The sequence below is a fragment of the Cibotium barometz genome, chromosome 60 (genome assembly GCF_041138505.1).
Source record: "Cibotium barometz isolate CiBa-2024 chromosome 60, ASM4113850v1, whole genome shotgun sequence".
Classification (NCBI taxonomy): Eukaryota; Viridiplantae; Streptophyta; class Polypodiopsida; order Cyatheales; family Cibotiaceae; genus Cibotium; species Cibotium barometz.
The window spans coordinates 20,490,022-20,562,110 of NC_141105.1; the positions used below are offsets into that span (position 1 = coordinate 20,490,022).

General features: G+C 43.8%; 1 protein-coding gene across 1 annotated transcript; it reads left to right on the plus strand.

Moving 5' to 3' along the window:
• Window positions 1-5,023: 5,023 nt before the first annotated feature.
• Window positions 5,024-58,937, plus strand: LOC147605098 (uncharacterized). Its single transcript, XM_086794449.1, has 9 exons — window positions 5,024-5,118; window positions 5,343-5,398; window positions 28,666-28,751; window positions 28,860-29,614; window positions 54,998-55,778; window positions 55,911-56,150; window positions 56,268-56,392; window positions 56,546-58,102; window positions 58,221-58,937. The coding sequence occupies exons 4-9, from the start codon at window positions 28,867-28,869 to the stop codon at window positions 58,646-58,648; spliced, it is 3,879 nt and encodes a 1,292-aa protein (XP_086650575.1). The 5' UTR covers window positions 5,024-5,118; window positions 5,343-5,398; window positions 28,666-28,751; window positions 28,860-28,866; the 3' UTR covers window positions 58,649-58,937.
• The last annotated feature ends 13,152 nt before the right edge of the window (window positions 58,938-72,089 follow it).

The window sequence follows — 72,089 nt, forward strand, 5'->3', positions numbered from 1 at the left end:
ATTCATGAAGATTCGTGACATTTGCAAAAATCAACAAAATTGAAGACCTTCTAAGAAAAATTGGAGGTTCTTAATTTTAAGGCAAAAATCATCAAATTGAAGCTATTACTATCAGTAAAAATTAGGAATTTTCTTTAAAATCAATAAAAATCAGCTAATTAACCCGTATGCACAGGCTTAAATTTGGGGGTTTTGCCCAAATTGACCAAAATTGATCAAATGGGACCGCCATTCCATGCATTAAGGTCTTCATAAGGCCATGGAAAAGGTGACTCCACTAGTATCAAGGGGGGATTTCACTATGATTTTCCCAAAATTTGTAATTTTCATGTTATGTGTGTGAGTCAAGGTTCTCTACCCACGATGTCCCCTAAAATCCAAAAAATAATTTTGTGTGTGTATGTTACATTTTTCCGTGTGTTTTCTCACCTAACTATTTGTTTATATCACCTTGTGTTATAAAAGGCTTTATAATTTCCTGATTAACCCTATTTTGAGTCAGGGGTAGTTCTGGAGACCGAAGAATCTTGTGTGTGGTTAAGCTATTTTTAGGCTTGGCCCGTGATGTGTTGTATCATGCTAAGTATGGCCATTGTGGTCTTTTACATCACATGGTGCTAGTAGTGAGCCCGAATCACCATAAGTATGAAGTCTATTCATCATAACTCCACCCTTGTTCCGAATAGGGGGTTTGTGGGGTATTTCAGAGTCTTTGTGTCTTGTATGTCTACTTGGTGTATCCATCACTATGTGTGTAGCCATCCGGATAAGATAAATGTTTACCATGTGTTATGTCCTCATATGTGAGTCAAAAGATAATGTTTGCAACCTATAAAAAAGCATGTATTTGGTTACTTCATATAAAATCAACCTAATCAATCTAACATTATCATATCTACCTAGAGCATTGAGTTTCTCTCTCTAACTCTCTCTCTCTCTCTCTCTTTTACTGCCTGTACACTTCCAACATGGCTATCTTCGAGCCACCATAGCCTTCAGGTGTGATTAGCCCTAATGGCTCCTTCACACTTGCACACACATACACACACATAGCCTTCAGGTGTGCCTAGCCCTAATGGCTCCTTCACACTTGCACACACATACACACACATAGAGAGAGGAGTAATCATAAAAGCCTTACATAATTATTGTGAGAGTGATGCTTTCATCAATAGTAGTCATAGTATCATGCCTATTAAAGGAATGAATTCTATGGTTTAATCCCTGGGGATTCACTCTTAGAAAACTTATGATATCACATGAGTGTACAAGAGAGGTGTTTTTTGAAATGAGGTATAATCTTATAAGGTAGGGGTAAGGCCATGTATTTAGGTGAATACTAAATCTTAAACTTAAGTTACGGGGAGGGGGGCGCAGTAGTACTTACTTTCATGATGCATGTATGCTAATGATCTAACGATGTCAAGAAATGATCATAACCTGCTTCAATAATGATTCAAGTACTTACTTTCATGATGATCTAACGATGTCAAGAAATGATCATAACCTGCTTCAATAATGATTCAAGTAGGTTGTGGTTATTTACAGTTATGATTTCCTAGTACTTAACATCTATTTCCTGGTAGCATGCATAAAATACTCATGTTCACTCAATAAGGTTCAAAGCAACATAGTTTAATCTAAGAAGAGGGGATGCGTAAATGCTAGAGAAAAAACATAGATATAAGGAAGGGGGGTGACATAGTCATTACACATAATCAAAATGCATCTTCTATGCATGAAAATGATACTTTAGAATATAGGAACCATAAGGATTACTCTTTTAGAATAATAAAAGATGAATTTTATTTCACTAATTTCTAAAAATTTTGCCATAACCTCCTTTGTATGGCTGACCATTTTTTAAAATTTTTTAGTCTTTAAGGCTAATTAAAAGTGCACCAAAAGCATTGAAATTATCCTAAAGTAAACATTTTTCCACTTAATTAAGACGACATTATAAAAACTTGACATTAATCATTAACCATTCACCTAGGATAGAGAATGGTTGGTTTTGCTAGAGAAGAGAGGGGAATGCCTTTTTGTAATGAGGCATAACATTTTTAGAGAAGACATAAAGCATTAAAAAAAACCATTAATTTAGCCTCAAGCATAGATTAATCTTGGATCAAGGAAAAGCTTTATGAAAAGCTTTATTTGGATTGAGAGTAGGTCATGAGTATGACCATTTCTTGAGTGAGAGAGAGAAATTACATAAAAACCATTAGAATTAAGCATAAATAGAAATTTATGTAATTCTTTACTATCATTCATCAATTAACTTCAATAGCATTCATAAAACCATTCCAATTAAGCTTCTCAAGCTTGAGAAAACATTGAGAAATTATAGAAAAGATCAAAATTCACCATTTACCTTACAAATTGCTTGATTCTTTGTTCACGGTAGAGGCCCCCAACCAATCAATTGGTTAAGTATGTTGATGGAGCCCCCAATGGGGATTGAAGAAAGAGGGAAGTTCCAATTTCTCCAATTTAGAGAGAATTTTAGAGAATAGTAAAAATTAGCATTATTTCAGTATAATTCTAGTATAGTAAAATTCTCCTATTTTTTTTCAAAGGACTCATGTTCTATTTATAGGAGAGGGAGGCTCTAACCAAGACCAACTGATTTCTAGAATTTTCTAGATTCAGTTTGGTTGAATTTGGACTAGATTTGGACCTAGTTTGGTTCCTTTTTGATTCGGTTTGGTTCCCTTTTGATTTGGTTTAGTTCAAGAGAGAGGAGAGATAAAAATATCACATTATTTTTGAGTTTAAAACTCATTCAAGCATGTGAAGTAGGTGCCTCATTGAAGGGACTCCCCTTCCTTACATATGTGTCAAAATGAAATCATTATACCCAAAATATCTCATATTTTTGATATTACTCATAGTTTCTTACTAATAAACCTTGTACATATTCAACTCTTCATCTTATGTGAGCATTGAAGGGACTCCCCTTCCTTACACATGTGTCAAAATGGAATCATTATACCCAAAATATCTCATATTTTTGATATTACTCATAGTTTCTTACTAATAAACCTTGTACATAGTCAACTCTTCATCTTATGTGAGCATTTACTCATTTTTGGATAATTTCTTTTACAAATTAGATTTATCTCCTCCCCACACATGGATTGATCTTATTGGCCCATAGGAACCTTAATTGGACCATAATCCAAAAATTTCTGAAAATCTAGACCCTTAGGCTAAGGTCCTTTATACCCATTTCCAATTAATTCCAATTGCACATTGGAAAGTTCTTTTTGAATTTTTGTTTCAGGGGAATTCATTTTAATATTATGAGAAATTTTTCTATCTAAAAATATTCAAAATCTGAATATTCTCTCTCTAGAATATTTTCTCTCTCTAAGTCAAAACAGGCAGAGACAAGATCTTTTATATTTCTGAAGAGGGAATTGATTACAGGGGAAGATGCTGGATATCTTGAGAGGCTGGGGAGGAATCTTACACCATGAAAAAGCATCACCAATATTCAATGAAAGTGTAGAGCACATAAAGGTGACATCCTCACTTGTGATGTATCATATGCCCTTTCCATTTTTTTTTTGACAATCCCACCTCACACTCACTCACATCTGAACAAAGTGAAATAGATAAAATGCTAAGTTGTAAAAAAGTGAGCTTGAAAACAAAATTGCAAATGGGTTATAAAGTAAAAGCATTGGTATGGTTTTGAAAGAAAGAACGAGTTGACATATTTTAGTATTTTAGACCCTTTCTTGTATACTTTTATTATTTATTGCATAGGATTGTGATGGGTCCAAGTTGATCTTAGCAAGGACTATGATTTGAAGCCTACAAAAGAGTGCAACCCCATATGTAGATACGTTTTAGACTACAAAAGAGTGCAACCCCATGTGTAGATACTTTTTATACTATGTATGGTTGCATGCATAAACATGACAACAAGAAAATCTATAATATTTGTAAGAGGATTCGATTGAAGGAAGTAAGTCTATATTCTTTGTAAGAGGATTAAGCTTGAAGGAAGTAAGAAACATTAAAAATTATAGTAGCATTTTAAGGCCTTTACATAATTTTCCCTATAACCTAAAGGCCATCGCTCCGTTGATTAGACAAACAAGACTTAACATGCTACTATTCACTATTCACGTGGAGCAAGTACTTTATACACTATTTTTTGAATGTGAGATGGTTTGGATAGAGTCTAGTCATTTGATGAGTGTGAAAGGCCTATACTAGCATCTTTCAAGGCGGCATTGCCACACTCTTTCCTCCTCGTTAGTACTTGTCCCCATTTTTTTCCACTTGTCCATGGGGACTTAGGTCACTGACACTGTACGTGTCACAAACATACTCAAGATAGAAAGTTATTTGTGTGGTAGGTTGCATGAGAGAGAAAATAAGCTTTAATATGTAAAAAGACACGCTAAGTAGGCAATCCAAAAAATCTTGCACTAGCTAGAAGGTAGTGTGGACTTGAAGCACATAAGATAAAAGAGAATGTAGAAACGACCAACCTTAGTATGTAAGAGCCTATTTAAAGATTTTTAATGCTTTTATGCTTCTCACCTTAATGCGTGAGGAGCCCTAAGAATGATGGATGATGATGGACACACTTTCAATTGCAAAATGTCCAAGTTAGATCTTTAAAGATTTCATAAAGACCCTTTGAAGTTAGAACTTTCATGACAATGCTTTTGTAATGTGTGTCAATTGTTTTTTTGTTTTCAAGGGAAAAAAATGATAGTCTTGAGTCTTGATGATTAGTCTAATTTTTTAGGGTAATAATTATTAACCTTTATTTGGATTCTCTGAATGTTATGATGAAGCCCAGTGGGGTGGGGCCATTGGGATTTATTGATGTGATTGTGATTCATAAAAAGCCCGGGGGAGTGTTTCTAGCGGTACTTGTTGCTTGCCAATAGAAAAAGGGTTCGTGTGTTCAAAACGTACCGAAAAAGTGAGGAGGTGCTGGGAGCGGCAGAAGCTGCCCTTCTGTTTTTCTCTTCGAGCCCTAGTGGAAAAACTGTCTTTGTAGAAATACAGTTCGAAAACCTAATGGAAGAGCTTCAAAACGCCATAGCCATGGGTACAGGAAAAGCAGCAGGCTGTGCGGCTCCGCTGCAAGTAAGTCTCCATTTCCCCGTGCGCACACACCAGAGCGAGAGAGAGAGAAAGAGAGCGAGAGAAAGAAAGAGAGGGGGGGGGAGGGGGAGGGGGGGAGAGAGTTTGAGGTTTTTTTATGCTTCTTTTAGTTAATTTTTTTTTGCGCTCATAATGACAGAAATCAGGGATTTTCTCGACATGCAACGGTCTAAAGAAGTAGATTTCTTTGCATTTTTCTCTATCAGGGCATATTTCCTGTGGTTTTTCCTTGGTCTTTGCCGTGTTGAGGCCAGGTACATTGGTACAGCACTACACACTCTCTTGTTGTCTCGAATTGTATGTGTGTAGGTCGTCTGTTCGGTTGCATTTGCATGGCCGCAAATTGACTGGTTTGCTTCTCAATGCTGTGGCATCAATAACGAAATGCAATTCTTAAGAGCACGTATAGTCAGTCTACAGTATCCTTTCGACAGTGAAGGATGTCTAGTTATTGTACCCTAGTTGAACATGCAGTGAAGATTTTCGGGAGTAGACCTGCCCCCATTGGTGGAGATGACTTGTGAAGTGCACCGCAGTCATCCTTTAACAGTCCTCTTTGAGCTTTTCTATTTATTGGAGTAAGGGAAGACATTGCTACTATATCAACTTTGCCTCATTTAGGGTGCTTCTGATACATGTGTATGGCTGTTTTCAAAGGTATATGACCGAGAGCATGTCCTGGCTCACATCAAGCATTGAACTTCCTTCCAATACTCTCTCAACTTCTAAACGTTGAACGTTCTAAACATCAGCTCTCCATATTAACCCTGATTTTCAGTCTCCCGTTAATGACCTGCTTGGCCCTTGTTGTTTTTGGAAGGTCACAGATGGCCTCTCCATTTCAACAATTCTTGCAAGGTTGAATACTTGTAAAGTCCATTTGGTTTCAAATGGTGGGCTTCACTTTGCAAGAATTTGTTGCTTTTGGAAGAGTGTCATCTTCCAGCAAGCCTTGTCATCGTAGCCCTTGATTACATGCTTGTGAATTACCCTCCTCTAGCAAAAGAGGAGAAGGGAAAAAGAAACACACACACAAAAGAAACTCATGGTTTCTGGATATGCATCTCCCACAATAACCTTAGGTGTCTCATGATGCTTGAATACACGTGCTAAGAAAATTCGAGCCATATACACTACTTGTATGGTTTTGTTGTAAGGAATAAAATGTGCTTGTTTGCTAAACTCGTCTACAATTGTCCATATTGCATTTTTCCAAAAGAATATTATGGGTAAATGTATGATGAATTCCATTGCGATACTTTCCCATGAATGTTTGAGGATAGTTGCAAGCTAAAGTAAAGCATGTATGTTATACTTTCCATGAATGTCCTAGGATAGTTCTAGGCACACAATCATAAACACAGTTTTCTATTCTATTTGGATTCTTGCCTAAAAGAAATATCTCTCAAGCGTATATGTGGTGACCAAAATACTCCTATGTCGTGCATATGGAGGTGCATGACTTTCTATTGAAGATTTTTCATAATGCATGGTTGGTTTTGCATCATGTCATATCCTCCTCTTACCTTGTGAGAGAAGTTTGCTGTTCCATCTTGTATGGTAGATGGAGATGGCAGTTCCATGTGCATGCAAAATCTTCATCCAAGTAATAAGAATCTTGCATGTCAACAAAAATCACAGCTACATCTGGACTCCTAGGCAATCCATCGTCTTCTACATTCTTCTTCCTTGGGGTATGTAAAATTTGAAATTCAAAACATTCATAGAAAATTTAGCCATCTCATATGTTTCTCAGATATCTTTTTTGTGTAAGAAAGTATTGAAGGCTTTGATGATCGGTTTAACAAAAAATTTAGCTCTTAAGAGATTGTCTTGAGATACTGAAGAGAGCTCTAAAGCTAGCATTTGGCACTGGTAATTAATGGCATGCCCTTCTCGATTCACAATAGTCCCTATCTCCATACTCGTAACATTCAACTTGAAATAGTTGCTCTTGAAAGGCATGAGACTCTATTGTTGTCCACTTGAAGGTAGTTTTCTTCTTTGTAAGATTATGGAGTGGTGAAGCCACATATTTAAATGGAAGACTTTTGTGTGTAGAAGCACAAGCCAAGAAAGCTTATGACTTTATATATTGATTTTAGCTTGAGGCATTGCTCAATGGATTTAGTTTTGGTAGGATTTATTCATATGCATCCTTTGATATAATGTGATTGGGATAATGTACTTTTGAAAAGAAAAACTCGCTCTTCTTGCCATGAATGAAGAGTTGATGTTTTTGAAGCTCTTGAAATAATATGGCCAAGTGAGCGTAGTTCTTTCTTTTCATCTTGGAATATACGAAAATGACATTAGAGGTACTTGTGAATATCGGATGGCTTCTAAAAATGCGATCCATCATCTTGGTAAAAGTGGTGGGAGCATTTGCGAAGCCAAATGGTACTATCATATATACTCATGTAATCTAAAAGCGGTGCGTTTTGGTCTCCTGCACAAGGACCCATGGGTGTGTGCATTTCCATTGGGGATGATAGTTTTATGAACAACTTGTGGTACCATGTGAATTTAATGATACTTACTCTTCAATTCAATATGGGTGAAAATTAAAGAGTCATAAAGTTTATCAAGAATATCATCAATTTTTAGAATTGAGAAGTGATTCTTGATGGTAATCTTGTTTAAGATGTTGTACGTTCTTTTTTGGTGTCAAAAGTATTGGCAAGCCATAGAGTGAAGATGAAGATCATTGATTTGCATTGTTCTAGCACTCACTCGGTATGGGGGTTTGTTTCAAGAACTTCTTGGAATCACATCTATACAATGATCCTCTGGCCTTTGAAGTGGTAACTAGGAGCAAAACAATTGTAATATGCATCTAGGAAAATCAATCTATTTGTACTTAATGCATTAATTTGCACATTATCATATTTAATATTCTCACGTGAAAATACCAAGTATGAACAAACCGACTTTTTTTATTGCTCTATTGACTTGTACATGAGTTGTAAATGGATTTCTCTCAAGTGTGGTGGAAGCAGTCTTGGAGACTTATGATCTTCTGGAGTTCATCACTCGACCGGTTCTCCGGCCCAACTCGGACACCACACAGGAGGAGGATATGAGGGATGCCCTTACGCACGAAGCTGTCTATGGGATTGGATTAATGCCCGTGCTTGGTCATTCATTCTTTTCAACTCTCAACCCTCAGTCATCGCTCACATAAAATGGGATACCCATGGACATGAGGCTCTTCGACATCTACGTCCGAAAGACACCCATGAAGAGAGTTTCTCTGGAGCTTCAAATGTTGAAGCTTTCACCCATTGATTCTACTTCCATGTGGGATTACATCAACAAATTGGAGTCATTGCGATCTGAGATTTTTGGGTGCGGGAAGGAGATTTCCACCGAGGATATGGCCATCCGGCTACTTCCCCGAAATATGAGAGTTTCTATTCTTCACTTCTTACCTTAGGACAGACATAAATCATTACTTGGGATGAGTTGGTGCCTATGGTCCTTGATCAGGAGAGCAGATTCAGGGATTCTTCTTCAAAGAAAGATAACCAGGCTTTTGTTGGATAGAGAGGGGGGCAGCCTAACGAAGGCAAAGGTGGGGCACCTCCTTCTAAGGACTCTAAAGACTCCAAGGACTCCAAGGATTCAAAGCCGAAGGGGTCTTCAACTTCTAATTCTTCTGGCAACTTGAAGGTTTGTGATTATTGCTCCAAACAAGGACACTTATGGTGGCAATGCCGGAGTCGCGTGCGGGATTTGGAGGGGAAGTCAACGGACAAAGGGGCCAGCTCATCCGCCAAAGTTGTGGAGTCAACTTTCGTCACCTTGATTGATCTTGAGGCCGAGACTCCCCCTCCAGTGGTGAGCATGCTCTTCCTTCTTGTTCCCACTCTCCTCAATGGATTTTGGATAGCAATGCCACACAGCGGACGACTTATCGCAAGGATTGGCTTGATGAATTTAAGCAACGCCACAACTGTAACACGCGGAAGCTCTGGGTAGTCTTCTTTCAGCCCTAAACACTCTTGGAAACCTTCTGATGCAAAAACGCACCATCTGATGCAAAAACGCAGGTAGAGAGAGAGTAGAGAGAGAGAGTGAGAAGTGCTGGAAATTCAGTATATACTATGGTACAAAAAGGGTACATATCTGTAGCCCTTGCTGCCTTCCTAAAAAGGTGGTAAAACGCCCAAGATTCTGCCCTAGACTAGGACTCCTAATGACTCAAACCCCTAGTGGGCTGAATGAGTAAAACATAGAGCAAGGGGGGCTATTTATAGCCCTTGGACTACATGGGGAACTGGCCGACTGCTGGTCGGCCAGTTACTAGTTCATTAAAATCCATTTAATGCAGCCGACTGGATCTCATCCATGTTCTTGATGCGCCTGCTGCTGTCCACTCTGCTGACGTCAGCCGACAGCTATTCTGGCAACCAGCATCCTCTTTCTTGTAGCCGACAGCCCTTTGATCCATGATTTGCTCCAAGTCCTGCTCCATGTCCATCTTCTACTGGTTCATGGTCTTTATCTGTTTGCCTCTTCTGGATGTAGCCCTGAGAATGTCCATGGCATCTGCGATGCACATGACATCCCCCTCTGCTAAACTTGATGACGGGAATCCAACCTGCTCTCGGATGACTGTCATCATCCCAATCCTATCCCGAAGTCCCTCTGTCATCATCCATCCCTGGCAAACCTTTTTCTCTGAAAATCCGGTCTGTTCTCCAAACCACTCTGTCTCTGATGAAGATCTATGCATCTGGTCTTCCTCTAGTCCACAATCCATTCCTGCCCTGACTTTGAACACCGTCTTGGTCTTCATTCCTGGAACTGAGTCTGGCACTCTCACATCACCCTTGGAGGATCAACCTCCCTTGGGACCGTTACCTGAGAACCTATCTGGCTCACGGAACTGCCATCCCCATCTGGCACTCTGGAACACCACCAACAAACCTCCTGGGAGTTCTTCCCGATCTGTGTTCTTGCCTTGGGCTTCGAATCCGTGTACTTTCCCGTACCTTGGACCTGTACACCATCATCTGGGACTGAATCAGTGTTTAGCTTGGCTGAGCCTGATGCTCTGATACCAATGTAACACGCGGAAGCTTTGGGTAGTCTTCTTTCAGCCCTAAACACTCTTGGAAACCTTCTGATGCAAAAACGCACCATCTGATGCAAAAACGCAGGTAGAGAGAGAGTAGAGAGAGAGAGTGAGAAGTGCTGGAAATTCAGTATATACTATGGTACAAAAAGGGTACATATCTGCAGCCCTTGGCTGCCTTCCTGAAAAGGTGGTAAAACACCCAAGATTCTGCCCTAGACTAGGACTCCTAATGACTCAAACCCCTAGTGGGCTGAATGACTAAAACATAGAGCAAGGGGGGCTATTTATAGCCCTTGGACTACATGGGGAACTGGCCGACTGCTGGTCGGCCAGTTACTAGTTCATTAAAATCCATTTAATGCAGCCGATTGGATCTCATCCATGTTCTTGATGCGCCTGCTGCTGCCCACTCTGCTGACGTCAGCCGACAGCTATTCTGGCAACCAGCATCCTCTTTCTTGTAGCCGACAGCCCTCTGATCCATGATTTGCTCAAGTCCTGCTCCATGTCCATCTTCTACTGGTTCATGGTCTTTATCTGTTTGCCTCTTCTGGATGTAGCCCTGAGAATGTCCATGGCATCTGTGATGCACATGACAACAACAGAGTTGCTAGGAGATAACTCTACTATATGTGCTAGATTTAGGATCTCATCTCCTTTCTGTGCATGAGATTTGCAAATTGGGCACTAAGGTGGAATTTATGGAGAACTCAGTGATCATTTGGGACCCTCTCACTGACAAGATACTTTGGCAAGGCATCGAGAACAATGGCATCTACAAACTCACGGCTCTTTACTCTCACACAGGTATCCCGCATAGGCGATCTTTGGCATGCTAGATTTGGACATCTTCATTTGGAGGCCTTGCAGAAGGCTTTTTGGGAACAGTTGGTGGATGGATTACCAGATGTTGACACACATGTGGGCCCTTGTCACTCCTATCTCAAAGGGAACCAACACCGGGAGGCCTTTCCAAAGAAGGCTACACGGCGACCTCTGGAGTTGGTTCATGCGGATTTGTGCAGCCCGATGCACACTTCGTCTCTTGGTTCTGCTAGTTATGTTTTTCTCTTGGTTGATGATTTTAGCCGGTATACCTGGGTCTATTTTCTCAAATCCAAAGATGAAACTTTCGATAGATTCCAAACATGGAGAACCTTGGTGGAGAAACAGTTGGGACACTCTGTCTTGACATTATGAGCAGACAAAGGCGGCGAGTTTACTTCTCGTCAATTTAGCCAGTATTGTTACATGCGGAAGCTCTGAGGTGCTTCTTTCAGCCCTAAACACCATCTAGAACATGCTGATGCAAAAAACGCAAACAGAAGGGGGGGGGGAGAGAGAGAGAGAGAGAGAGAGAGAGAGAGCTGGAAATTCATTATTTCATGTGGTACAAAAAGGTACATAATCCCTTGCAACCATGGGCTGCCTTTTGGAAAAGGTAGAACACCCTAATCCTAGTCCTATGGCTAGGCCCAACTCAAATGGAGTGGAATGAACAAAACGATGAGCAATCGGTGTCTTTTTTATAGGCCTTTGGACAACTAGAGATCTGGCTGACTGTTGGTCGGCCAGCCGCCTGGACATTAACATCAATAATGAAGAACCTGACCTGTTTGATGCAGCTGACATAGCCTTATCTTGTATTCCACGCAGCCGACAGGTCCACATGTCCATTCCAGTCCATCCCTTGCCATATCTTGCACATCAATGCTCCAAAATTTTGGTTCCATCTGGTTCTTAATCCTTCTTTATCTGGCTGCACTCTAGGATTAGTCCTGAGATTAGCATGTACATGTGCATGCACATGACAAGTATTGTGAGCTACATGGCATTCAACGGGAGTTTGCCAACTCAGAGAACGGCGTGGTGGAGCGGAAGAACCGAACGATGATTGAGATGGCTTGAACTATGTTGGAACATCGGAGTCTTCCTCAAAAGCTTTGGGCGGAGGCAGTTGCTACTGCTGTTTATATTCTTAATCGGTCCCCTATTGCTGCTGTTCCAGGATAGACCCCCTTTTAGGCCTACCTCGGTAGAAAACGCACAATTTCTCAATTTTGGGTTTTTGGATCAGATGCATTTGTTCATGTACCTAATGGTGACAAGGGGAAGCTGGACGCTAAGTCCAAGCATCATATTTTGGTTGGTTACAACTCAGAATCCAAAGGTTATCGCTTCTACAATCATGCAACCTTGAAGATCATCGTTAGCAGAGATGTGGTGGTTGACGAGACTTCATCTTCCATTGCAAAGGAGGCTTCTTCATCTTCAAGGGCTGATTCAATTCAACCTCTCCTTGGTTCCTCATTGGACCCTCCTGTTCCTCTTCCTTGACTTGACCCGGCGTGTCCTCCAACACTTAGGCGAAGGAATCATTTGACATTGATTAGGAGGAGGAGATTTTGGTGGATGCTCTACAATAGGCTTCATCTCAAGAGAAGGGTTTGACTTTTGAGATTGATCTCTTATTCCCAATTGGTTGTACAAGACATTGCAGGACTCAGGGGTAACATAGTTGCTTTCACCTTTAGCAGGGGGTCCCCATCAATTGGAGCGGTTGCGTACCACGACATTGTCTCAGGAGAACCTGTACGTGAATTATGCAATGATGTCATGCATCCAGAGGGACTCGGAACCTACTCATATTGGGGAGGCACTTTCCCAACCGCCATGGAAGCGGGCCATGGACTCTATTGAGCGGAATCAGACTTGGGAGCTGGTTCCTAGACCGGGTTCCTAGACCGGCAAAGCGGAAGGTGATTGATGTCAAGTGGGTCTATAAGACCAAGTACAAATCGGATGGGACTTTGGATAAACACAAGGCCAAGCTTATGACCAAAGGCTATTCTTAGAAAGTTGGCGTGGATTTTGATGATACCTTTGCACCGATTGCTCGGATGGCGACCATACGGATTGTTCTTGCTCTTGTTGTACACTCTCATGGGCCCATCTTTTAGATGGATGTCAAGTCGGCATTCCTCAATAGGGAGCTAAAGGAGGAAGTTTATGTCGAACAGCCCCTCGGGATTTCAGGTTCCTAATCTTTCATCTTGGTGAGATGAAAGCAAATAAAGAAGGAAAGGCGGAAACCGAAAGATTCATAAGCTGCTTTTCCAAAGCCAAAATCCATCCTGGAGACTTAATCTCGTAGAGATCTGCAAGGGCCTTCCAAACTTCATGTGCGGATCTACTATACGCACATGGGAGAGTACAGAATCGGGACAATTCAACATGAGAAAGGAGAAAACATAACAATCATTTGCCTCCCAAGCATCAACCTGTGACAAGCCACTCCCAAAGATCCACTCCACGCAAGAACGACTTCACCTTCACCTTCCACAAGGTATAGTTGGAACCATCCACCTTGGCAGACTCAGAGAACATATGAAGCACAGTCGAAGCGGCCATCACTGTACTCGGGCTCAAATCTTAGCAACTAGCCGCACCAGACCCCCTCTGCAAGTGATGTGTGTCCACTTGAGAAGAAAACACAGCCAAGAAGGGGCTGCTGTCCTGAAGAAACCGGCCAACCAGCTTCCATAGGACTCAGAGTGCAAAATGCTGATGAAGATATACCTGTTGCTTGCAAAGATGAAGTGGCAGGAAGAGGAAATCCGACCAGCAGCAGAAAATCTGAGAAAACGCAGCAAGGAGAGGCTGAAAAACAGGGCTGTAGATGAGGCCAAAAAAAAAACCGCACAAGCCTAGAGTGCTGATACCATGATAGAGTGGGCACAGAGTGGAAGCAAAGGGAGCACTAGAATGTGCTGAACTGAGAGAGAGAGAGAGAGAGAGACAGAGAGAGAGAGAGAGAGAGAGAGAGAGAGAGATGAAGCCAAAGGGCCGAATATACTGCAATGAATACAATCCCGAGCAAGGGACCTTGTAGGCTCATAAGTGAAAGATACAAAAGGGGGCAGGTGTGTCAACACATGAACCACACAACAACACTAATGAACATATGAATGGGAGAGGCGGGCCCACCTATATATAGGTATGGGGCTGGCCGACTGGTTTTCAAGGACCCGACCTCGGAAAAATGCCAAGAAAATAGGGGAAAAATAGGGTGGCCGGTCCACAATCAAGGGCAATAAAAAGGGAACAAATATGGGCAGCATACAGGGATGAAATGCTAACAGGAAGGATGATAGAGTGTCCACCCTGTCTCATCAGTTTAGCACGAGGGGGGGTCACGTGCACGCCCATGCAATGGCTAATCTTTAGCATGAATAGCATAATCCTTGATCAACATCAACATCAACATCTCATTCATTCAGTCATTCATCATTCATCAAGAAGTCTAGAAGTTAGTAGAAGTATGTAGAAGGCAAGGTCACCCCTATGGGATAGACCAACAACCTTTGAATATGTGAAGTCATTCAATCACCTTTTTGTACCATATAAATACAAGAAAACTTTGACACCAACTCTCTCTCTCTCTTCGCTCTCCTTTGTCTGAATCATGTTTATTTAGCATCTTGTTCTTAATCAGGCTTAGGGCTATGGATCAGTACAGTACAGCAGGACTTCCGTGCATGCAACAAGTGTACAATTGAGTAGTCCTGACAGCTATTCTTCCTATTCTCGTTGAGTAGTCCTAACACTGATTCTTCCAAGGAGAGCGTGGGGAAGAGCTTTGCAATCTATCATCTCTATTGTACAATTGAGTAGTCCTAACACTGATTCTTCCTATTCTTGTTGATATAGTATAGACTAATCATGTGATAAGATTTCTCAACATCATGCACATGTAGTACCATGTAAGCTACAATGTGATGCTAAAGAGGAGGGGATGTCCCATCAACAAGCTAAACAGGAGAGGATATCACTTATATCACACACTTGGATGCCGTGGACATACTACACCTACTCAAATGCGAGGCCCTAAGGCCGAACACTAGGCATTTTGTCCCTTGTCCAAGGACAAGTCACCAATGTACCACCAAGGGGTGGTTCCTCGTGCACGTCCCGCACACGTCAATGTCGTGCGTGCTTCGCTTTGCACATTATTGTAACCCTTTTGTATGATGTAATGCGTCGTGCCATCCCAAGTACTTATTGGGCCATTCGTCGGGTGCCCATTGTAACATCAAAGTCCAATGTTGTCACATTCATGCACTGAGGTGCAATATGACACACTCTCTCATCATTAGGGCCATACATTGAAGTTTGTCACGTGCACCCTGCACTGGTACACAGCGACACTGGCATGATCATTAGTGTAGCATTTGTATAGAAGTAGCACCTTTTTTTAGGAATATTTGTCGTACGCCGTGCCCCATTGTGAGCCTTCAGTCCAGGGACAATGAGGCACGAGCTACGTAGGTCAGTCTTTGAGCCTTAGAGGCCAGTCAAGTGTTAGTCCTCTTAACCCACTTGGGGAATTCATTGTACAAGTACATTTAGATGTCAGCCATAGACATATGCATGAATAGGCTTTTTTAGGATCATTTCATATAGAAGGGGACAGCCCTAAGGCAGCCCCAATATGGGCTAGCCTTGCAAGGGGTAGCCAAACCCTTGCCATACACCTAGGGCAGTGGGCCAGCCCTTTGGTGGACTTAGGTGACAGCTGGCCATGCGTGACCACAAGTCGGCCAAGCTTGGCCACAAGTCGGCCAGCAGAGAGTCCGACCAGCCGATTGGGAAATAACAGTAGCCGATAGAGCTTTACAGTAGCCGACTGGATGCTAGTCGTGGGAAGTTTGTTGGCCGACAGCCTCCTCAGGCAAAACAGATTGCATCCTTGGAGGCATATAAATACACGTGCCTCAGTCTCGCACAAAACATTCAGGTATTCAGTAGAAAGTGCAGAAGCAGGTCAAGATCCAGACTCTCTCGGCATCAAGGAAGCTCTTCACATTCAGCCAGCATATGTGCAATCCTACAGCTATCTAGACTTGCATCGGTGGTGAGAAGCAGAGCCTCGGATTAGGTGGATACTCAGCTGACGTATGGTCTTTCTCGTCCTTGCGTTGGGCATTCATATCGCTGGTTCACTCAAGCATTGTCCAACATTCTCCAAAGAATAATATAAGCAAATACTCTTGCTTGCAAGGGGGGCCCTTCAGTGGGTATTTGGGACCCAATATTGTGTCGTCTTCTACATTCTCATTCTCTTCTCTCTCTCTACTCTCTGAATTGGATGCTAAAGATTCTCACCACATAAAGGTATAAAGAAGGCCTTGTTGTGTGATATCACGATCAAGCTCATTGCATGTAACATTGGTATTAGAGCATCAGGCTGGTGACCCAACTTGGCTACCTATAGAAGTGAAAGCATCCGGTGGATGGTAAAACTACGGTCTGGATAAAATACCTTGGCCTCCACCATGTCGGGAGAGAAATCACATCAAGAAGAAAGCCAACAAGAAGTGATGGAGGCACAAAGCTTCCAAATAGAAAGAATGCTTCCGCCAAGCACAGAAGAGCTCTTGAGAATAATGATGAAGCAAATAAATTCTCTGAAGATGCAGCTTGCTGTCAAAAAAGAGAAGCCCAAAGAAGGCATCTCAGATCTAGATCTGGCACAGGTCCTTACTACTATGGAGGAACAAAGAAGAAAAGACGAAGATCGACGTGAAGAACAAAGAAGAAAAGTAAAAGACGTAAAAAGAAAAGCTGAAGAAGGGAAAGAAATGAGATGTGCGGAGGAACAAAGGGATAAGGAAGCCACACGCAAATATGAGGAAGACTAGCGCCGTAGAGAAAAAGCCTATCGAGAGTTCGAGCAAAGACTTGACTGGGCTTGACTGGGAGGTTGTGCAAACCCAGCATTAGCAAACGATGGCACTGATTTTTTACACTTCCAAAGCATCAATATTAAGTCATACTAGCAAAAAAATGGGTGTTACAAAAAAGGAGATCAGGCACCCAGGACCTAGTTGCCAAAGGCTAAAGCAAAAGACAAGGGCAAAGGCCTAGGCCCTAACCATGTAAGTGGCATACAAAAAAGAGACTATCACTAGAGTAGTACATATGTCAAAAAGCCTCAAGGGGCATGTGAAGTGCTGGCCTCGCGATCATGGGTCCCTGCAATGCCTGTAGGCTCCATAGAGATGTCCTCCACTTGCTCCTCCAACTCCTCATCATCTTGAGACATCTCCCACTCGGTAAATGCATCAGCCTTTGCAGTTGCACTCTTGCAAAGCATTCGCAAGTTTGCACTCACAAAGACTAGATCATTTGCCCGTTCCACCGCAAGACGGTTCCTCTTCTTCGATGCAATGTGACTGTATGAGCTCCAAAGTTGCTCTAGGCAAGAGGAACTCACTGCTTGGTTGAGAATGCGGATGGCTAGATGCTGAAGCTCAGGTCCACCCGAACCAAAATCTTCCCACCACAAAGCAGCCCCAACTTTGAAGCGATTATCCTGTGCATCCTTGTCTCCATAAGAGCCCTGAAAGCTCCTATACGTGGACAACTGGTCACGGATCTTTCGCCTAACATTTGGGTCACAGGCACAAGTCGAGTCAAGACAAGTCTCCATAGCTTGCTCACCTTTACGTCACTTTCTTGCCCTTTGCCCTGAAACTCAGGGTCCACCACATACACATAGGGCACGGATCTCCTCGTACCTGTCCTCATCTAGCTCCAAATCCCTCAGCTTCTCTATCATGCTGCTATAGCCTCATATACCTTGCCGATGCATGGCTTCATACCATCCACAAGCCTCATCAAGTGGACAATAGGTTGAACCATAGCATCAATGCACTTCACTTTTTCCCAAAAATCAGGGCTTTCTGCTTTTTCCTTGCATAGAGCTCCTGTCTTGTCTCAGTGGACGCCAATGGTGAAGAAGTGAACTCGTCACTAATGAACAACTGTCTCAATGCACCACTTCAGTCTTTCAATCGGTGGAGCATCAAGAAGTTGTAGGCAAACCTCGTATCTGAGTATTTGAGGAGCTGACGGCTAGATTTTTTGGAGAATTCATGGCGTAGGAACTGATGGTTTGTGACAAATGTCACTATTTGGCTGCCCACTTGGATGATAGGCCGGATCCATGGCAAGTCCCCAATATCCTTCAAGAGATTATTTAAGCAATGTGCCATGCAAAATGACACGGTGATGTTGGGGTACATGCTCTCAATGATCGCTCTGGCTGCTTTGTTTGAAGAGCCTCCCCATCAGCAACAACAAAGCCCACAACTAGGTCTGGGTCTTCTTGGGGTCCCAACTACCCTCAAGAGTACTTTGTCGGCGTGAGTGTGTGGATGCGATCGGCATGGAGAAGGATGGTGTTGGGGCCCGTTCTTGTGGGGCGGGTGATGTGCCTGCGGCGGGTGCCGATGAAGTGGATGCACATGAGGATGCCGAACCTTGGGATGGCCTCACTAGTGTTGCGGGATCCATGGCCACATGCGGCACTCTCCTCCTTGAAAGCAAGGCCTCATGTGCGGCAACACATTCAAGAAGCCTCCTCCTCGTCTCCGGTGTGACCTGATCACAAAATTGGACCTCATGACGGAGCTCATGCAAGAGGTGAGCTCTCACTTTATCCGCCCCACCCGTTCGCCTATATGGACATAGCTTGCAGGACCATGGGCGAGAGCCTCCTCCACTTCCAGGATGATCGGAGTTGACCTCTTCCCACCAAGACCAACCTTCGGTCCTCCTTCCTCTATTCGTATTGGCGTCGCCGGAACGAGGCGCGGGGGATGGTCGCGATGAAGATGCCATGGAGGCAAGACTCAAGTGCCAAGGAGGCTTGAGCAATGGAGGTGAGTGTAGGAGAGGCTAAAGCAAGAGGAGGTGAGACCGTGAGTGTAGGAGAGAGATGTAGGAGAGGCTTGAGCAATGGAGGTGAGTGTAGGAGAGAGATGTAGGAGAGGCTTGCCAATGGAGAGGCTAGAGCAAGAGGTGAGTGTAGGAGAGCTACAAGACTACAAGTGACAACTTGAAATTACAACTTACCCACTGCCACTTGAGCCTTGAGGCTTGCGGAGAGCTAGAGCCTTGCTGGGTTGCCTAATGCCCAGTTGTTGGAGGAGAATGACTCAAACACAAGAGCCTTAGCCAAGGAAGTGCAGAGGAGAAAGAGAAGAGTGAGAGTGAGAGAGAGAGAGAGAACTCACACAATGCTCAAGAATATCTTGAATGTCTTGATGAGGCTCAAGGGAGACCTCGTATTTATAGTAATACAAGGGTATGGGCGGGCGCCCAACTTATGGGGCGCCCGGCGGACCAAATACAAAGAATGCCTTTACAAGGCCCAAATGAGGGCCAAATGTACAAGTAAATATATGGCCGCGAAGCTCTCGACAAGAGCTACGCGATGATCAAGGTCTGGAGGCGAAACTGGGACTTTATACCCAACAACCTCCCACTTAAAGGGCCAGTGAAGCTCCTCTAAGCTATGTAACTCCCACCCGCTGTAGACACATATCAAGCTGTGCTTTTGGCAAACTTTTGGTGAGAGCATCTGCAGGGTTCTCATGAGTGCCAATCTTGACCAAACTGACCAAACCATCATCTAGCACCTGTCTGATGAAGTGGTACCGTACATCAATGTGTTTGGTACGAGCATGAAACATGGCATTCTTAGCCAGGTATATGGCACTCTGGCTATCACAACCAAGGACCGGAGCCCTCTCTGGCAATCCAAACTCTGTGACAAGGCGTGCTAACCAAATGGCCTCCTTAGAAGCCTCTGTGACGGAGATGTACTCGGCCTCAGTAGTAGAAAGTGCTACTATCCTCTGGAGTCTAGAGCACCAAGAAACAGCACCACCTGCAAGAGTATAGATGTACCCACTAGTAGACTTGCGGGTATCAGAATCACCTGCCATGTCTGAATCACAATAACCCTGCACCTCAAGTGGACCTTTACCATACATAAGGCATTTCTTCTGTGTCCCCTTCAAGTACCTCAAAATAGACTTTATAGCATCCCAATGTGCTTTGCCAGGGTTGGACATAAAACGACTGACTACTCCCACTGAATGAGCAATGTCTGGCCGTGTAGCAACCATAGCATACATAAGAGATCCACAAGCAGAAGCATAAGGGATCCCACGCATAGTACTGGCTGCATCATCATCTTTTGGGCAATCATCCTTGGATAGTTTAACATAGGGCTGCAATGGAGCACCCAAAGGCTTAGAATCAGCCATGTTAAATCTATCAAGGACTTTCTGGATATACTTCTCCTGTGAGAGGAAAAGCAACTTCTGTGCTCTGTCCCGTCTAATCCGAAGACCCAAAATATGTTCAGCTGAACCCAAGTCCTTCATAGCAAAAGCTGACTTCAGCTGGTCCTTAAGAGCTTCCAAAATGCTCTTATTCTTCCCTGCAAGAAGCATGTCATCAACATACAGCACAAGTATCACTGGGCTGCCATCTGCATCAGTTTTAGTATACAAGCAATGATCTGCATGGCTACGATTAAACTTTTGGTTAAGCATGAAAGCATCAAACTTTTTGTACCACTGCCTCGGGGCTTGTTTCAGCCCATAGAGACTACGCTTCAGCTTACAAACCAGATGTTCTTTGCCAGGAATGACAAAGCCTTCAGGCTGCTTCATATACAGCTCTTCATCTAAATCACCATGTAAGAAAGCTGTCTTTACATCCATCTGATACAGTTCTAAATCCAAAACAGCAGTGAGAGCAAACAAAACACGAAGGGTGGTCATTTTGACCACAGGAGAGAAGACCTCCTGAAAATCAATCCCTTCCTTCTGAGCATAGCCCTTAGCAACAAGGCGGGCTTTATACTTAGGCTGGCCGTCAACTGTCTTGACTTTGTACACCCACTTGTTAGGAATAGCCTTCCTTCCTTTGGGCAACTCAACCAAGTCCCAAGTGTCATTTGCATGTAGAGACTTAATCTCCTCCTGCATAGCATGCTCCCACTTGTTTCGGAGTTCACAAGACTTAGCCTCTTTGAAAGTAAGAGGCTCACCCTCATCTGTAAGCAAAACATGTTGCAAAGAGGGATCAAAACGCTGAGGTTCCTTCCGAAAGCGAGTAGACCTCCGTACCCAATGATCATTGGCTGGTTGGGGGTCAATATCGGGAGGAATCATAATTTCAGCATCAAAAGGCTGCGGGTTCTCACGAACAGCCTGATTTTCAGCATATAGGGGTTGCTGCCCTACACCTCCAGGAGCATGAAGCGGCTGTCCAACCTCTTCTGGCTCAAATATCACGGACTCATTATCTTCAGCCCTTTGTGAAGCATCCTGGGGCTCATTTTCAGCATCAATGGGTGGCTGCCCTTGCTGAAATTTGACCTTTTTCTGATCACCATGAGAGGCACAAACATTACGGAGCAGCTTTGCCTCATAAAATACAACATCCCGGCTGCGAACCACTTTGTTGATTGATGGCAACCACACACGGTAGCCCATCTCACCTTCATCACCGTAGCCAACGAAGGTGCCCTTCTCGGACTTAGCATCAAGCTTGTTCCGGTCTTCCTTGCGGATATGCACATATGCATCACAACCAAAGATGCGTAAGTGGGCATATGAGGACGGTTTGCCAGACCAAACCTCCTCAGGGATTCCACCTTTCAAAGCTGTGTGTGGAGATCGATTGCAAACATGAACTGCAGTTTTCAAGGCTTCTCCCCAAAAATCCTGAGAGAGATTAGCTGTGGACAGCATGCATCGAATTCTTTCACACAGTGTACGATTATACCTTTCAGCCACACCATTTGAAGAGGGGCTATAGGGGGGTGTAAGTTCCCTCTTAATGCCATTATCATCACAAAATTTCTGAAATTTAGTACTAACAAACTCACCCCCATTGTCAGTGCGTAAGCATTTAATCTTCACTCCTGTTTGAGTATGAACAAATGCATAAAACTTTTGAAATGCAGCAAAAGCATCATCCTTAGATTTCAACAAAGTGATCCATACTTTTCGTGAGTGATCATCCACAAAAGACACAAAGTACTTTGAACCACCTTTAGATTTAATGGGCATGCTGCACACATCAGAGTGGACCAAGTCCAACTTTTCAGCCTTGCGAGAGGCACGAGAGGAGTAAGAACTCCTATTCTGTTTCCCATACAAGCAATCATTACAAAAATCAAGCTTGCTTCCTTTTGCATCAAATTTGTTCAAAGAGGACAAAATGGAGAGACCCTTTTGGCTCATGTGGCCAAGTCTCTTATGCCAAAGCTCCATGTGGGAGCGTACCTCTGCAAAAGCAATAAACTTACCAGACAAAGCCTGACCATGAAGGCTATATAATGTTCCTTTCTTGCATCCTTTTGAAATCAGCCTTGTGCCTTTGGTCAATTTCCATGTGCCATTTCCAAATATGGCCGTGTATCCCAAGGCATCAAGCTGGCCCACAGACAGGAGACTGGTTTTCAAACCAGGCACATACCTCACATTTGGCAGCACAAACTCACTACCATCCTGCAAAGTCAAATTCACGGTGCCCATACCTTCAATATTGCAAGCATGATCATTCCCCAAGAACACCTTTCCTCGGGAGCCTGCAGTGAAAGTTGCAAAACACTCCTTGATAGGAGTTACATGAAAAGAGGCACCCGTGTCAATAATCCAAGTCTGTGAAAACACATCAGATTCATACATCAAGGCATGAATAACATCTGGTTCTGTGACATGCAAGTTATGAACATCAAGTGCATTAGCAGAAAAAACACATAGCACATCATCTGAGTCAGACAGTTCCTCTATGACAACACCAGAGGCCACATTGGCCTTGCTCTTGTCCTTTTCGAACTCTTCTGCTTTGCTGGAATTACTCTCTTTTTCCTTCTTTTTGTCATTTGAATGACTGGATTTCTTCTTCCGGTCTTGCTCCATCTTGTAAAATTTGCAATCTGGCTTCTTGTGGCCTTTACGACCACACTGGTAGCATGTAACATGAGACTGCTGGCCCTTGCTCTTGCTTCTACCCTTTGAATTGGTAGTAGTATTTCCCCGCTTGGTCGTCCTCCCTCGTGAGACATTTGCAGAACCGCTAGTCTCTGAGGTCTTCCTCCGGATATCTTCATTGAGAATAGCACCCCTGACTCCATCAAAAGTTAGGTTGGGATTTGTCCCAAGTGACACCACAAGTGTTTCCCAAGAGTCAGGCAAAGTAGTGAGCAAAAAGATAGCTTTCAACTTATCATCAAAAGCAGGCAATCCAGAATCCTGCATCTGATTAAGCACCCCTGTGAAAGTAGTAATATGCTCTACTGCATTCTTAGAATCATCAAGTTGCATATTCATGAGTTTCCTGATGAGATGTACCTGGTTCACTGGCGTGGTGATCTCATAGGTGCTTCTCAGCTTCTCCCAGACGGCATAGGCTGTTGTCAGCCCTTTGAGGTCTACAAGAACCTCATCAGCAACAGCCATCTGGAGATAGGCAACGGCCTTTCTGTTCAGGATTCCCCATTCATCATCTGTCATAGCAGCGGGTTTGAACTGCTCAAGTGCAGTATCACATTCCCGCAGATAGAGGATATTCTGAATCCTCACCTTCCAAAGATCAAACCCAGTGCCTGCAAACTTCTTAATCTCTAGTAGACCCTTAAGATCACTTGTAGACGCCATGACTTATCAAACTGACACTTCAGAAAGTAAGTAATAGCAAGATGTTATGTACCAGATATGGGTTGACTGTAGGATGCTCGTAGATTGATGAAACAACTTCAAGTGAAGGTGACGGCGGAAGAGAATCACCGGATGTCGATGTAAACTCGCCGAGGGGCAGAAAGTTGCTGTCTTTGGTGTTGCTCGAAGATCCTGTCTGCTGGAGGCAGAGACGGCTGCTGCTAGTGGCCGTGGGACTGCTGGCTGCAGCCCGGACTGCTTGCTGGTGGCCTTGGGGCTGCTGGCTGCAGCGTTGGCTGCTGCTGGTGGTCGTGGGGCTGCTGACAGCAGCGTTGGCTGCTGCTGATGGCAGCCGTACAGCAGGCAGAGAACAAGACCACAGAAACGCTGCTGTTTACAGCAGCGCAGCACCAAAAACGCAGCACAGAAACGCAGCAATGGAGAGCAAAAAAAAACGCAGCACAAGGGGCAGCAGAGGGAGAGAGAAACGCAGCACAAGGGGGCAGCAGAGGGAAAGGAAAAAAAAAAAACGCAGCAGAAGGGCAGCAGGGGTGGAGCAGAAAACGCAGGAGAAAGGGAAAGCAAGGAAAAACCACAAAAGAGGCTCCTGCGTTAAAAAGAAAAGAGCAGCACTCTAGAAAAAAAAACGCACCATCTTGATGATAGAAGGGAGGTGTTTGACGATCCCGTAGTCAAGTGGTGGAAGACACCTCTAACTCCATAGCTTCTGCATACAGCTTCCCTTCATAGCTCTGATACCAGTTGTTGGAGGAGAATGACTCACACAAGAGCCTTAGCCAAGGAAGTGCAGAGGAGAAAGAGAAGAGTGAGAGTGAGAGAGAGAGAGAGAACTCACACAATGCTCAAGAATATCTTGAATGTCTTGATGAGGCTCAAGGGAGACCTCGTATTTATAGTAATACAAGGGTATGGGCGGGCGCCCAACTTATGGGGCGCCCGGCGGACCAAATACAAAGAATGCCTTTACAAGGCCCAAATGAGGGCCAAATGTACAAGTAAATATATGGCCGCGAAGCTCTCGACAAGAGCTACGCGATGATCAAGGTCTGGAGGCGAAACTGGGACTTTATACCCAACACACTTGAGTCTTGAGCCTTGAAAGTGAGGAGTGTTGAGCCAATGAGCTTCCCATTTGAGCCTTGAGCCTTGCTTGAGCCTTGAGGAGTGTTGCAAGTGCCAAGAGGCAAGAGCTAAGAGGCTAGAGCAAGTGCCAAGGAGGCGCGAGGTGAGTCTTGAAGACCTAGGTTCCTATAGCATGCGTCAATGGGGACTCTTCTTATAGCCATGGGCCAAGTGGGGAGGGCTACTCAACAGCTACAGGGCGCCCAACGGTTACAGGGCGCAACGACAGACTGGACAACGCTGCGCAATGGTCAGCTGACCGTCCCGTCCCGTCCCACACGAATCGTCGTCCCCTTGTTACATCGTGGGCTCACATGTCCTCTAGCCGTCCCCTGTCCGTTTCTGTTCCCGCATGTTATGGGACGGCGTTCCCCCGTCCCAGGGGTCCGTCCCCCATGTCCCCTGTGACTATGGCTTGCTTGCAATTGAAATTGCATTTTGTTTTCATGCTTTCTTGACCCCGGATAAGGGGCCCGTCCATGAACCGTGCATGTGAAACTGTCTGCTGACATGGTTATGTGGCATGTGACAAGTGGTAAGTATTGGTCATAAACCTAGCGTTAGGGGTTAGCACTAATTTATAAGTGAGTGTGTACACACTTCATTAAGTTTTGGGCGACCAAAACTCACTTATAAATTATGACCAGCCTGGTGTTCACACACACTGATGTCCCAAGGTGGACAAAACCCAATGTCCACCGTCCAGACCTTATCCCCTTTGTACAAAGGGAGTAACCAGCCATGTGTCCTTTTTAGCTTGCTCCACAAAGCACCTGCCTACTGTTAGTAGTCATCTCCTATCTTTACGTAGACACTAGGGCCTCTGTTGTGGGTGTGAGGAGCATGTTTAGCAAAGGGATTAAAGGCTCTAGGCCAACCTACGAGCCCTTGCTAGTCACTAAATAGGGCATACAAGATGCCTAAACATCCATCTGGCAGCCCTACAACGCCTAGGCACAACATTCAGCCAGTGGTAGAGCCCGTCGGCCAGCAGCAGCTAGGACAGCTTAGACCACATGTGTGAAAGCGATGACAAGTGTCGACAGCATTTAATGCTAAAATCAGCAAGCCGTCAGCACATATGAACAGGCTGACATCAGGAAAACTCACCGATCAGCATCAAAAATGCATGTATAACCCGTCTGTGCTTCTACTGGGCATAGCCGTCTTGCATTCCCTTGCCCGTGCCCTGTGCCACCTCTGCTCGCCCTTTGCAGGCCGTTGAGCTTCGTCCTCGACTGCTGTGCCCATTGATTCCAACCACCATGGACCTCAACAGAAGTAGCATCTCTTTTGAAAGGTTCTTTGGCACAAATTTCTCGGCATGGCACACAAAAGTTGGGCTCTTGCTCATGCGAGGTGGAGAATACAGTGTTGTCAATGGCATTGAAGAGAAGGCTGAAGGTGCAGCTACAACTCCTGTAGTGAGTCTGAACAGAGAAGAATGGTCGATTTCCAACTCACATCGGTCTCATTCATCACGTCGACTTTGACAAAACCGCCAATTAGGTATGGGACAATCTCAAAAATCTGTTCGGGAACAAGATTAACAATTCAAAAGTGTTTCTCAAGCAAAAGTATTATGGTTTAAAAATGAAAGAACATCACACATTGCAAGAGCACCTCAATACCATAGGTTTCCTCCTCCATCAACCATCTACTTCAAAGGCTAACATTGATGAAGATGACAAGAAAGCAATACTCTTCTCTAGCTTGGAAGAGATGGAAAAGTACAAGGAGGTGCTGTCTTCACTATGGGTGTCTAGATAGATGCCATATGAAGACATGGTGGCTATATAGCCTCATTGATGAGGATCGTCGGCTTTGAGAGCAAGCTTCTAGCAAAGTCATGACATAGAGAAGGGCTACATGTCCAAAATGAAGGGTAAACCCAAGGGAAAAGAAGTCAAGTGCACATTTTGCAAGAAGCTGGGACACACCGAAGAGAGATGCTACAAGCAAATGGTAAAGAGAAGGAGCATATCATGCCAACCTAGTTGCAGAAGACGAAGATAAAGAGTTTGGAGATGCTCCAGAGAAGCTAGAAACCTCTACTTCAAAACCTGAAAAAGCTTTCACTGCCACATTCTCTGATGTGTGTGTGTGTGTGTGTGTGTGTGTCTGGTGGATGATGGATGGGCTTTTTGAAGAATCGTTATGTTTGAGTCAAGGGTTCTTTGCCAGGATGTCCCCCGAAATTTGAATTAAATAATACATGTGTGTGTTTTCTCTCTTATATGTTTGTAACGCCTTATTTTATAAAAGGCTCTATTCCTATGTTATCCTTGTTTTGAGTTAGAGGGGTATAGTCTTGGAAGCTGAAAAATCTTATGTGTGGTCAAGCTCCATTTGCAGGCTTGACTGTGATTTGTTGTATCATATAAGGTATGGCTACTGTGATCTTTTGCATGACGTGGTGCCAGTGAGCCCAAATCATTTTAAGTATGAAGGCTATTCCTCATAGCACCACTCTAACTCCCTCTACAAGCTTGGAATGATCAGGAGCTATTTGCACCTTCTAATTAGACTTATCCGGAGTACATTTGAATGAAAACATTGAAAGAGTAGTAATATTGGTGTACTCCATCGTTTGCAAAGCAGAAGATCACATATCCAGAGATATATCTACTACAGGAGGTTGTTCCCTTGAGTAAGTAGAGCGTACTGTTCTTGAAGATGCGTGCTGACATGTGATTCGAAAGTGTACACATGTATCAATTTAAGAAGTGCACGTATGTTCCAAAGGAATGTTTATATGGTATTTGAAGGTGGTTCGTAATTCGGCCTTATGCTATGAGGATGTAAAGCTATCTAATCAGATTCACTCAATAATAATAATAATAATAATTATTATTAGTATTATTCTCTCTCACAAAAAAGGCACTTACCTTGCTGAACTCCAGCAAGGATTTACTACCTTTCATGGCCACGTAGTGTGTAGAGACTGTGTGGACATGTCATTGTATTTCCATAGGCAGTGCATCAATGGGTTGCTTGAAGTTTTAGAGCACTTGTGTCTATGTGCTAGGGTTTACAGAAATAGAGAGAGAGGAGTGCAGCAGGACTCAAACAAAGCGCACACAAATAGTCCCAAATCCACTGTTTGTATTATGTGCAAAGAAAAGGTCACAAAAGTACAAAATGTTACTGAAAAGGTGATCTCTAATCTCAGCCCTAATGGGGCTGTTAGATGCTAGTGATCAGCCCAATGCCTTGCTGTAGATCTGTTTGCATCACCTCCAATTAACCCTAAGGTGGTTGCTCTTGATTGTGTGCTTCAGACAACCCTTTTTACACTCAGAAATATAATTACAAATCATTCCAAATGCTTTAATAGCGCACCCAAAGGGTGTCCCATCCATGGATGCCTTGCACGGGCACCTGTAGCGCTTGTAAATCAGCCCCAAACCTGGCTGTCCAAATACAACTCACAAAATTGTCAACCACCTACTTGCAGTTGTTACATATTGTCAGTTGGGGGTGCAAGGCTCCTTTTCCTTACAAATTGGGCTTCTTGTGCTGGACTCGAATAAGGATTTTCTACCTTTAATAACCATGTATTGGTAGGGCTGTGCAGACATGTCACTACATTTCCATAGGCAGTGGATCAATGTGTTGCTTGAATTGTCAGTTGGAGGTGCTAGGCTTTCTTGTAGCTGGAGGTGTCATCTTGTATATATACTTGTTTTGGAAGTTGAGGAGGTTTTGTAGCTTTCTGTTTTTTCCAGACTTGCAGCACTTGGGAGCTTACAAATTTGTTTTGTGCTACTTTAGGTGAAAGTATGTGATATTTGTGGGGCTGCTGGATTCAATGAATTCCTTGCTATTTGTACTCAATGCAATGAAAGGCCTGAGCATGTGTAAGCATTTTTCACTTCCCATGGTTATTACCTATAATCTGTATTGAATTTCTGGTCCAAGCTATGTGTAGTCCGAAATGTATAATGTGTCATCTCTATATGCTTCAGATATTGCATGCAGACCCTCTGTGAAGCTGTGCCTTCTAATTGGGTTTGCGAGGGTTGCAAAAAGAAGAGATTCGAGGGAAATGTGAATGCTGCACAAGCTTATGAAGTCCAAACTGGGAGGGAGTCTTGTACCCTCTCATTGACGACCAGCTCTGAAGACATAAGGACTTCCTTTCCATGTAGGGTAACATCTGTTGGGACAACAGAAGGGCAACACGAGCAGTGCATTTCTAGACAGGAAGAGGAAGACACCAAAACAGAAACTCTAACAGGGGGTGTCCTGAAGGCTTCTTCTTGTCCACCGATATCAGCAGGAGGTACATCAAATGCTGTAACTGCTAAGGTACCCTCTGGGACGGTTTCCTGCAGACCCGTTCCTACACAGCATGAGCTAGATTCAAAGAGAAGCTGCCATAGCCTACAAGATGTGTCATCAAGTAATCTGGCATATGCAAGTTGTGGTCTATCAAAGTCCAGGTCGTTGAAAGACGGTGATCAGCTGTTCTCATTTTTGTTGCCTTCCAGGCCCAAAAATCTGCTTCGAAGCAACAGTGCAACTGCACGGCTGGCCAATATTAAAAAAAACAAGCCACCAAACCAACCTAAAAATATGTTTACAGAAGCTGCACATTTTGAACTTTTGGAAAAGGCAGTGAGCACTAAGTCTTTTTTGAAGTCAGAACCAGCCCCAATGGGCAACAAGAATCTCCAGCAGCAGGGGTTTGCAAGGAACACTTCTCAGAAGTCTCCAAAAGGTCAGTGCATATAGCTCAATGATGTCTTGCGTGTACTCTAAATATTTGCGTTCTTGCAAGTGTTCTCAAAAGTGTAGCAGTGATTCTGCCTCCCTTTCTATACATTTATTCCACACAAGAGCACTATCTGTGGTTATTTGGAACATCAGCCCTCAAAAATGTGAAGTGATGAACCAGTTCCAAGAGCTTCCCTCTCAAAGCATAGTTGAGCACGGTAGATGCTAGTAGATGCTGGACATGCACAAAACCCTTGCCGGTTGTACTGCAGGGATGTGTTCTCAAAACTGTAGTAGGGCTTCTACCTCCCTTTCGATATTTTTATTTCACACTAGTATTTTCATCAAAGAACCTCCTGGATCTGCGTCTGTCCGGTGGAGGGTTCTGATGCTTTGGGTTGGGGACGTCAGGCCCACAAAATAGATTGATCTCTATCACTGAGGACCCCTCTAGGGCGGAGGACCGGACTGCTAGTGTGGGTGGTGTGCTGTGATGTGGAGGATGCACGACAATTGAAGAAATTTGTAACGACCCTGTGGGAAGTATCATGTCGGGCCTGCCTCTCAGTATGCTGTCTCAGTAATGCATTCCTGCGAGGTCTAAGCTCCAGTAAGTATATGCCGAGGCATCTCTGATCATCAAACTGCATCACCTATGCGAGTGGATCAAACCCCTCAGAGAAGAGGCAGTGGAATCCTCCCCGTATCTCATAGTAGGCTGGGCAGCTAAGCATGTAGTGTACCTTATCTTCCACCTGTCCTTTGGTGCATACTCTGCATATCTGGGGTTGTTGGGATTCTGAGTCTCATGTGTGTGTCCCCTCGTATGTGTGAACCTCTATTTATGTGTTTGTGTGTGTGTGAACAGCCCCTAAAAGAGTTATTGTGCTAGTAGTGTGTGAACACACTCTTATGAGTGGATAAGTGAAGTGTACCATGTGGCATACTCTTATCAGTGTGATCTTTGTGTGGATCAAAAGATAAGGTTGCAAGCCTACAAAGCATTGTACTTGGTGAGTGAACATCACATCTATCACATCAATAGAATCTATCATTTGAGTCGTGCAATAATCTCTCTTGAGCTTTGTCACATCTCATCTCATCTCATCTCATCTCATCTCATCTCTCTACACACACACCATGGATCTCTTTGATCCACCATAGCTAATTGGTTTCAAAGCCTATTCTCCCCATCATCCTCCTGCATTGCTGTCTGCCCGCCATTATCTCCGCCATCCTGTGTTGCAACTTGCCCATCAGCCCAGCCACCTATGTAGCACCTCCGCGTGTCTATTGGCCCTGCGTTGCTCTTTGTAGTTAGTCGCATGTGCACTAACCTACATAAGATACAAAAAACACCTTTGATGAGAACATCCATCAACTCTACAAGCATTGGTCTTCTATAATAAACTCAACTTACTAGGCCTAAACAAAGACCTTTCACCCTCCTTTCCTATGGTATTTCCTATCAACTCTACAAGGAGGGACCTTCTATAATAAATCTACAAGCATAGGCCTTCTATAATAAAAACCTACTAGGCCTACACAAAGACCTTTCACCCTTCTTTCCTATGGTTTTTCTACACCTTTAAGAAGAAACTTAAACCATCATTAACAATGATTCTTTCACACACTCAGTGAGAGAGAGTGTGATTGGTCTATGTGATGGTGTGAGCGACTCCACGGTGACAGTGTGGAGGTGGAGCTTGGAGTTTGGAGCTTGACAAGCGAGCTTGGAGGCCTCAAGGGACTCGAGATCGAAGCATTGGTAAGTACCTCATGACGGTGGAGCTTGGAGTTTGGAGCTTGACAAGCGAGCTTGGAGGCCTCAAGGGACTTGAGATTGAAGCATTGGTAAGTACCTCATGACGGTTGTGTTCTATTGTTTATCCATTAGGTGAATGTGTAGAGTTCTCTCTTGGAGGTGTGGAAGCTCATAACATTTTTGGCGTCGCTGTTGGGGACACACCTTTGTTTTTTTACATACTCTTTGAGTTTCAGCTCCCATTGCATAGTATTCATTATTACCTTTGCATTCTGGTAGTGCATTGTGTGGAAAATGAAGGGATAAGATGTATGCAGTTGAGAAAAAAGTTCAATTTTGAAGCTGTGAATGTTGTGGAGTGTAGTTTAGGAAAGGATTCATTGGTTACTTTTGATAATTTTGAAGTTAGCATCACAAAAAACACCAACGTGAAGAAGCAGGTTTAGTGTGTTTTCTTCTTTTTTCAAAAAAATTCATAAAAATTAAAAACATAAGGGACCATTGATTGAGCCAGGAACTTGCATTTCATTCCTTAGCATTGGCACAATCTAATTTTCATCTTTTGGAAAGCTTAAAGGGACTCGAGATCGAAGCATTGGTAAGTACCTCACGACGGTTGTGTTCTATTGCTCATCCATTAGGTGAATGTGTAGAATTCCCTCTTGGAGGTGTGGAAGCTCATAACATTTTTGGCGCCGTTGCCGGGGACACACCTTTGTTTCTTACATACTCTTTGAGTTTCAGCTCCCATTGCATAGTATTCATTATTGCCTTTGCATTCTGGTAGTGCATTGTGTGGAAAATGAAGGGATAAGATGTGTGCGGTTGAGAAAAAAGTTACAGTTCTGAAGCTGTGAATGTTACGGAAAGCAGTTTAGAAAAGGATTCATTGGTTATTCTTGATAATTTTCAAGTTAGCATCACAAAAGACACCAACATGAAGAAGCGGGTTGGGTGGATTTTTTTCTTTTTTTAAAGAAATTCATAAAAATAAAAAACATAAGGGATCATTGATTGAGTCAGGAACTTGCATTTTATTCTTTAGCATTGGCACAATCTAATTTTCATCTTTTGGATAAGTATTATGCATCCAAAACCACAAATTGTCGACGCGAAAATTCCACGTGAAAGTGTAGGAAAGTTGTTCACGACGTGAATCATTTCCTTGCAGTTTCACGCCGCGAATCGCTCACGAAATCAGTGTCGAGATTTTCGCCGGAAATCACAGGATTACATTCCAAAAATAGAAACCCTTATTATGACACCTCTGACAAGGTGCAACCCGCCAAAATTTGGAACCCGTGAAAGTGCAGGAAAACCATTCATGATGTGAACCATTTTTGAAGTGGTTCACGGCGTGAAACACTTACTGTTTCGCGACGTGAGATTTCTCTATGAAATCCTCAGTGCAGAAGGCTATTTCAAATTGCCTTATGAATGCAAGTGCCTTAGTGGTGTCTGAGATTTCATATGATCCTTACTGGCACATAAGAAACATTTTCTCTCTTTCATGCATTCATAAATATGCTCTTAGGACAGCTTGGTATCATCCTTCTTATCCCCCGGCTTCTTTTCAGAGCTCTCTTTTGCATCCTTGGACTCATTAAGCATAAATTTAGGTGGCTAATTTCCAGCTTTGAATTTTCCTTTGTATGAGCTAAATTCTTGCTTTTTTGATGCTCCCTTGCCATGTAGTTCCTCTAAAATAGTGGCTAAATATATCAGCTCCTATAAAGTGGGATAAACTGCCAGGCTCTTCTGGATGATCCGTTTGTTGCAACACCAACTCGAATTTCCTTTTCTTCTCGTCCTCACTAATAGTCATGAAGGGTGTGACCTTTAGAAGAATCCGCCAAAATTTTGAAATGTACGAAGAAATGGAATCCTCTTCATCCTGTGTTAACCAATCCCATTCCTTCCATACATCTTTTTCAAAGTGGGGGGAAGAAACTAATCATAAAATTGCACCTTAGAGGTACTCCAAGTACGAGGAGTTGTTCTGTCTAAGAGCTTTGCCATCCACCAATCACTCGCAGTCTCTTTCAGATGCATTTCCACATGTCTGAGGTCTCGTGAAGGCCAAACTGACGGATTGACAATACTAGGGCTGTGAGGGTCAGCTAAGGAAAGGGAATTTAACTAAAAGAAGGAATTTAACCCTAAGGAGGAAAATTCTTGAGTACATGAAAGTGCAGGAAAACCATTCACGACGTGAATCATTTTCCTGCAGTTTCACGACGTGAAAAAATCCTGCTGTTTCACGACGTGAAACATTCTCTGCTAATTCACGTCTCTTGAACAGAGCGATAGAATCAGAAATTGAATCAATTTGGGTTGATTAATAGCTTATCAAATCATAGATACATGCACTTAAGATTTGGAAAACTCATTGGAGACGATCTTACGCCTGACGATAGTGCATCAAATCATCCAGGAATTTCCTATCAAAGAAGTGTGGGATTAGGACATTCCGCAAGCACACGCTTGAGTGTTTTGAGAAACCTGACTACCGCGGAAACCAGCAGTGAAGAGTCCATGGAAAAAGGGCTGAGATATGCTAGGTTTGGGGAAGAAGATAAATCACACTTCCCAACCAAGTCTAGTGGGATCATTGATATCGCCCGAGGATTTTTCGGTCTTCAAACTAGTCATGATGAAGAAGCGCAATCTGCGGGCATGGGTCCGTCAACTAGCGCTAGACTCGGTCCAAGACAAGTAGTGCCATTCCAAGCGTTGAATTTTAGGCTGTCAAATATTGGCATCTCTCGAATTAGACGAGATGTGGAAAGTGCAGCTACGACGGGTCAAATATTCTTTTCCACCACCGAGAGGAAGTGGAATTGGACCTCCAACGAAGTGAGATAGAACGATAACTCCGAGAATTGAGCTTAAGGAAACAAGAGCTTGATACTCGTAGGGCAAGAGTTGAGAAAGGAGACGGGAAGTGTTAATCCTCTCCAATCACGAGGAAAAGAACCTGAAATTGCTACAGGTAGAAGTGATGGAGAAATTCCGAACTTGGAATCCATCAATGAGAAATCCATAATGGAGGAAGGGTTTACAACCAGAGAAGAAGAGGTTAACATAGCTAACTTGGCTATAGAAGTAGAGGATCGACTCTACACCAAGAAGGATATTGAGCTAATGATCAATAACCCTATATTCTTACAAGACATGGAGCTCTTAATTACACAAAGACGCACCGAGGCGACTAACGAGGAATTCCACCAAGGTACTACAACTGGACCAGTCCATGAACCCGAGATACCTAGAAGAGCCAATACAAGTAGGGGACGAGGTCTAGGAAGGGGGAGAGCAATTCCCCTGTCAAATCCCCGACGGATCTCCTTGTAGAACGTTCTTGGTACAAGACTCGAAACCTGCAAACAAAATCGAGATTGCTGCCAGCCTCGGTTGCATAAAGCAGGTGCACGTCTGCACACTAGATTCAGGCTCCTGACCATAGAGCTCTCACAAAAACACGCGAGACTCTATCTACTAATGACTAACCTTGGCCATCCTTTTATAGGCTCTTGGCCGGTCATTGGGCGTTCACACTTGGACGCCCGTCTGTCCATTCTTGGGTGTCCGTCCGTTAGTCCATCTCTAACTTAGCTCGTCAATCAGTCTGCCTAGCTCCAAGCTTTCCCAAACCTTGAAGCTAGTCTTGTGCGCGTGTAGCACACGGTAGATACACACTGTGTACATGACATACTCCCCTTCCTCTAAGAGCTCCTGAACTCATTAAAAAGCCAGGGTAATCTCTCTGAAGGGTAGTCAATGTCTCCCATGTAGCGTTCTTCTCAACACGATCCTTTCACTTGATCTTGTATTCCGTGATAAGCGTATTACGCAATCTTCTTTCACAAAATCCAAGAATCTTTTCAGGTTCGTGTGGAACAAATGTCATGTCCTCGACATCTATGATTTCTTGAGGAGTAACTAACTGGTCTGTTCCACCCAGTACTTCCTTAAGTCTACTGACATGAAATACAGGATGAACTTTCACATGAGAAGGCAAATCCAATTCATATGCGACTGAACCAATCTGTCGTGTAATACGAAATGGTCCACAGTATCTAGGGAATAATTTCGGAGATCGACCTGTCTGTAAAGTCTCGGAATATTTCGGAACTTGCAAATACATCATCGTTCCTTCAGAGAACCCTCTGGGTGAACGATGTCTATTAGAATAAAAAATGTCTTTGTCTTGAGTACTTCTAATAGATTCTTTCGCAACTTGTAACATTTCTTGCATATCTTGCAAAAAATTATGTGCTGCATCATGCTGAAGTCCTGAAAATCCTATTGTAACAGGTGATTGAGGTTGAAAACCATACATAAGCATAAAAGGACTAAAACTTGTACTCGTATGCTTAGTACTATTATATGCAAATTTTAACATAGGAAGATAATCCTCCCATGAACTCTGTCTTTTGGAGACATATGCTCAAAGCATATCCTCCAAAATCAGATTAACTCTTTCAGTTTGGCCATCAGATTGAGGATGATCTGAGGAATTCAAATTCAAAGTTGTTTCCAACTTCTCAAAAACAAGTCTCCAAAAGTCACTTGTAAACTTAAGAGTCCTTATCACTGACTATGTCCTGTGGTAACCCATACAGTCTAAATAATTGCTCGATAAACTGCCGTGCTAATTGCGTAGCTGTAATGGTCTTCCGTGTTGGTAAAAATCTAGCTATTTTTGTCAAGCGATCCACCACAACCCAAATAGAATCATGGCCTTGACGTGTTCTTGGCAATCCGGTAATAAAATCCATGGAAATACTTTCCCATATATTACCTGGGATTTGCAAAGGGTGCAATAGCCCAGCTTGTCTAAAGCGTTCAGCTTTATTTGCTTGACAAACTTGACACTTGAGAACATAATCTTCTACATATCTTTTCATCTTTGGCCAATAAAAAGTGTGTTTCACTAAAGCTAATGTCTTGTGTATCCCAGGGTGTCCAGCAGAAGGGGCGTCGTGACACTTCTTAAGAATCTTGGACCTAATGTCCGGGATCTGTGGTACACAAATTTTGTCATTACGGAATAGTAAACCATTCCGAATCATCCACTGGCCTCCTGCAACCTGAATGGTAGACTGCTCAGTCATTGAGTCTTGGTCAATCAATGAGCTCCCGTCCTGGATCTTCTGTCAAAATGAACCAAAATAACTATCAGTCTTGGAAAGCCCTCTCAATGACTGAAATAAGTCAGTAGAAATCTCGATGAACGACAAAGTATTCACCTCGCTAATCCGACTAAGCGCATTTGCGACTTCTCCCGCACAGATTTCCGAAGAAAAACAACAAAACCAAGAAAAGAACGAAGTTGTTTTACTGTTTGCGGTATAGGCTAGGCTAGAACCTTCTGAACTTGGTCATAGTCAATGCTCAATCCATCTCTAGTGATCTTGTGTCCCAAGTAAATGATGTCGGTCATGAAAAACTCACATTTACTTAATTTAGCATATAGTCGATTCTGTCCTAAAATAGTTAAGACAATCGTGAGGTGTCTAACGTGATCCTCAAGAGTACGACTATATATCAAAATATTATCGAAGAGCACAACCACTAATTTTTCCAAATGTTCACGAAAAAGATCGTTCATCATTTGCTGGAAAGTGGATGGAGCATTGGTTAACCCAAAAGGTAATACGAGAAACTCGTAATGGCCATACCTAGTCCGAAAGGCGGTTCTTTCGACATGCCTTTCATGAATACGTATCTGGTGATAGCCAGTACGTAAATCTATCTTTGTAAAATACTTCGCTCTGGCTAATCGGTCAATCAGGTCATCTGATCTAGGGAGAGGATAACGGTTCTTAATTGTCAGCTTGTTCAATCTCTTGTAATCTATACACATTCTCCAGGTGTTGTCCTTCTTTCTCCTGAGTTACACAGGTGCACTCCAAGGTGATTTACTTGGACGGATCTGGTCCATCCTCAAATAATCTTTGAGTTGTTTGGCCAACTCATCTTCCTCAGCTTGGCTCATCCTATAAGGTGGAATACTAGCAGGGTGAGCATTAGGGACTAGGTCAATACGATGATCTATTGTCCTTTCAGGTGGTAAGCCAGATGGCAGTTCCTTAGGAAATACATCTTGAAAGAAATCAAGTATCTTCTTTAATTCTTTGCTTTCAAACACACTTAATTCATTGACATCCATAGTAGGTATGAGAAATGAAGAAAGTGGAATCAAGACACAATGGAAAGCAGTATACAAAGAAGAATCCATTATATGACCAAAATCAACTGTATGTACAAGAGGTCCTTGAGAGGGAAGTATACAATCACCTAAGATACTATACTGGGTGTTTCTATGTTCAAAAGAAAAAATATGACTAGACCAATCTATCTGGAATTCAAGAGTCTTAAACCACTCCATCCCTAATAACAAGTCTACATGCTCTAGATGCATAATATGGCATTCCAGAGTATCTTTGTAGTCCTGAATCCGGATCGGTAGTGTCTCCACCTTTCGATCCCATACTTGCCGACCCGTAGGTAGGCGTATCTCATAGGTATGATCGCTGGGTGTTGTGTCAAGACCCAATTTCTGCACAAGTTTGTAATTAATAAAATTGTGTGAGCTGCCAGGGTCTAGAAGAATATGTATTCTATCACCATTCACTTTTCCATAAACTCGGAGAAGATCATGCACGCCAAAAACTTTAGAGTTGAACAGACAATCAAAACATGAACTAGGGCGAGAAAGTACAGTAACTGACGTACCTGTCAAAGACAACTGGTTAGCTGCCTTTGGCTTGGGTCTTGCGTTGGTCTTGGCACCCTTTTGCTTCGGGTACTCGTTATACATATGTTTTTTTTCTTCGCAGATGAAGCAACGTCCCTCCTCCTTGAGCTTCAAAGCCTTAAGGAGACGTTTTTTCTTTGTGGGGGTCGAAGTAGAATTCTTCGAAGGTTGGTCCGAAGACTTTCCTTCTGTCATGCTAGCCATCGGTGCGGAGAACTTCCTTTTGTGCTTGTTCCCCTGCTCGGTTTCGGGTTTAGACTTGGAAGAGATCATTGTATCATCATAGATACGAGCGGAATGAATGGCCTCGTCCAAAGTTTTGCATTTGTTGTTTTTAACTTGTAAACGGTACAAGTCGGGTAAACTGGCTATGAAGAAACCCAAAAGAGTAGTAGGATCCATCTTTGTAGCTTTCATTTGCAAGTCCCTAAATTTCTAGAGATAGACCTCATAAGTGAGATTTTGCGAGGTCATAGTCAAAGTAGCAAACCAAGCAACAATATCATAGTCATCCTCTTTCTTGAGGAATTCTTTCTTGAAGACATCTTCGAATTGTGCCCAAGTCGTTGGTTTAGGGTTGAGTTCTTTCCACCAAAGCAAAGCTTTGCGTGAGAGGAAACCTGCTGCTAATTGGACCTTTTTGCCATCGTCATATGGATGAAACTGAAAATGGACTTGCCACTTATGTAGCCAACTGTCCACGATCTCTTTGGTACGCTGCTTTTGCTCGCCCCCAAACTGTTCCGGAGTAATATTGGAGCCTAAAGCAGATGCCAAAGTATCCATACCCGAAAGAGTAGATAGAGTAGTGGTCAACAAAGAGATGGAGTTCTGTAAAGCTTGCATCTGCGCGGTGACTTGTACTTGACGTTCCGAGGAAGAAGCTTCGAGAGCAACTTTAAACTCTTGGAAATCTGATTTTAAAACAAAATCAACGAAAAGATCGCCATCGGTGGCTTCCGTAGCCGGCAGGTCTTCACGTTCGGGAATGGGCTCCAACTAGGATTCTTAGGTCGACATCTTGAAGAGAGTAAGATGAGAGAAGAGTTTTATCTTGCACAAGGAGAGTGCTAGAGAGCTTGAGAGCTTGAGAGATGTGTGGCAAGAAGTCCACTTAAGGGGAATTTATAGGCTTTCCCAAAAGCTTACTTAGCTTTTACTTTTGTGTTTTTTTTTTGTTATATATATATATATATATATATTCTGTTTTTCTTTTTTAGTGAGCTCATGAGTGAGCTCTTAGAGGAGGGGGAGTATGTCATGTACACAGTGAAACCGGCCTGACGGGCGGTGAAACAAACACTCGCACATAAAACACTTCAACGCCATTGAGAACCTAGAAAAGGAAAATAAATAGGGGGGAGCTAGAGTGCTCCTGCAAATAGTACAGGGACACCGATTGGCCCCAAATCGCAGTGGCGTCCCTTGCGGTATTTCTTTAATTGATTATAAGAGCTTTGATTACAATAAGGCTGGGAACTCAGCCTTCAAAGTAGAACTCCTGAAGCTTGTAAAGAATCTGCATCATGGCTTCTTGTCCACACGCCATCCACAAACAAGTCCAGCCATTGTTCATATCAAAACACTCCCACACATTGAGTCTGCATACAAAAGCTTTCTCCCATGATCAGGGCTGCCACAACCATCCATAGCCTCTCACACTATGAACAGCATCACACCCTGACACATCCAGTGCTTCTGCATCACAACACAGGCTCCCAAACTCTCTCTCAAAAGAGAACTCGTATCACAGCACAGCATACCATACAGTCGACATACCTGTACTAACCCTCTCTACCTTCCAAGGGTACTATCCATCTCTGTCATGGATTCCCTGTCCCCTGCCCAATCAGTAGCAAGGCTGTACCAAACATGTGTCCATTCCTGTACCTTCTGCCTGCATGTGACCTATCTCTTGGAGAAACCCAAAAACATGTTTCCTCGAGAAACCTACGACCCGTTTCCACATGAAACCCTTAGGCCTGTTTCCCTTTGAAACTTCTGTCCTGTTTCCATACAGAACCATTCATGGCACCATTCAACAACAGTGCCAACAACGGCATACATCTAGTTACCTGTTCCCTCATGAAACATCTGGAAACATAGAGATGCCCATAACTGTAGGTCCCTCTGTTCCTTTCTAGCAGGAAGAAAACAATCTGCTCCATGAGCACGCAGCCATGCGAGCTTGCATCACTCCCATGCCAAGAAACATAACCAAATGACCTGTACTTGCAGCCAAAAAACCCAAGCACATAGCTGAATTTGCAGCCAAACAAAAACAGCCCATAAACAGTCCCAAAACAGTCCCGGCTATGCGCCTCCTTCTGCCCGCCTCCTTCCAAAAGAAAGAGAGAGAGAGAGAGAGAAAGACCTGTCTTGCACTTCCTAGAGGCGGCCTCCTTTCAAGAGAGAGAGCGTGAGAATCTGTTGGCTGGGCGCTGCTTGCAGCCAGCCCACCAGCCTCTCTTCCAAGCCAGTAAAGCACGTGTCTGTGCTGCATCTGCCCGCCCAGACCTTCCTACAGGCCTATCCACTTTTCAGCAGAGGGAGAGAGAGACAGAGAGAGAGAGAGAGAGAGAGCAGTACTGGCTGTCCCCACGTGTACGCCCCTGTTTCTCCTGCAGTCCCCTCTTTCCAAGAGAGCCTCTCATGCCCTGTTCAGTCCAGCACCTCTGCAATTGTGCGCTTCCTACAGCTGCCTGCAGCCCATCGCTTGCTTCCATGAGAGAGAGAAAGAAGCACGAGAAAACCTGCTCTCCGTCCAGCACAACCTGCAGCCCATCGCTTGTTTCCATGAGAGAGAGAAAGAAGCACGAGAAAACCTGCTCTCCGTCCAGCACAACCTGCAGTCCAGCCCTCTGTTTTCAAGAGAAGGAGAGGGAGTCGGCAGTTTTGCCCTCCGCCTTTTTTACCAATAGAAGCATATGGGCCACGTTTTCTTTCATAAAAGGCATTAAAATGATTTTAAAGGTTTTTAAAACCTTTTAAGATAAAATCTCTTTGCCCCCTTCACACTTGGGGTTGTCCACACATGGGTTTCCTTTTTAGCTCCAATTTGATGCCATTCACACTGTCCACCACGTGCCCGTGCACACCTGCATACTGTCCAGAGAAAAACACAGGGTCGGGATATACCCCCCTCTTGAAAAATGGCAAGCGTCCTCGATTGCACTCAATGGCATAGTAAAGCATCTTATGAGCAAAGACACCCCATATGGCAAAAACAATGGCCTTCCAATGCATCTGGGTGATAAAACAATCATCCTGCACAATAGGCCACACTGTCACGCCAAAGTGACAAACACCTCTTGCTTGTTCCTTGAGAACCTACAGCAAAAGTCTAAAACCAAATGGAAACACGTTAACTGTGTTAGCCAAAAACAAAACTATGCATCATTCGACATATGACACACATATGCATTCGCAAACAATATGCTCCTCAAAATGCTCTACCTACTCCAAAGTAACAGTCTAAGGGCTGCTCGCAAGCCTTACGCCCATGGGAATTCCGCAGGACCCACGACTGATGGTACAACATGAGCATATGAAAGCATTCAATGCATCCAAACACTACATCCACTAAGTACTTTCCCACATATGTCTCATGGCCATCCCGCAGGAGTCACACCCAGTGGTTCATCCATGAACATAATAAAGCACTTGATGTATCATACCAACATACATGCAGCACAGGACACAATGCAGAGTATTTCCCAATGTATTCTCAATGATACCAGGATCCAATGGCACCAGAATACAAAAATACCTCTACCTCAAAAAGTGAATGCATACATGCACAAACAGAGTTCGATCCATATATCCATGAACCAAACCAACTCTAGGACTGCTCGCAAGACTTATGCCCTCCATAGAGTTATCCATAGTTGCAGTTATAGTTCAAGGTGCGGCCGACTATGAACCATACCCAACTTTACCATCTCATGTGACTAGTACACAAGATCATAGAAGTCCCATAAGCAGATGTACTGTCAGCCTCAGTACCTTCGGGTGAATACAAAGATGTCACCAAGCGACCCCTAGATGACAACTGAGCCTGTTTGTAACAAGGGAGCGGAGGTGCTACCCCCCTCTTGAGCATCAGGCAATGCTTCAGACCTATGCTTTGCTGAACTTGAATGAGCCGTAACAAGAGTCGACTCCAACTCATAGGCATCAAGATAAAGCTGCAACTCCTGAGGTGAATCTGCTAAGTCACCCTCCTCCATCCACTTCGCATCCATCAGTGAACCTCCTCCATCCACTTCGTATCCATCAGTGAACAGCTCTTGAACTTCACAGGATAGCGACGGGAAACCTTTTTCTTTCCTTATGTGCAAGTATATGCTCAGGAATAAGAACCTCGTCAAGTTCCTCCACTTCCATCTGAGCCTCATCTGATACATCCTCAGGCACCCAAAACCTGCTTGCACTCCACCCAAGTGGTAAGCACAAGTCCTCGATGAAGCATAGTAGATCACTACTGCTAAACATAGAAAGAAACTGTCTTCCGAACCCATGAAGTCTCTATGAAGATACGACTAGTGACAAACTGTCGAAAGCCATAGCCTTCAACGCATCTCCTGCACCATAACACTTCAACTGCTTCTTGTTCCTGGCCGACTACTTCTTGTCCTTGGTGTCTTTTCTCCTGAGCTTCATCTTCAGCTCTTGCTCTTCACCTCATATAGGCAAAGACACAAAATCCTGTACTGTGTCCTGCACTTCCTTTTCACTTTTCTCATGTTGAAGCTTTTGATGCGACTCTCATGAGACAACCACGAGCTCGCCCCCTTAGGAAAGTTGGCGATTGTCCCGACCAAAGCAACCACGGACTCGCCTCCTTGAGAAAGTCGACGATGTCCCGGCAACGGAACCTTGAAACCGGCCTGACGGGCGGTGAAACAAACACTCGCACATAAAACACTTCAACGCCATTGAGAACCTAGAAAAGGAAAATAAACAGGGGGAGCTAGAGTGCTCCTGCAAACAGTACACGGACACCGATTGGCCCCAAATCACAGTGGCGCTCCTTGCGGTATTTCTTTAATTGATTATAAGAGCTTTGATTACAATAAGGCTGGGAACTCAGCCGTCAAAGTAGAACTCCTGAAGCCTGCAAAGAATCTGCATCATGGCTTCTTGTCCACACGGCATCCACAAACAAGCGCTGCTTGCAGCCAGCCCACCAGCCTCTCTTCCAAGCCAGTAAAGCACGTGTCTGTGCTGCATCTGCCCGCCCAGACCTTCCTGCAGGCCTATCCACTTTTCAGCAGAGAGAGAGAGAGAGAGAGAGAGAGAGAGAGAGAGAGAGAGAGAGAGAGAGAGAGAGAGAGAGAGAGAGAGAGAGAGAGAGAGAGAGAGAGAGAGAGAGAGAGAGAGCAGTACTGGTTGTCCCCACGTGTACGCCCCTGTTTCTCCTGCAGTCCCCTCTTTCCAAGAGAGCCTCTCATGCCCTGTTCAGTCCAGCACCTTTGCAGTTGTGCGCTTCCTACAGCTGCCTGCAGCCCATCGCTTGCTTCCATGAGAGAGAGAAAGAAGCATGAGAAAACCTGCTCTCCGTCCAGCACAACCTGCAGTCCAGCCCTCTGTTTTCAAGAGAAGGAGAGGAAGTCCACAGTTTTGCCCTCTGCCTTTTTTACCAATAGAAGCATATGGGCCACGTTTTCTTTCATAAAAGGCATTAAAATGATTTTAAAGGTTTTTAAAACCTTTTAAGATAAAATCTCTTTGCCCCCTTCACACTTGGGGTTGTCCACACATGGGTTTCCTTTTTAGCTCCAATTTGATGCCATTCACACTGTCCACCACGTGCCCGTGCACGCCTGCATACTGTCCAGAGAAAAACACAGGGTCGTGACACACAGTGTGTATCTACCATGTGCTACACGCACACAAGACTAGCTTCGAGGTTTGGGGAAGCTTGGAGTTAGGCAGATTGATTGACGAGCTGAGTTAGGGATAGACTAACGGGCGGGCGCCCAAGTGTGCACGCCCGATGATCGGCCAAGAGCCTATAAAAGGGTGGCCAAGGTTAGTCATTAGTAGATAGAGTCTCACGTGTTTTTGTGAGAGCTCTATGGTCAGGAGCCTGGATCTATTGCAGATGTGCACTTGCTTTATGCAGCCGAGGCCGACAGCAGTCTCGAGGCCCGCGAGGGTAGCTTCGTGGCGGTATGGGACGTCACGAGGTAGAGATTGGTTGGTACGTCTATTTAGTTAGCTCAGCTCGTGGCTCAGTGGGGACAACCAAGACTTGTGGGCTTGCCCACGGCTGTCAAGGTTGGGAGGTGAGTCAGGCTTGCACCCGCTTCACGTTTGTTTGGTTTGTTTGCAGGTTTCGAGTCTTGTACCAAGAACGTTCTACGAGGAGATCCGTCGGGGATTTGACACCCAGAGACCTAGAAATGATCCAGCTATGGACCTTAATGTGGCTACAAGGGCAGACTTGTTAAATATGGCAGCAGAGATGGGTAGGGGGATGGTCAGGGAACTAGGCTCTACTCTAGAACCCCAACCTTCCGAGATGAAACTCCATATCATTTCAAAACTTGTCGAAAAGTTCTCTGGGGATGGAGATTCTATCCAACATGTAGAGATTTTTGAATCTACATGTAAAATCTGCGGACCGGTCAGTGATGTGACCATGATACACGCCTTCTCGCTGACCTTAGAGGGAAAGCTCACCAGTGGTTCCGAACCCTTAAGCCTGAGGACAAGGTTAACTTCACAAGGTTAAAGAATGTTTTTGTGTCTAGTTTTATCCACAGTGGTGACACATGGAGCCTTGTGGCACAACTACATAACATCAATACATAACAGCAAACAAAAGGAAGATGAGTCGATGAGAGACTATGTCTCTTGCATGAAGCACTTAAATTCAAGATGCAAACTTCGGAAAAGGTTGACAGATGATCAATTGTTACCTTGTTTCAGGAGAGGGGTTAGGGACCATAAAATGCATGATTACCTGGTACTAGCCCGGCCAGCTACTCTTGATGCATGCTGCAAATTGGCAATCGAATATGAAGATAATATGTTAGAATTGCCACAACCTGAAGATGTTAAAACATCTGCAAACAAGCAACCACGAGTTTGCGTGTTTCGAGTCACCAAGAAATTGGAACTCCAAGTAAGCAAGTCGGACATGTGGATGAGCTCAACAATGCCATATTAGAAAAATTAAAGGTTAGGGAAGGAAGAGAGACGTCGGGACATGGACATAGTCACCTTTACCCCCGCAGGGAATTGGTGTGGTGCTCCATGTGCAGACTAAATCATACCACCACCGAATGTCCACAGTTAAGGGCAATACCATTACTTTATTGTGTGCACTGTGTAAAATTGGAAAATCATGACATTTCAATGTGTAGATTTCCAAGGGTTTAAAATGTGGCACAACTACCAACAAATAGAGCCCCATTGGCTTTGCCAGCACCACCTATGCAGATCACTGCCACTGTTGGACAACCCAACTCTTCCTACTTACCTAGGGGGATGTTCCGGGTACAAGACGCTTCACCCTTGCCACCACCAATTCTACCGCCACAACCACCACAGGCTAAGATCAATCAAGTAGTGATTGAAGAGCCATCAGAAGATCTTGAACTAGTGCGGGAATTAGAACTTAGCGTGGAATACTACGAGGACATGGGTGAGGTCACGCCAGAATACTATGGCCTACAGAGAAACCCGAGTCGTTAAGATACCAGTTAATGAACTGGGACGCTACTATGAAAGTGACGACACGAACGTTACCATCGCGATTCATCATAATGGGTACTAGGCATCCATGGAAGGGCAATTGTTCGGTAATGACTCGGTCACAACAGAGCGAACCACATCCCTACAGATATGCCAACCTACAGAGAGGGGGAAACCAAGGATGAGGAGGAAACGAGAATTTATGCGTCACTACCTCCGGATTTCAGTGAAAATTGGATGCATGTGTTGGCTACCATTGATGTAATGCAACCTAAGGGAACCTAGTATTTGGAATCTGTAACTGTCCCCACGACTTCTATCTGCATGGTTAATTGGCAAACCATGGATGAGGAATCAGGAGGGAAAACATCAAGTACAGAAGGTACAGTGGCACGAAGCCGTACCTTTGTCCAACGCCTCAGGCGATGGCGGAGACAGAAACGGTACCTAGCCCGACGAAACGCCCTGTTGCGGAGCAGACCTACACATGCCCAATGGTTGAGATACCTTGAGGCTACAAAGGTACATGATGAATTCTCAAAGGACTGGGGCGAGGAGTTGAGCAAAATATCATTGGAAGGGAGGCACCAAGAGAAAATCACCCTTCAAGAAACCGATACACCCAAGCTTACAAAAGTTGGATGCCGAAAACGCAACAAGGCCTTAGCAGAGGCACAACATGAGGCCAATAAGATCATGGCAAAAGCCAAAAAGGACAATGAGGACAAACTAGACTTGCTTTCAGTGTCCGACCATTTCAAGAACTATACGGTAGATGATTGGAGAGTGGTTCGGCTGACAGCTACAAGGGTAAAAGAGGAGGGGCTGTCGGCATCATACGATGGACCGGCAGAAGTCAAGGAGGTTGATACTGTGGGACCAGGGAAAGAAGCACGACCCATATACATTGCTAAAGATTTAACTTATGCAGAGGAAGAAGAACTCATTGCTCTCCTCAAGAAATATAAGGATTGTTTCGCCTGGAATTACAAGGAAATGAAAGGGGTATTGCCGGAGGTGGTACAACGTACGATTCCAATCATGGAAGGTTCGAGACCAGCCAGACAGAAACCATACCAGATGAATCCAAAGTATGCAGCAATTGTAAAGGAAGAAATTGATAAGCTCATTGTTGCAGACTTTATCTATGAGATCGAACATGTGGATTGGTTGTCACCTATTGCGATAGTGCCCAAAAAGAATGGGAAATTGAGTGTATGTGTCGATCTTAAAAAAGTAAATGCGGCCACTCGGAAGGACCATTACCCATTACCTTATACTGAACATGTCTTGGAAAGAGTGGCTGGGAGGGAAGCGTACAGCTTCTTGGATGGGCTTTTCGGGTAAAATCAGGTGTTCATAGCACCAGAAGACCAACATAAGACAACCTTTAACACAATGTGGGGGACATTTGCTTACAAGGTTATGCCGTTTGGTCTCACAAATGTCCTGGCAACCTTTCAACGATTGATGTGCAGAACTTTTAAGGACTCCTTGCAAAAGTGGTTGGAAGTGTTTATTGATGATCTATGTGCACATTCTCGATGGGAAGATCATTTGACCTGCTTAAGGAAGATGTTTGAACGTTGCCGATTATATCGGATATCATTAAACCCCTTGAAGTGCCAATTCTGGGTCAAGCATGGTGTGATACTAGGACACATAGTCTCAAAAAATGGTATATCCACTGATGAAAGCAAGGTCGAACTGATCTTGGAGCTACCACCGCTTACCAACTACAAAGGAGTGCAAAGGTTTATGAGTCATGTGGGGTATTATGAACTCTTCATCATATTTTATGGTGAGATAGCCAGACCCTTGTACAAACTTCTCATTGTCTTTGAGTGGACCGAGGAGTGTCAAGAGGCTTATGATCGTCAGGGATAGCTGGTGGGCATTTTGCTGGAGAAATTACAGCTCGGAAAGTGGTTCAAGATGGACTCTGGTGGCCTACATTATTCGGGGACGCCATCGAGCTCATCAAAAGATGCGAGGAATGCCAACGTTTCGCTGTTCCACAACAAAGAGACAAGATGCCACTAACCCTAATCATCGTAAAGCAGCCATTTGAGAAATGGGGAATAGATTTTGTGGGGCCGATGAGTCCTGCGACATATCCATCCCAAGCCCGCTACATAATCGTGGCCACAGACTATTTCACGAAGTGGGCGGAAGCCAGAGCTTCAAAGAAACTTGATGTGTGAACAACTGCAAAATTTGTATATGAGCAAATTATATCAAGGTTCTGCTGTCCCTAGTGAGTGATCGTGGCTCACATTTCATCAATGAGGTGATTAATCATTTGCTTGCAGGATTCTTAGTGGTCCATCGAAAATCATCACCTTACTACCCACAAGCCAATGGTCAAGCAGAAAGTACCAACAAGATTTTGTGCACTATTTTGACATAAACATTGGAAGCAGCTCTTTGGGTCTACCACACATTATATATGGTAGCGACATGATATACTCCTTTTCGTCTAGCTTACGGTGTTGAAGTGGTTATGCCCATGGAATACCTAGTCCCAAGCTTAAGGATTGTTGTAGAGGAAAGTCTAACTGAGAATGCATTAGCTGAAAGGCTAATTGACTTGGAAAAACTGGATGAGACTTGGTTGATAGCATCACATGGACTCATGGTCAAAAAGTTACGCAGGAAACACCGGTTTGATAGAAACCTCAAGCAAAAAGAACTAAAAACGGGGGACCTCGTCCTCATGTATGGTGTGGGAAACGCTAGGAAAAAGAAACTTAAATACCGAGGCCTAGGACCATTCCGAGTATCGGAAACACACCTCAAGGGTCTGTCTGAATAGAACCGATTGATGGCATCCAAATGGAGGGCTATGTCAATGGAAGTAAACTGAAAAAATATTTTGGACCATTAACCCAAGAGATGCTCTTGCAAGAACACCTCTTAAAACAACAGAAACAGCTGGGAAACGAAAAGATCCAGCAAGCGCAAGACGAAGCTAAGGCTAGGCAAGTCAAAGCCAAAATGCAGAAAGGCCTGATTCATGTCAACATGGCGTCCGTAACGCTTGTAAACGAAGAGGATCTAAACATTGAGCCAGCACGACTCAAGTTGCGACTCACAACAACTAAAGGCGCTGCAACAAGTATTGCATTAATAGACACAGGGTCCAGCCACAACTTAATCTCACATGATACTTGGATAGCCTTAGAAAGACCATACCTTGAACCTACAAATGCGCAAGTTCGTAGTGTGCACCTAACAACCAAAAAGGCCGAGGGGTATTTAAATGTTAATATTTTCATCAGTAATAATTCCTTGGTCGGAAAGGTGTTTGTGATGCCTGCAGGTACAATGGAAGAAGAGATGACATGACGCTATGTCATGTCAACATGGCGTCCGTAACCCGTGTAAACGAAGAGGATCTAAACATTGAGCCAGTACGACTCAAGTTGGGACTCACAACAGCTAAGGGCGTTGCAACAAGTATTGCATTAATAGACACAAGGTCCAGCCACAACTTAATCTCATATGATACGTGGATAGCCTTAGAAAGACCATACCTTCAACCCACAGATGTGCAAGTTCGTAGTGTGCACCTACCAACCATAAAGGCCGAGGTGTATTTAAATGTTAATATTTCCATCAGTAATAATTCCTTGATCGGAAAGGTGTTTGTGATGCCTGCAGGTACAGTGGAAGAAGAGATGATTCTAGCACGATTCTGGATCTGTGCCAATAAGTGCAATATCCAATGGGAAGAAAGAACAGCATCGCTGAGCATCGGTGAGAAGGTCATGTCCATATCATTATGGAACTCGACAAATCAAGGGAAACAAATCGCTGCAGAGGCAATAGCTCGGAAAACAGAATCTGCACCCATTGTGTTGAATTTGCCTACACAATACCCAACATACAAGGGCACACATAAATGGGTGCTCAAGAATCAACTCAAGGATCAACCAGAGAGGAAGGAGACAATGAGGAATGAACGTATTCAGGGACAAATACAATTCAAAAGTCGGCCATTGCCAGCACCTACGAATTGGCAGAACTCCAAGCACTTGCAAAGGCCTCATGACTGTCCGAAAGGACCTACTGCGAGCATAAGGCTACTATCAAGGTAATACAGCAATATGGATACATCAACTTCCCGATAGAGCCAACACCACACCTGCTCTTGTGTGGAGGATAAAGAAAATTCAGCCAACTGAGTTGAAAATGACCAAGGCAACAACCATACCGACTTTGAATACAGAATGGAACAAGACAGGTGAAGGTATAGGCAAAGGTGTTCCAAATGGAAGCCATACACAACCAGACATATCAACAAAAATATTTAGTTGGGTGGAAGGAACAATAAGAAGCTTTCAAATAGAATTAAAAAGACTACATCAGCAAATGCCGAGAAGTGTCAAGGTGAACCCGTGGTTTTCATGGTAAAATTAAAGGGACAAGGTAAGCAATGTATCATCATATGCATGTGTGAGTGTTTGAGCACGAAAGATAAAAATTTGATCTTATAAACACCACGTGAAACTGCAAAAAAATGGTTCACGTCGTGAAAGAGTGCGAAGAGTTTCACGCTGTGAAACGGTAAGAACTGCGCAACCAATTATAAAATGAGTTGTTGGCAGGTTAGGGAAGCACGTCTTTGTTGACTCCCCCCTCCCCCCCCTCCCCAGGGATGATCATAGAGAGTGTTAGCCTTTGGTTGTATGGTGCCTGCCCTATCAGACATTTGCATTGGGACCCCGGTGAGTGTGAGTGGAAGGATGCTTGTAACCCTTTTTGAAAAGCATGCCTTTTTTTAGTTATACGGTGTGGAATGCCAGACATCTTATCTTGGGACACATTCAGTGTGTCCCTACTTGTAGACCCCATTGGGAATCTTACGGCATTTCGACTGACATTTAGAGAGTATTTTGGCAGAGATTGTGGCATTCTTATAGGAAGCCACATATTTCCTCCTTTATCTGGGTTTCTCTTCATGGTGGTCTGGCCACCAATCAGTGGAGGTTTGTTACTGGTGCTTGCCTAGATGTGCAGGAGTTTCGGAGTCAGTTTACCATTGTTTATGGGAATGCAAGGAAGCACAGAGGATTTGGTCTGCGATTGCACACCTCTTTGGTAGGATTAAGAGGGATGCAATCATTTCTTTTGGTTCTATCATTTCGTTGACACAGTCTGGGCCTCAGCTGACATTCGAGGGGACTGACAGGAGCTTGGCCATTATGGTTAGGCAAGGAGTTGCTCGGCAGTGTTGTCTTCAGGATTTGCCACTTTCACACTTTTACCCTCTGGCACAAAGGTTAGACAGCTCTTGGGAGATTATTGCTAGTATCTCAGCCTGGAATATCTGGAAGGCTAGATGCACCGAGGCCATCTAGGGTACTCCCGTTCTTGTTTCTCAGTGTCTTTGCAGGATTTGGAGTGATATTATTCACACCATTATGGCTACTTGGGCTAGACTCCAGGGATTTTCGAGGGCTGCGGAGAGGAAGCGCGGTTAGTTTATGAGAGAGTCGGACATTGGTATCTTTTTCACATCCTCTCATTCGAGACCCTATTGGCAGCAGAGGGCTCCTGATTGGTTGAGATCTCCACCTTGCTTGGTGTGAAATCTCCATTTTGTAAAATTTTTTCATACTTAATATAGAAGTCTTCTTTCTGGAAAAAAAAAAAAACTCAAGAGTGAACAATTTGAAGCCTATGGCTATCATAATTCATTAAATCATAATGATAATACATTTACATGGCCCTAGGTCCCCATGGGTCTAGTGGCGGCAATGCCATTCAACATTAACTTTAATATCGATTTACCAATGACCATTCAACATTAACCATTCATGTAAAAAAGAAACGCATCCCAAAATTATTTTTATAAAAAAAGTGCGTTAAAAAAACGCGTCTCTAAAATTGGGACGTTTGGAAACGTACACGTTTTTTAGCAACTATGGTTACAACTTGGCGTTTTCAAAATGTTCAATATCTATTTGTTTATGGTATTACACGAGTTTTCTTGGTAGGCTAAAGAATGGCCATAGTTATGGAAAAGGCTTTTCTATGCTTTTGATGAATAGGTTATGATTCTGGTCTTGTATATTGGAGGCTCCTAGCAGTATGGAATGCTAGAATTGTCGCCTATACAAGGATCTCATATGGGGAGTATTCTAGTGGTATGGGACACTAGAATATGTCGCATGTGTGGTTACAAAACTATGAATTATTTTTTTAGTATCATGGATTAGCTGATTCTATATTATGAGTTGTTTTGAAGCCTAACATGGCAAGCATTTTGTGCTTGTATGGCTGGTCAAAGACACGTAGAGCTGTTCTGGACAACAATGTGCTGCTTGAGCTTCCCTGGCTTGTGTGAACGTGTACTTGTTTTGGCGGCTTTGAGTGGTAAGACTCTCACACCAATCATACCATGGCACATGCATGTAAGTGGATGGATCCCCAGGAAGGACTATGGTGTGACCTCGCTGACATGCCAACAGGAGTTTATGCCATCTAGAGGTATGTGGATGGATCCCCAGGAAGGACTCGGGTGTGAGCCCACTGACATGGCACCAATACATGTGTGGCTTATGGAGCCTGACATGACAATACATGTATGGCGTATGGAGCGCATGTGTGGCATATGCTATGACCATTTGGTCTCCTTACCATTCTTGATCGGTGTTTCACACATTGAGTGGAGCCAAAGTGTGATCGGATATTTTCCACATAAGAAAGCTAAAGCATTCACCAACATATTTTGGCTTGAAAGATGGCAACTGAGTATGAACTACAAGGGATTTTATTTGTTGGTTTGATTTTTAAGGCAATAGGTACACACATCAAGTGTGGTCGGATTTATCACCTTCTGGGCGTGGAGATGTGGACCAAAAATGAGGTGGCTAGAGGAATCTTGACCAACAAGTTGGGAAAAGCATGAAAGTTGATATTTTTGGCTATTCAGCCACTTTCGGCAAAAAGGGAAAAAGCAAAGCTATATTTGGGACTGGTCGACTCTATGAAAAGGAGGAGGATGCGCATGAGTGCACACACACAGTTGGCAGGCTGCAGTTGCAAAACGTTTTCTCTCTTCCTCTCCTGAGTGGTGGCCGTACAGCAGGACAACAATTTTCTCTCTTCTAATGCGCTGGCCATATTGCAGGACAACACCTTCTCTTTCTTGAGCGCTGGTTGTACAGCAAGGCAGCACTTTTTCTCTTCTCTTCCGGAGTTGGCCACTGATTTTGGGGGCTGTTTCAAGGCTGATTTGTACTGGTTCTTGGTGCTGTTTGTATCTAGATCCTTGAGCAAGTGTTTGCTGAGGAAGCTTTGTGGAAAATCCAGCGCAAGATTGCACCTACACCTTGGTCTGTTGTAACAGTTTATTCTTTGAATAAAGTATCTACGGGTGGAAGGATTTTGGATCCTTGAACATTTAGAAAAAGTGGCAACTTTGCCGAGTATCTATGTTACAGTGGATTTGAAAGATTTTAATGCTCGGATTATACTACATGGTAGGGGATCTCCTATATTTGAAGAGTACTTCACTACTATTAGGCTTATACAGTTGCGGACAACTGTCTTATAAGATGGAGGGGATGTCACCATTGGGGCCCTTCACCAGTCTTGATCGGTGTTTCACACACTGTATGGAGACAAGGTGTGAACGGGGTTTCTCCACAGAAGAAAGTTGAAGCATTAGTGTGGTCGGACTTATTATTATTTTTGTCTTGGATCCCTAGACATATGGAGGCACCTAGCATAAACTTGGCCAACAAGCTGGAAAAGCACAAAAGTTGATATTTTAGGCATATTCAGCCACTTTTGGCAAAAAGGGAAAAACCACAGCTGTTTTTGGGGCTGTTCGACTTCATAGAAACATGGAGGATGTAACATGGAGGATGTTCAGGCGCCCTCATCTCCTGGCCAGCAGCAGGGTGCTCCCCCTCTCCCCTGAGTGTTGGCCGTACAACAGTTTTCCGACTGGTTCTATCCTTGCTCCTGAGCGCCAGCCGTACAGCAAGGCAGCAACGTGCTCTCCCTCTCCCCTAAGCGCTGGCCAAACAGCAGGGCAGAAACCTCCTCTCTCTCCTTAGCGCTGGGCGTACATCAGGACAGCAGTTTGTTCTCTTCCTTCTGAGCGCTGGCCGTACAGCAGCATGCTCTCTTTCTCTTGAGCGTGGCTGTACAACAGCAGCTGTTTGGTGTTAACTCTCTCTTTTTCAGTGCTGGTCGTACTGCAGGGCAGCAGCGTGTTCTCTCTCTCCTGCAACGCTGGCCGTACAATACAACTCTTTCTCCCTCTTCATCTGGAGCTGGTTTGCTGGTTCTGGGGGCTGTTTCAAGGCTGATTTGTACTGGTTTATGGTGCTCTTGGTACCTATATCTTTGGGCAAGTGTTTGCTGAAGCTTTGTTGAGAATCTGGTGTAAGTTTGCACCCGCACCTTGGTCTGTTGTAACAGTTTATTCATTGAATAAAGTTGTTCCTATGGGGGGCCACCCATTCCAGCTCAGTGCTGCGTTCTTTGGGTGATTGTTTATGGTTCTTCCATTGCATCTCAAAGTTTGTTTCTGGTACCGTGTTGTCTGTGTGTTGCCCGAGTGTCCGGGGTTTGGTTTCAGGAGTGGCTTGCACAACTTCATGCCATGAGTGCCTAGAGGGTATGGTGGCTTATGGGCATTGATTCATGAGAAAGAAATAGTAGTATCTACCTTTTCGAGACTTGGAAAACTCAACTTTCTTAACAATGTCTCTGTTTTTTTCTGATTTTTTTCCCTGCCATATTTCGAGTCATTTGGTCTGCTCTCACTGTGAAAGTTCACCTTTTTTCTAAGGGGCTTTACTGTGTCTTTGAAAAGGGGATATCTCACCTGCCTGTCGTTCATGGGCAGGGGATCTCCCCTGCTCAACCCCTGCCCGTCCTGTGGTTTCAAGGTATCTGTCTGTCAAGGCACTAAGAGTGACCTGTCTGCGTTTGCTATCCTCTTCTTATCATGACACAGATTGCCTTGCTTTTTGTGGTAGATGGACAAGATCCGTCGAAGTTCATTTCTTTAATTATCAGTGGCAGGCTGCCTGCAACTAGGATCACCCTTAAATTGATTTGTAGGGGGAAAGTTAGTTAAGATTACATGCTGAAAATGTTAATCCACTGGTGTATGTTTCTTTTGTTTACAGATGCAGCTGTGGAAGTTGGCTCACAGAGCGATAAAATCTCTAAAGCTTCAGAGGTTTCTCATATAGTTGCTTATAGAGGCAACCGATTTAAGAACTTCAACGAGAAGTGCAGGGATTTGAATCACAAAGAAGTCGATGGAGAAACACAAGCTTTTAGGAAGGGAGAACTGAAAGCCAATGAAACTAATAGTCATGGAAAAGAGGCTTTTTCTGGCAGCAAGCAATCGGCCATAGAGCCAAATGGTAAGCAAGGGATTGGTTCTTTAGGACTACCTGAAATGAGAGAGGAATCTAAACAGATAAATGCAAACACCTCAAAACAGCATTCAAAGGCATTTGAGTGTGGAATTCTTGAGAAACCCAAGTTTCTAGCACAAGCCCCGCAAGGAAGGCGACTTGATTTTACAGCGTTGAGAACTCCTGTGTACTCTGTTCCTCTAATTCCTTTCCCACCAGGTGACACTTCTTCTCTGGATCCCGGCAATGGAAGGCTGTGGCATCCAGGTCTCTTTCATCTGTCACGAGCCACACGCTGGCAGCCACAGGGATATGGAGGGATGGTTTACAATCTGCAGCATACAGGAGGAATATGTTCACTGTGCACACCAGCGAGGAGTACTGCTAATGGAGGGATGGTTTACAATCTGCAGCATACAGGAGGATTATGTACACCGGACACACCAGCGAGGAGTACTGCTTATGTTCCCGCACCAAGATTATGGCATGGTGATCAGTTCCCTCCAGTACCCCAAGCCTTTCCTGATGTTCAAATATTGTGGAGGTATATATCATTCCTACCAGTTGGTTGTAAAAATGTATGGTGATAAAGCACTGTCTTGTACACCTTTCTATGAAAAGACTGCTGCAGCTGCCAATTCAAACCATATCTCTTATCTTAGTGTTTGATCTACAGTGGCTGCTTCAATGTTTCTTCAAGTACCGGCTGTTCAGCGTTCTACAGCGGGATCCAAGCTCACCTTTCTAACAGGGCTGATCCAAAGGTTCATAAAGTAGCCCAGTCATTGCCAGCTCAGCTGAAGCTGGAAGAATTGAAGCGAGGAGTGCACGATGATGCTTGGCCACAATCCTTTCGGGAATGTCTACCAACCAGTAACAACATTGGCATATTCTTCTTCCCTATGGATATGGAAAGGTTGTAAAGATAAATATTGAAATTTGGCAATGCTGCTGGTTTTTCGTAAATATGAATCAATTTTTTTACATAAGCTTCAAGACAACTGCTTACTGTTCAAAGGATCCTTTTGTGCAGCCATGATTCTTCGTACAAGCCCCTTCTTGATCGTCTCATGGCACATGATTCTACCTTGAGAGCAGAGTTGGGGTCTGTGCACCTCCTCATTTTTACTTCTCAGTTATTGCCTGATACAGAGAAGTGTAAGTGTAACATTAAAATCCTCTGGAAGCAATGGGTTTTTTGTGTGTTTTTTTGAACTTCATGTGTTTTAGTTGATGACACTCTGCAGTAACATAGACAGGAAACTTTGACACAAGCTATGTTTTGATAAAAGCATGTTTTTATGTCAACAGTCTGGAATGATCGGCATTACCTTTGGGGAGTATTCAGAACCAATATGAGCAGTTTCACTCAGACAGCTCCCATATTGGAGTCTGTTTCTGATGGCAATGGTTTAACCTCTTTGAATGGTAACGGTGAAGTAGTTGACATGGAGATTGATATGGTTGGCGGTGAGGATGTTGGCCTGTCTTCAACCATGAACACAGGAGTCTGTGGTGAGGACGTTGGGCAGCTGTCTACAACCATGAACAGAGAAGTTGATGGTGAGGATGTTGGCCTGTCTTCAACCATGAACAGAGAATCTCCTCAGCCTGAGATTGAATTTACATACACAAATTTAGCAGTTCCTCCTCTGCCTCCTGGTTCACCACCTGCTCAGCCCTCTCCTCCTCCAACACCCCCCCAATCTCAGCAAGATGACACTGTGAGTTTTCTTTCTGGTTTACCACCTGCTCAGGCCTCTTCTCCTCCAACACCTCCCCAGTCTCAGCAAGATGATACTCTCAGTTTCAGCAAGGTTCTTTCAGCTGTTTTGAAGCACGAATCACCTGTTCAAGGAGGTACTTGTTCGGAGAACAATTCTCTCCAGAGCCTTCGCCTTGGTGGAGGGAAAAAGCGACGTCGACCTGCACCTCAGTATAAGAAGGAAATAACTGTTGCAAAAGAATTTCCCAGTAAAGGTTCGCAAGGTGATATTTTCAAGATTATTTTAGATGCTGTGAAGCCCATCAGACGAGAGAAGTGTGTTCCTCCTACAGAAACATGTAGCCAGGTAGTTAAAAGTCAAACTCTGCTTAGTGCATCTCCAGATGGTCAGCCGCATCAGGACACCAGCAACTGTCTTGAGCAAACATTACGGGATGATGTCCCCCCTATCATCAGGGGATCTAGTGAAGCAGTCGGGCAGACATCAGGTGAAACCTTTTGTTTTATAAGTCTGAAGGAAGGGTCTGAGCCCCTTCATCCTTCAGCCAGGTGTAGCCAGGAAGTAAAAAATCAAATTGAGGACACTGCATCTTCAGATCGTCTACTGCATCAGGATAGTGGCAACTGCCTTGAGCAAGCAGTACAGGATGATGCGATGCCTGTCATCAAGGGATCTAATCAAGCTGTTATGCAGACATTAAATGAAACCTTTTGTGAGACAAGTCTATCTGAGCCCCTCCATCCAACAGCTAAATTGACAAATATGGAATGCAGCAGATCACTCAGAATGGATTTAGATGGAACAAACGACTCCAGCAGTAAGATCAAAGCTGAAATAGGATCAAAAAACCAGAGTGAAGTACCCTCCTCATGGTCATTTAACTCTGGTGGAAGCTGTTGTTCTTCTTTTAGTGTTATGAAAGCAGCACTGAAGGTGAGGAAAGGTGACAGAGGGCATGCGTCATTCATCTTATCAGAGGAGGGTCAAGTGGGTCGGTTATCCAAAGACCTTGGTTGTGATGTCTGCAGTTCTTCTGTTCTAAATAGAGTGTGTGTTATACATGAAACATCTGAGAAATCTGCCATTCTTCAGACAATGGCTGGTGGTAGTAATCATCCAGAGGATGAGAACATGAGCAAAGGTATCTTGAAACCCTAAGTACACAGTTTTTTTTAAAGATATGTACAAAAGCTTTTGATGGTTTCTCCTGATTTCTTGAAAGTTTCTGATTGGATATTGGGTTTTCTTCTTATTGGCAGGTCGTTGTTGCAATTTGGATATTGTAGGTGCTTTTGGGGATACGAACGACAGCATGTGTATGCAGCCAATTGCTTGTCTTCCACTTTTTCCAATTGAAGAATCAAGCTCAGTGTTTGATACAACAGGTGTATTTGTCGATTTGGTTGGTCAAGATGGGCTTCTGAGTGACCTGAGTTGGGAGGCAATGCCTTTAGTGCAGCAACTAGAAAGGCCTTGGTACAGGCCTCACTCAAAAATAGATGGTCCAACTTGTCTCTCCAGAGAGCCATCACAAGGGCAGTCTGTCACTGGGCCATCTGATACGGAGCCTGAATTGACACTTCTTTTTCCTCAATACAGGAAACATGGGAATATATGGATCAAGATTGAAGGTGACTCAAAGCCTTGTTTTGATGATAATGTGAAGTTGTCTCTGTCTCTTTTGTAGATTTCATTTTGTGCAGTTTTGTAAATTGCTTAGGATGCATCTGTCTTTATTTGATACTGCCAGATGTTGTATATAACATAAAAGGCATGTAATGATTAATTTCTGCATAAGTATATCGAGAGTAATCACAAACAGTACAACATGGCAGAAGACGGAAAGGCTTTTTTTGAATGACTGTTTGTCATGTCTTACTTTAAAGAGACATGGAAGGTGGATACGGGGGATAAGCCATGAATGCAGGTGATTTTGTAAGGTTCGTTCAATGCAAACATGTCAAGGTTTTGAATGTGATTCTCGGTGCAAAATAAATGATTATGCCATGCCTAAGGAGTGTAATACAAGTTCAAAGCACAGTCAATAGCTCCTTATTTTTTTTGATTTTTATGAAATTTTGAAAAGTAGAAAAAACAGAACAACCTTCTTTTTTACGTTGATGACACCACACACACACACACACACACACACACACACATATACATATGCATATGTATGTATATATGGTTTCTTTCCAAATTTTTACCATATAGATGTATGCAAATCAAGCATACTCAAGTAGTTTGATAGAACTGGAGTGTTTTTTTCTTCAAAATTTGTGAATAAGCCTAGAGCTATTTTCTATAGCTGAACCCACTTTTATGACCTTATTACAAGACTAGTGTTAAGGCAAGCTTCAACCATCTTTCTCATGGCAAAGCACACGATTAAAGAAAGTTTCCCTAAATCTGCCAAGTTGTTCTTGACCTCCATTCATTCCTATTTGTAAAGATCGTTGTCTTTGTTTTAATGACATTTATACCCAAATCCTTATCCTCACAAGATAAAGCCATCCTAATATTTTTTGCATACAATAGTCAGAGCTTGTTGGATTAGTCCATTTTACCTTTATAAAGTCAACTACCTCATTTATATAATGCCAAAAATGATTAAAGATAATGGGACAACCTTACTTGACCCTAATGGTGCTTTTGATTTTCTTCAACATTTCTTATGTAGTCTTCTCGACAAATTCTATAATCTACTCGTAGAGGGTCATTATAGATAAAAGCACCTCAAATAGTCAAGCTGTTGAAGCTAATCAAAGAGCTTTTTCTAATGAAATTGTCCAAAAGCCTTGTGATAGTCCCCACATCAATAAATACACTTTCCCAGTATCTTCAATTATTGTCCTCAAAGTGCATATATGACCTAAAATTGAGTAGCTACGTCTAAAACCATCATGTACTTTGCCTCGCATTTTTGAGTAGTTTGCAAAAGAGTTGCCATGGACCCTAGCATTGCTCTTCAGATTTGCCATTTACCTTCTCAATTAATGTCCTTTTTTTTGTTTGTTTTTGGGCTAGGGTCAACTTAGCATAGACGTACCTTTAAACTTCAAAGACCAAACACTTTTGTCACTAGTTTCGACAGATAGCCCTTGTTAGTTAGAGTCTAAACCGCTCCCATAAAGTAATTACCTTGGAAGACCCTCATTTGGGCATGATAGTGATTAAGTACCCCACGTAGGGGACTAGGTACTATGGGACACGAGGCTCACCTATTAAAAAACCCTCATACAGTTAACCATTATGTAGGTTAACATGGGTTTGCCCACTTGACCTATCCCTAGCTAGACGCGACAACAACCAAATACTGTGGGACTTGCCATGAGGCTCACCATTAACAAGCCCTTACACTATTAACTACTCTGAGGTTAACACGGGTTTGCACCATACCTATTGTAAGGTGCTTTGCCATCTTACATGTGCGAACAGTTAGCTCTCTTTTGTAAGCGGCCATTGGAACATATAAATAGCCTTACCATGCACTTACTATCAAATAGGGAAAGTTGACAGACGCAGTGTACATAGCTGCTTAAGACTACTAGTAGAGGTCGTACCATTTCTAAGTTGTGTAAAAACTAGTCATTTGTATATAAGTCATTTTTTACAATTAGCAAGACATAATCTTTCATTAGGTGAAATATGGACTCTCTTAAGGATTTCCACACCTCTCTCTAAAAAAATGGGCTCGTGTGAAATTTTTGCAAATCAAATCAAAAGTTGACAGAGATTGCATATTTAGAATTTTCACAACGAGACCTTTCCAATGATATAAAGCATGATGGAAAATTTTGATAATTCAAGAAGTTCCCAAATTGGTGATGATGTGTCATGCCAGATTATCACCAATTTGGGGACTTCTTGAATAATCAAAATTTTTCGGCATGCTATATATAATTGGAAAGGTCTCGATAAGTAGATTCCAAATTGGTGATGATGTGGTACGTCACTAATTTGGGGACTTCTTGAATAATAAAAAATTTTCATCATGCTATATACCATTGGAAAGGTCTCGATGAGTAGCTTCCAAATGTACAATCTCCGTCAACTTTTGATTTAATTCGCCATTTTTCTAGAGAGAGGAGGTGTGGAAATCCTTAAGGGACAAAAATGAGAGTATATTTCACCTAATGCCCTTGCAATTGTTTTGTTGTGAGCTCTCCTTCTTTTCTCTGCTTGCTTACTTGCATGCTATTGTATTCTTGCGTGCTTGATGGATGCTTGTTTGAAGACGCGTGATTGTATGTTTTCTTCCATTAGCTTCTTCTTTTTTCAGCTTTTGTGAGAGCGAAGTACCATCTCTTCTTGCCTCCTTATAGGCATTGAGAGTTCTCCCTTCACACTCCTTGTTACATTCCCGTAACGCCGCTACGGGCATTACCACAAGAGGGAACGGCCTCTGGCTCACCACCCAGCCATAGAGGAAGAATGAGGATTGCCCCTCATCCCCCAGGCTATATAGTGTGTGGCCTGCCGTCCACACTAGCCTGGCCGCCCATGACTCCGCATGGGCGTCCTCTCCCACTGAACCCCGGATATAGCCATCCGGTCTACCGTCGGTCACAGGCGTTACAGCCTACGTGACATTATCCCCCCCTTAAGAAGAGTTTTCGTCCTCGAAAACAAACTGGGGAAACCTTTTGGAAATTGCACTATGGCGTTCCCAGGTTGACACCTCCTCATCCCTATCTGTCCATTTAACAAGTACCTCCTGGTACACTTTATGTCGGGCTTGTCTGTCTCGATACCCAAGAATCCTTTCCGGTTTGTGTGGTATCTTTGGTGGCTCTATCAAGTCCACCAAAATCTCTGGAGAAACTGCGTTCTCTAACCCATGAACTGATTTCTTCAGTTTACTGACATGGAAGACAGGATGGACTTGAGAACTCTCCGGTAACTCAAGTTTATATGCTACGTCCCCAATCTTCTTAAGGACCTTGAAAGGACCGCAATATCTAGGAGAAAGTTTATCACACTTTCCCGTTTTCATGGTTGCTGACTGCGCAGGAACCTTTAAAAATACAAAGTCACCTTTTGCAAAGGTCACTTGTCTGCGTCCTTTATAGGCCAATGTTTTAGCGCGATCCTGTGCGCTACGAATGCTCTCGCGTGCAGCTTTGAGCATATCATTCATATCTTCAAGGAAATCCTTGACAGATTGAATCTTCTCCTTTTCTAGGCCTACAACCATCGGAGATCTCGGCTGGAATCCATACATTAACATGAATGGTGTAAATCCAGTCTCGCTGAATGCTTGGAGCTATTATAGGCAAACTCCAATAAGGGCAAGTACTCTTCCCAATTAGATTGCTTCTTACTAACATAAGAACGCAACATATCCTCTAGAATTTGGTTAATTCTTTCAGTTTGACCATCAGACTCCGGATGATCTGCCGTACTCATACTCAGAGGAGTATCCGTCATTTTGAAGATTTCCCTTCAAAATGACTGTTGAACTTTCTATCTCTATCTAACACTATATCTGCGGGCAGGCCATATAGCTTGTAGAGATGTTCAATAAAGAGTTTTGCCAACTCTGGCGTTTTAACAGTTTTCTTCGTGGCAATAAACTTTGCCATTTTAGTTAACCTGTCCACTACCACCCACACCGAGTCATTCCCTCGACTCGTCTTGGGTAAACCGGTAATGAAATCCATGGAAATGCTTTCCCATTTCCCTTGAGGAATTTCCAGCGGATGGAGTAGTTCTCCAACCTTAAGACGTTCATGTTTATTGACCTGGCACTTACTGCATTTCAGCACATAAGTTTGGACGTTCTTAAACAAACTAGGCCAATAAAACTGTCTTTTTTACTAGTGCATAGGTCTTCTGAATCTTAGGATGACCCGCACTTGGACTATCAAAACTATACCCCGAAGACTCGGCTAGCCTCTCCGGACTAACTCTCGCCTCGCTACCCGCCGCACCTACGGCCAGTCTCTCCGGACTAGCATTACGTGCCGGCGAGGAAGGTGGGCGCGGCTATGACAAAGTGCGTACGCGTACAGCGCGCCAGACCTCTGTAAAGACAGGATCATGCTCACACAAGCCGTGATATGGTATTTCAACCAAAACCCCAAGGCAAATTTCATGCCTTGATTTTGCATCATGTCATTAGCACAGAAGCTAATGTACTGGAGAGCACTCTAGTAGCGCAAGTTCTTAGACTATGCTACTAGATATTTGTAGACTACGCTACCACGTTGCATCACCAACTTTTTAAAACTTCTCCTTGGAAAGCTCTACGGCCATAGGAGAAATAAACTAGAGCCAATCTAATCATGCATCACAAGGATCAGTTCCAAAGCTGAGAGATACTTTCTCTCTTAGAGTAACCCATTTGCACAAGCATATGCTCTATAATCTTGTTGAGTTTCTAACTACCATCAATCTACGGATGGTTAAACTCCACTCTAAATCAGAGTAAATGTAAGTTTTAAAAATTTCCCTTCAAATATAACAATCAAACTTCCTATCTCTTATGCCATACTATATATGCGAGCAAACCATATAGTATGTGGAGATGTTTGATAAGGATTCTTGCACCACTACGGGTGTCTGGAATTACATCCATTCACTTACAACTCTTTGTTGCTATTACCAGACATATCCCTTCAAGTATTGTCTGGACTCACACAACTATTCGAGTTTATGTGATATTTGAGGATATCCCTCCTTTCCCTCAAGAAAGGTTTTTGTCCTCAAAAACTCTACTCGCAAGCGGACTACGCGCTAGTGTCATAGGTCCAAGAACAAATCTAGACCGTGTTTAATATCATATGTTATATTCTTGAGTCCTTCCAAGAAAATAATCATCTTGCAACAAAGATGTGATATAGTGTCTACGCACATATGGTGGTACTATTGATAAATTGCTTTGCAACAGATCAGTGGTTTCACACTTGTAACAAAGTGCTTCATTGTTGCATATTATTACCCTTCATAAGTGGTTACACACTTATGAATTATTTGGGTGGGTTGTACCATCTATCAAGAAAAATTCCAAACTACTAATAACCACATTATCAATCCACAGATAATGACTGAGCTTGCTGTGAAGCCATAGGTTGCTAGATAATTGATGGTAATTACACAAGCCCAATGTCTCATTACATCATACATTCAATATAAATGCAAACATCACAGTACTTCGTGATGATGAACTTAGGAATTTCATCCTATCCCTGTTTGGTGTTGGTATGAAGTATAACTATGAGAACATTATTTGCTGCCTCCTCATCATAGCGGCAAAGCTACCTACCCATCACAGGTGGCAATCTCTACCAAGCTATAACCAATGACTAGCAAATAAACGAGTACTCTTGTAAGAACTTCATAACCATATCTCACACCCAACTCATAATCACTACGGATTAAATGCCAAGGCTTGCAAAATTGAATGTTATCTGATAGGTAGAGGGGATCATCAAACTACGGATGACCTTGACAACTCACTAGGACTAGTGATGTGTAACTTTTAAGTTACTCCACTTTCTTGCTTATTCCATACCATCGAACAAATCGGTCCCTCGATTTGAGCAATTTAAAATGTTGATCTAGAGTATCTTTCACTCGAGGATCTTAATGTTATTTGCAGTTATGTATTAGTAGTAAGTAACTGCGTACCCACTATCATCACACTAGTAGCTCCATACTAGTCTGTGAGTAACTCCGTACCCAATGGTGTACCTCCCCCGAGTGGGAGTACCATATACAGCCATCTATAACAAGATGCTTAAGTCACTTGCTGCTAAGAAGTGACTACACAAATTGACCCCTCCATTGCACATTGCAGTACAATTTCTGGTATTACAACACGAATTTTTGGACGTCCTTATCATAGAGGTCAACTTAAAAACTAGTGCATAGGTCTTGTGGAGTCTCGGCCGACCTAACCACACCACTGGTGACTTACTACAAAAAATGTGGTGCCGAAGTCACCACCTATGTACTTTAACTCCGTAAAGTACATGGTCTTCATCTGTCATCTATGGAAAGTTGTAAAACATTCCTGCGAGATGGATTTTTTATCACCCTAAAATCATTGTGCACTATTTTAGTGTGAAGAGCTTTTTTCCTGGGTACCATGGTTTACCCCAAGCTCATCTTTTGCTAAATTCTCCGATTTAACAAAGGTATGTCTGCCTCCGAACACTCCGGTTCAGCCCCAGACTTTGAGTTTACTTCTTAACACTCCGGTTAAGTCAAAACTCACCAGATACAGTAGGATTTACCGCTAAGCTCTCCGGCTTAGCCTTCTATCCTAACTCAGCCCAAGTTTATGTACACTTCATATGTCGGATCCGATACTAACAACAACCAGGCTCATCTGGAGTGAGATACTACTCACTATTGCCATGTAAAACCTTATTAAATCCTAGAAATGCTCCACTCATTTCCCAGGGGTCATACGACTTATAGGGTTTACACGCACATGAACTTTGTAAGCAACATAGCCTGTCATGCAATATTACAATTGCTTATGTAGGAAAGTAATATATTTCCCAAATTTATATGATAGCAACTAAAATGTGCTCACAATCGCACACTTATGTTGAACATAGGCAAGACTACGCTTGCAAAATGCTACAGGGCATCCCCCATGCATGAAACTGTCCAACCAAACTAGTCTTACTGCTAACCTCTAGATTTAGATCACTCCGGAACTAAATCACTCTGTTAGCACTAGCACACCATCATGGTCTTGCTACCTAGAGCTTCTCCGAACTCTAGAACTGGGTTTTATCCCAACTCATGGCTATATTTGTAATTGTCAAAGTTCAAATTTTATCTTGCACACTTTATCACTACAGACAAGTGTACATACAACCTGCCAAAGAGTCAAGTTACCTGCACAGGCCTTGGCGTCCCATTCCACCAAGACTACAATCGATTCCGTGAGAATTTGATGTCCCATACCATCAAATTACCACCAAACCAAATTACCACCAAACCAATTGATGTGACATATAAAAAGGCTCTTTCCCCCCTCGAAAGATCACCACAAACTCTCGAGCAGTGGGATGTCGACGCATGGCAATAAAAAGAAGAGAAAACCATGCTTAGCAAGTTTAAGAACAGGTCTCTTCGATCAACTTCTATAAGGGCATTGAGCATTACATCTCAAGATTATACTCCTTTAGATTTACCTTTGATTTGTACAAATCAATCCTAAATCTGCTATTATTATCTAGGCGTACGCTAATCCTTCAAATTAATACTCCTAGATAAACCAAATTGAGTACTGCTAGCAACACTGCTAGCCCCTTTATCCCAAGTGATACACACCTTAGGGATTACTTTTACCAGGCAATCACGTGACTAAATCAAACTAGTCACCAATCTCTAAGCCCAAGTAGTGACACTATTTTGTTACTACCAACAAGGGCCAGCTTGCCTCTACGGGCCAAAGCTCTCTTGTTGCTACAAACAGTAAGCAACTTGTTTGGACACAAGGCATAACCACATCAAGACTACGCTTGTACATGGTTCTCATTTGCCAAAGTTTATCACAATCTTCGAGCATCTGTTAAAAGATTGTGAAGGGTTATGAGCACTACCGCTCAATTATGCTTACCTAGATTTCTCGTGATAAGCACTTCGTCTAATTTGGGCACAACCGATGCCATTGCCGGTCCTCTTAGCCCAAGTAAAACACACCTCAGTTTTATATTTACACTAGCCAAACTACGTGACTTTGATGGTCAACACTAAGTCTATGCTCAGCTTAAATTTAGTTTCTCTGAACCAAATGTGTGATCACCACATGTGTTATACTCGAGGCGCTATGGCCATAGACGTGTTCACTAGGCACAACGGCCATAGAACGTCTCTCTCAAAAGACTCGGCACTACGACCGTGGGTTTTGTCTCTCTCTTAGCACGCGGTGCTACGGCCGTATGCGGTGGATCTCTCTCGTTGAAAACAGGCACTACGGCCACACGGCACGACGGCCGTGTGGGTTGGTTTCGTGGGGTGTGCCGTTGTTTTGTGTTTTGTTTTGTTTTTTTTTTCAAAAAATGAAATAAAAGAAAATAATAACGAGCCGGGCCGGCCTTCACTGCTTCGGGCGTGGCCGCCCGCCCGTGGGGAGTGTCCTTAGGACCGCGCCGCCGCTGGTTTGCCGCCTGCTGCTGGGCTGGCCGCCCGTTTCATTTTTAATTTAAAAAAAATGAATAATTATTATATATATATATATATATTTTTTTTCTCGTGCGCTGGTCGTCTCGTTGGTGGCCGCCTGGCCACCCGCTGACCGCCAATGTGATTTTTTTTTAAAAAAAATAACGGGCCGCCTCGCCACTTGGGCGTGGCCGCTCGCCCGCCCGTGGGGGTGTCGACCGCTGGCATGGCCGCCCGGTCGGCCGCTGGCATGACCGCCCGGCCGCTGGGCTGGCCGCCCGCTGGCCGCCTAAGGCTGGCCGCCGTGGGGCTGGTCGCCCCTGGTTGGCCTGGCCGCCTAGGCCGGCCACCGCCTGGCTGGCTCGTGGCTCAGGCCAAGCCCTCCTCCTCCACCCGCTTGCGTAGCCGGTATTCACAGTAGACGTGTCTTTCGTTGGGCTGCGTTCGCCCCCCCCACACTGGTCAACATTCAGCAGCAGCTCCTGGGTTCTACGCTGGGGACTAGTGTTCGTTGGATTCTACGCCCCTACGCAAGTGTCAACAAAGCTTTCGCAGCCACGTCTGGTAGCGCCGGTCATTCACAGCATGCCAGTCGTGTGGGCACAGCATCTTCAAATCGTGAGGGGGTTGGAGTAAGCCGTGGGGCTGCTGCTTCGCGTTTCCAAGGCCGCCTGGCAAGCCCATTCCCGCACACAATGCAAGTCGCCCCCCCAGGCTCTTCCACGCAGCCGTGGGGCTCGTGGGTTAATTTCGCAGTGGGATCTGCGCCCCCCCTTTTTTCCACACAGCTTCAACGTACTTTGGCAGACATTCAACGCAGAAATTCAATTCAGAAAAATTCAATCGCTGCTCAAAATTGCTTACCTCCCTTGCTTGCTGTGTGTGAGACGGGGATCGAGAGAGAGAGAGAGAGTTCTTCCCCTCCATTCTTCCATGGCTGCCTCCCTCCACACCCTCCATTCGAGATAAGGATAAGGAGACGAATGGTCGAAAACCATCGAGTGGGCTCCGGTCCCCCGGTCACGCACGGGCTCTGAAAATCCCATCGAACCACGCTCTGATACCAGTGTTACATTCCCGTAACGCCGCTACGGGCATTACCACAAGAGGGGACGGCCTCTAGCTCACCACCCAGCCATAGAGGAAGAATGAGGATTGCCCCTCATCCCCCAGGCTATATAGTGTGTGGCCTGCCGTTCACACTAGCCTGGCCGCCCATGACTCCGCATGGGCGTCCTCTCCCACTAAACCCCGGATATAGCCATCCGGTCTGCCGTCGATCACAGGCGTTACAGCCTACGTGACACTCCTTTTGGCAAGGAGCATTTCGATGTGACAACAGAGCAAGGATACGAGCGGATAAGCTAGCATACCCACATATGGAAGTTACAGATTCTTGCGACTCTAAGGAAACACCCAATGACACATACTTCAGCAACAAGGAAAAGGTAAGCTCTTGACTTGAATATATTTAGTACCATTACGGGAGACTATCCTAGGGCTTAGCTCTATTTTTCCATCTATTCCAAGCTATTGGGAGCACCCAATATTGCTCGGTATTGATTAGAAGGTCACACTCCGAACAACACACCATGACTTTAAAGCCATTCGGTATGTTTGTTTGTTACTTTTGATTCTTTTTTGGAGTTTTTTTACATTAGGACTTTCTGTTAGTGGGGACAAAACCCTACTTCTTTGGTTATTTGCATGAAATTGGAGCTAAGAGGCTTCGATTACATTGCTTTGAATTAGCTTAGTAATTCTGATTAAAAGTGGAATCCACTCTGAAAACATGAGCATTAAGTCCAATTAGGTTTACTTAGAGTGAGATTGTGAATTTTTGTTCACGCATTTCATATTTTTTTATATTTTGTTCATGCATTGTTAGAATTAGTAGATTAGAAGCATGCAAATGTAACAAAAATAGTTCAAAAAACACTTAATTAGTTACATAATAACTAGGATTAGTACATAATAACTAGTAACTAGTAACGAAGATAAAGGAGCATAGTCAACAGTTCCTGCTTGCTGAAGCTGTTGCCTCCACCCCTGATCGAGTCGCCAGCTCGCACCCCCTCCCCGCCCTCGTGACTACCTTCCCCGCCTGCTCGCACCCCCCCTCTCGCTGCGCCCATGTGCTGCTCGCGTCCCCCGCTTTTCCCTTTCGTGCCCGTCGTCCCCTGCCCGCCTGCCCTGTCACCACCTTCGCGCCCCCCGCTCCCGCCCCCCTTCCTCCGCGTCCTGCTGTGCCCCTGCCTGCTCCCACCCCCCCCCCCTTTTCGCGCTTGCCCCCCTCCCCTCCCCTCCCCTTGCGTTCTCCGCTGCCCCCTGTCTTCTCCACCTCTGCCTTCCGCCCCTTCCCCCTCTTTTTTTTCCGCCTCCCTCTGTCTTCCGCCCCTTCCCCTCTGTTTTCCTCCCATCCCCCTCTGTCTTCCGCCTTTCCCTCCCCTTTTTTCCTCCCCGCTCCGCCTTTTTGTGCAGCTCGGTTCTTGCAGGACCCTACGTTTTTTTCGCTTCGCCCTCGACTCAGCTTCAGACTCTGATGGAGGCTCCTCCCGTCCCACCTCAAAGGGACTCTTCCGCAGCCCCCTCGCCCGCCCCCTGAGGATACTCCCATCAGGCTTTCTCTTTCGCCAGAAGAGGAAGTGAGCCTCGCCGCAGAGGTGGAACGTGGAACGCATCTAGGCACACTCCACCATCTGCCGTATAGTTGGCACTCGCCCCAGCAGAGGGGAGATCCGGGATCTTCTCCAGGCCCGCCTGCTTGCAGATGTGGGCAAGATCCTGGACGTTCTGTTATATTGGGCCACCGTGGACACTACCAGATCGAGTTCGAGACAGAGCGTGGCCCAGAGCATGGCCCAAGTCCTAGCCATGAGTCCCCTTGACATCAGGGGCGCTCGAGCCTTCTTCAGACCTTGGCAGCATGGTTTCGAACCAGCAGAGCGGCCGAGCAGGGAGGAGAGCGCCTATTCCATGTCACAGTTTGCTTTCCTGGACTCCGCCGCGAGTTGATAGCCCGCGACCAGTGCCTCAAGTCCCTAAACTCCATAGTCCTTGACACTCTCTCTCGCTATGTGTCCAAGGCTACTATAAGTGCCCGCGACCTTGACTAAAGTGCTCACACATACATCTACCACGTGGCCTACATCATCGGTGGCTCAGAGGTGGTTTTACTTTGTTGGGGCAGGTTACATTGGGTTGTGGGGTCTCTCTCTCTCTCTCTCTCTCTCAGAGATTTTCACATGGCTCCTCACTCTTTGGAGCCTCACATCTTCTCTTTTCTTCAGTCTTCTTGTCCGTTGGCAGCTTCTCTCCACGCGTCCGTCTCTTCTTTCAGTCTTCTTGGGGCAGCTTCTCTTCTCGTGGCAGCGTCTTCTCGTTTCCATGTCTTCCTTCAATTCTTCCTTTAGATTTTCTTGGTGTGGATCTTCCTCTTGGAAAGAGATATTCTTCTTCTTTCATGGCTGGGGCCATAAGCTTGTCCGTCAGGTCTTTTTGCTCCACGTGAGCAACATGTTTCAATGTTTTGCTGACAGTTCCTTTGGGCTTTTGATGTTTATCTTTTGTCATTATGCAATGCAAACCCAAATTTATGTGGGAGGTCTTCCCTCTTGCCTTACTTTGGACAAGGGCAGTGTCTATTCCCATTTTTACACTGATGCAATGTGCCCAATACATAATGCATATAGCATTCATTCTCATGCACATTCCTAAATGCAACTCTGGCTGTGAATAATCTTGATTTTGAGTGAGATTTATAGGCATTAACCAAGGGTTAAATGCAAAATGATGATTTTCACAAATTTATCAGCACAATTTTCTCAGAAATTACATTAAATCAAGGGTAACCAATTTGTACGGAATGGTTGGAGTATCAAGCCAACTCCGAATTGCAATATGAAGTTATAGGGATCTGTATCAGATACCTAATGGTTAATTTGAACCCTCAATTGTACCAAAATATAGTGATTAGCACTGATTAATCACTGATTAGCAAATTAATCCACTATTTTGTGTACAAAAAACAGAGTATGCGGGGAGTCCAGATCTGGTGCCTTAGACTTCAAATGATCTCAAATGCTTTCAAAGGCATTTATAACAATGATTCTAGTAGAGGATTAAGCCAATAAACACAAGATTTGACCAAATATTGAAAGCTTAATCTTTGTTTTACCAAAGTCACCTGCAGATTTGATGAAGAGCTTGGATCTCACTGTAGACTTGATGAAACTGAATTCTGTCTTCACCAGCTTGTAGAGCATGCTTGAAAACACCTTGGGCTAAGAGGAATTAGAGTGATTCACCCTGAGTGAGTGTAGATCTGAGATCTTTTGCTGAAAAACGTAGCCTGCTAAAACAGCGATTTCTCCTTCATCCGGCGATGGTTTGCTACGTTGTTTGGATGAGCTTGAAGAGCTATGAGATACCTATCATGTCCTAGAAGGGTTTGGCCTAATTTTATGTGTTCAAGGAGAGGGAGCTCCTCCACTAGCTGGGGGTACAGAGGTGAGTTGAAAAAAGAGGAAAAATTATAATTTTCTACTAATCCTATTTAGTAAAATAAGTAGCAAGATAATGGGCTCACAAATTAGCATGGCTCTGATACCATGTTGAAATTTGCGCATTGTGATGAGCTATGGTGGATCAAACACTAGAATCAACATCATTAACAAAGTGATTAGTAAATAATTAAGACATAATTAGTGGATAATTAACAAATAGATTAATGTAGGCATGGATACTCAAAAACCAACAAATTCTCATTAGGGCTATGCCTCAATTTATAGAGTTTACATCAAGCATCAAATCCCACTGATTTCTCCATGATTCACTCCACCTCTTTTCCCTGATTCTCTCCACCTCTTCACTTTTCTTAGAATATCTCCCAGAATATCTCCACACTTCCCAGAATATCTCCACACTTTCTAAATCTTCTCATGCTACCCTTTATTCTCTCCCAGTAGATTCTTCTCACCTTTTCACAGGTTCTTTCACAT

What these genes read in the sequence shown, in the direction of transcription:
- LOC147605098 (XM_086794449.1), top strand. Translation starts at nt 28,867, where the DNA reads ATGCAGACCCTCTGTGAAGCTGTGCCTTCTAATTGGGTTTGCGAGGGT. An exon ending in GATGTTCAAATATTGTGGAG is followed by an intron (nt 55,779 to 55,910) that starts GTATATATCATT and finishes TTTGATCTACAG; the next exon opens with TGGCTGCTTCAATGTTTCTT. An exon ending in ATTGCCTGATACAGAGAAGT is followed by an intron (nt 56,393 to 56,545) that starts GTAAGTGTAACA and finishes TTATGTCAACAG; the next exon opens with TCTGGAATGATCGGCATTAC.